The sequence below is a fragment of the Nansenia antarctica genome (assembly GCF_963989245.1).
Source record: "Nansenia antarctica genome assembly, chromosome: 6".
In the NCBI taxonomy this organism is placed as follows: Eukaryota; Metazoa; Chordata; class Actinopteri; order Argentiniformes; family Microstomatidae; genus Nansenia; species Nansenia antarctica.
Genome location: NC_137676.1, coordinates 39,016,891 through 39,087,998, shown reverse-complemented (window position 1 = coordinate 39,087,998; position 71,108 = coordinate 39,016,891). Strand labels below are relative to the sequence as shown.

The following is a 71,108-nucleotide window of genomic DNA, read 5'->3' as shown; positions in this document are numbered from 1 at the left end:
AACCCCCCCTCTTGTTGTGACAGTACTGCCCCAATACCCCCGTCGCTTGCATCAGTGTCCAGAATAACTGTGTTCTTAGGGTCAGGATAAGCCAAAACCGGGGCAGTAATCAAATGCGTTTTTAGTTGCAGAAAAGCCTGTTGACATTGATCCCCCCCACTTGAACTTCCTTCCCTTCTCAGTCAGCTGATGCAACGGCCGGGCTATGTCAGCAAAATCCTTCACAAAACGCCTATAATAAGACGCCAAACCTAAGAAGCTCCGGACTTACATTTACATTTTTGGCATTTAGCAGACGCCTTATTCCAAAGCGACTTACAATCAATACATTTCAATACTAAGCATGTGAATCATCAGTCCACCATTCGTTGCAGGAAGAGTAATCTAGCTCAGGCCCGGGGCCATTGATAGAAGGAAAAACATTCTCCCCATCACCTTCTTCTATTTTTTTTTATTTTTTTTTACTGGAGAAACTGAGAAACAGTACAAGGGGGGCAATAGAAGTTCTTAGGGACACAGTAGAGGGGAAAGCGGGTGTCTTTAGGAGACGTAGTGGTGAGGGTCAGAAGATGTCTCAGGAGGAGCAGTTAAGATGTAACCTGAAGAGATGGGTCTTCAGTCTACGACGGAAGATGGGTAGTGACTCTGCCATTCTGACAGCCGTGGGGAGCTCATTCCACCAGCGGGGAGCCAGTGTTGTGAAGAGACGTGATCGGGCAGCCCGACTGCTGTGTAGAGGAGGTGGGGCCAGTCGGCCAGCCGAGGTGGAGGAGCGGAGTGAGCGGGCAGGGGTTTGGGGGGTTACCATTTCCTTCAGGTAGGCAGGGGCTGTCCCTTTAGCTGCCTGGTATGCAAGCACCAGGGTCTTGAATCTGATGCGAGCTGCTATCGGGAGCCAGTGCAGGGTGCGAAGGAGAGTGGTGACATGAGAGTATTTGGGGAGGTTGAATACCAGCCGGGCAGCAGCATTCTGGATGAGCTGCAGAGGTCTAATGGCTGAAGCGGGGAGACCAGCCAGGAGTACATTGCAGTAATCCAGGCGGGAGATGACCAGTGCCTGGGTCAAGAGTTGCGCTGCCTCTCTGGTAAGGAATGGTCATATCCTTCTGATGTTGTAGAGGAAGAATCTGCAGGAGTGAGCCGTTGCTGCAATGTTCTCCGCACAGGATAGTCGGTTGTCCAGGGTCACTCCAAGGTTCTTGGCTGTCAGGGAGGGGGTTACAGTAGAGTTCTCCACTGTGATAGAGAAGTCTTGGAGAGAGCAAGCTTTCCCGGGGATGAAGAGGAGCTCGGTCTTGTTAAGATTGAGCTTGAGATGGTGGTCAGCCATCCAAGTTGAAATGTCAGCGAGACATCCTGAGATACGGGTTGCCACGTGTACATCAGACGGGGGGAAGGACAGGAAGAGTTGAGTGTCGTCTGCGTAGCTGTGGTAGGAGAGCCCATGTGAAGAGATTACCGAGCCAAGAGACTTGGTGTAGAGAGAGAAAAGTAGGGGCCCTAGGACAGAAGCCTGGGGTACTCCAGTGGAGAGGGTTCGTGGAGAAGACAGCAATTCTCTCCAGGTCACCTGGTAGGAGCGGCCCGCCAGGTAGGAAGAAAACCAGGAGTGTGCGGTGCCAGAGATGCCAGGTCTGAGAGGATGGAGAGAAGGATCTGGTGATTGGGTACGAACCACCCTGGGTACGAACACTTTGCTCGGCTGCCCTCGAACAGGCGGTTCAGGACCATGTTCGCAAGGACAAACAGACTGAAGCTCAGCTTCTACCCCAGGGCCATTCAGGACCTGAACACAGCAAAGACCTAGGTTCTGGGCCCTGGACAGTCTGGATGGATTGATGGCAGCTGCTCGATTGAAATCAGGTGTAGTGCTGAGGCACAATTTCAAGCCTGCAAACTGCGACACTTTAAAATGAATGTGCAATATGACACTATGTGCAATAAATTATGCAACCCTAGGGTACATAAGGTTCAGAGAATAGGAAATGTTAGAATAGGTATAGCATAGCATAGAGTACAGCACAGTGTTTTATTTGTATAGTATAGTATAGTGGATAGTGTACATAGCCTTTATTTATGTAAACCAGCTCCTTTCCCTTGTTTTTTAGTTTTTTTCTTTCCTAGCACCAGGGGAGCCCCCCCTCCCAAATTTCGTTGTTTGGTACCTGTACTATATCAATGACAATAAAGACCATTCATTCATTCATTCATTCATTCATTCATTCATTGACTGTGTCGAAGGCAGCAGACAGGTCAAGGAGAATGAGAACAGAGGAGAGGGAGGAAGCTTGGGCAGAGTGGAGGGCTTCCGTGACAGCAAGGAGCGCAGTCTCAGTGGAGTGCCCAGCCTTGAAGCCGGATTGGTGGGGGTCTAAGTGATCCATCTTCCGGAGATAGTCAGTCAGTTGTGTAGATGCCGCGCGTTCAAGGGTTTTGGAAGGGAAGGAGAGAAGGGATACAGGTCTGTAATTGTGGACAGATGATGGGTCAAGGGTAGGTTTCTTGAAGAGAGGCTTGACTCTGGCTATTTTGAAGGCCGCTGGGACAGATCCTGTGGATAGGGAGGAGTTGATTAGGGTGGTAAGGTAAGGAAGGATGTCGGCGGAAATGGATTGGAGAAGGGGGGAGGGGATGGGATCAAGAGGGCATGTGGTTGCCCGCTTTGATGTGATAAGTGTGAGAATCTCATCGGGGGAGAGGGGGGAAAAAGATGACAATCCAGAGACAGAGTGTCGAGGAGAGAGTTTGGAAGGGGTATTAGCATTGTTAGTAGGAGGAGGGAGAGGTGGGGGGGAAAAGGTGCTGCTGATGTCATCCACCTTTTTTTCAAAGTAGGTGACAAAGTCATCGGCGGACAGGGAGGAAGGAGGAGGGGGAGGAGGTGGATTAAGGAGTGAAGAGAAAGTGGAGAACAGTTTTCTAGGATTAGAGGCAGAAGAATGTATTTTGGAATGATAGTAGGATGCTTTAGCAGCTGATGCCGAGGAGGTGTAGTTGGAAAGGAGAGAGTGATAGAGGTTAAGGTCATCAGAAAGGCCAGTTTTTCTCCATTTCCTCTCAGCTGCTCTGAGCTCTAGTCTACAAGCATGTAGTGTTTCAGAGAGCCAGGGAGCTCGAGGAGAGGATCGAGCTGGCTTCAAGGTTAGTGGACAGAGGGTGTCGAAGGATGAGGTGAGAGCGGACAGGAGGGTTGAGGATGCCGCATCAGTGGATAGAAGGGAGAAGGATTCAACAGAGGGTAGGGAGGATAGGACAGAAGAAGAGAGGGTGATGGGGGACAGGGTACGTAGGTTACGACGAGAGGGTCTTAAGTGGTTAGTGGCTGAGAGGGAAGAGGAGGTTTTGAGGGGAAGGGAGAAGGATATAAAGTGGTGATCAGAAACTGGAAGAGGGGTAACGGTAAGGTTGGAAGTGTGGGAAGATCTGACAAGGTCGAGCTGATTGCCTGCCTTATGAGTCGGAGGAGAGGGGGACAGGGTAAGGCCGAAGGAGAGGAGAAGGTCAAGTACTCCAGATGAGAGAAGCTTCTCAGATTGGAAATTGAAGTCACCTAGTAGTACGAGCGGAGTGCCATCATCAGGGAAGGAGCTGAGGAGGCCATCCATCTCGCCTAGGAAGTCACCGAGCTGGCCTGGGGGGCGATAGATGACAACAATGTGGAGTTTGATCGGGGAGGAGACAAAAGCAGCATGAAATTCAAAGGAGGATAGACAGGTATGCCAGTGGAAGGACAGTATGTGACCACTTGGGCGAGATGAGGAGTCCTGTGCCTCCCCCTCGACCAGAGGGTCTAGGGGAATGAGAAAAGGAGTAGGCACCAGAGAGGGCTGCTGGTGTAGCTGTGTTTTCTGGTGTGATCCAGGTTTCAGTGAGAGCAAGGAAATTGAGGGGCATAAGAGATGCATAAGCTGAGATAGCGTCAGCTTTCCAGACCGCCGACTGGCAATTCCAGAGACCGCCTGCGGCGATAAAGTCATCAGAGAAAGGTGGGTAGATGAGATTGGAAGGGTTGCGAGGGGGGATGTAGCATCTAGGTGTCCTCCTGAGTGTCAGAAGAACAGGGATAGGGAGAAAGCACATTGTGATAAGTCTGTAGAGGGGAAGAGGGCTAAGGAACCAACAGAACTAGGAGTAACTAAGCGCACTCAGTAGACCGGTGTGACAAGAGAAGACAGCAACACTACAAACAACTGGAAGAGAAGGTACTTAGTACCCTGGCTTCCTCTCAGGCCTTCTAGTCCTTGGGCCAAACCCCCAAATTGAACATTTCACTACCAAATTCTGGGCAAATCCTAGATGTGATTTTCTTATTCCTATACATCCCTAGATTATGTTTTGATATGATAGACCTTTTGGATTGGCAGCTTATTAGTAGTTATCACCTCGTAAAGGTACGGAGTGCTTTTTTCAAAACCCGAGTTTTGCCTAGAAAAGTCCCCTGCCATATCCTGCTCCCCTTCGCATGATTCGCGCCTAGCTGTGGTGTGGTTGTGATAGAGACATGAGCCTTTTCATGTTCTTTATGCGCCTGAGTCTCCTAAACACGTAGAGACCAACCCCGAGTCGATCAATGATTCCTACGATGAGCTATGGTAACTTTACCGCACCTACCCCCTACCGATGAATGCCTAATTTTTGCGGTTTTCCGAAGGTATTGTGCGGTAGGTGCGGGAAAGTTACCATAGCTCAGCGTAGGAAGCTCTGATCGACTCGGGGTTGGTCTCTACGTGTTCAGGAGACCCAGGCGCATAAATCTATGTCTCTATCACAAGCACAGCCCGAGCTATGCGCGACTGACGTGAAGGGGAGCAAAATATGGCAGGGGACTTGTGGACCCGAATGCAGGACACTGAGGCGGAGTCAGATGAAAGGTCAAACCCATGGATGGGTACATTTATTGTTTTCTGAATTTGTATGTTTAAATATACAAATGATACATTATATACTTAAAATATGCATTAATTTACATAGTTTTCCAGAATAAAAATCTAAAACAAAGTGCTTAAAACAAATAAAGTGTGTGTTTACCTCCTCAAATAAATTAACTTAGCCCCAGCCAGATCCATATTTAGAGGTAAGTTACCTCAGGTAACTTTAGCTAGCAAGCTAGTTTAGAGTTAGTGGTAATGTATAGCTGGTTAGATAACGAAGCGACCTTGGGTTCCCTGAAAGGTGCTATATAAATGCAAGTTATTATTATTATTATTATTATTATTATTATTATAACTAGCTAGCTAGTTTTTTCTACCATAAATCATCTCCTGAAGCCACAACCATCTCCCACTACTGAGGCTACAGAGCAGCGATGTAACAGCTTCATTGACTTTTTCAGATCCAAGGTCAACAACATTCGCTCTCTGATGCCCAGCTCTTCCTCTCTGTCTCCCTCTGCTACCAACCCCTCGCCTGGGAGTTTGCCATCTCTCCCATGTTTCACAGAGGTTCAACAGAGCCACATTATGGAAATCCTTAGAAGAATGAAATCATGCACTTGCGCCCTGGACCCCATTCCCACTGCTCTGCTCAAGTCATACACCAACCTTGCCTTCCTGTCCAAGGTGCTAGTGAAGGAAGTTGCTTCCCAACTCCAGGATCACCTCAAACACAACAACCTGTTTGAAAGATTTCAGTCAGGCTTTCGCTCAGCCCACAGTATAGAAACGGCTATGCTAAGGGTGACGAATGAACTGCTAATGACATCCTCCTGGACCTGACAGCAGCATTTGACATGGTGGATCACACTATCCTCCTAGAGCGCCTCTACACCACCATTGGACTCTCAGACTCTGCACTGAAGTGGTTTCAGTCCTATCTCTCTGGCAGGACTGAATACGTCTCACTGGGAGGATGCAAGTCCAGACTTCTCCCTGTTACCTGTGGTGTTCCACAGGGGTCGGTTCTCGGCCCCATCCTCTTCATCACCTACATGCTCCCCCTCGGTCGTGTCATCACCAGATATGGGATGTCTTTCCATTGTTATGCTGATGACACACAGCTCTACATTAAAACTGCCCCAAGGCCCTCTGCAGCCATGTCATGTCTCACCACCTGTCTTGAGGAGATAAAGGCATGGATGAACAACAACTTCCTTCAGTTAAACAGTAACAAATCCGAAGCTCTTCTTGTTGGCACCCCACACCAGGTTCAGTCTTCGCCCATATCACAGCTCCCCTTCGAGGGTCAAGTCATCCCCTTCTCCTCCTCAGTCTCAAATCTGGGGGTTAGGTTTGACCCTCACCTGACCTTCAGTGACCATATAAAACACCTGTGCAAAACCTCCTTCTATCATCTCAGAAATATTTCCAAACTCCGTCCCACTCTAACCCTGTCAGATGCAGAGAACTTGTCCATGCCTTTGACTACTGCAATCCGCTCTTCATCGGGATTCCTGGCAAAAGCATACAGAAGCTGCCATACATCCAGAACAGCGCTGCCAGGATCCTGATGAGAGTCCACAAATACAAGCACATAACCCCCGTTCTACACTCACTACACTGGCTCCCTGTCTCATTCAGGGTTGACTACAAAGTCCTTCTTCTCATCCACAAATGCATCAACGGACACGCACCTCCCTATCTACAAGAACTCATCACTCCACAAACCTCCACCCGCACCCTCAGGTCTTCAAACAGTTTGGTCCTCCAGGTCCCCAATACCAGGCTCCGCACCATGGGGGACCGAGCCTTCTGTTCGGCTCCGCCGTGCCTGTGGAACAGCCTTCCTAGCCAGCTAAGGGCAGTACAGAGCCTGTGGAACAGCCTTCCTAGCCAGCTAAGGGCAGTACAGAGCCTGTGGAACAGCCTTCCTAGCCAGCTAAGGGCAGTACAGAGCCTGTGGAACAGCCTTCCTAGCCAGCTAAGGGCAGTACAGAGCCTGTGGAACAGCCTTCCTAGCCAGCTAAGGGCAGTACAGAGCCTGTGGAACAGCCTTCCTAGCCAGCTAAGGGCAGTACAGAGCCTGTGGAACAGCCTTCCTAGCCAGCTAAGGGCAGTACAGAGCCTGGACTCTTTTAAGACAGGCCTTTGACTGTTGAACTGTGTTCATTTTTGTGATTTATTTTGAGATTCTTTTGAATGAAAAGTGCAATACAAATAAAATGCATTATTATTATAGTTAATAACACTTTAGTTAGCTAGCTAAACTAGCAAAGTAGCCTGTTGTGTACCCAGGCTTGAGACAGGGTTTTATATTGTAGTAATATTAATGTAACTTAATTTACATTAAATTTACAGAAGATTCCTTGTTTGTAGCCCCTCTGTTGTAATGAGATCTGCCCCAATTACTGCACCCTGACAATATTTTAGTTTAGAATAAGGTTGGTAATTTAATGTCAAACTAGATGTATTCCTCTATTTCAGAGACCCACATCATCAGCAGTAAGTGTAAGTTATGATCAACACCAACATCAACATCAACACCAACAGCAACATCAACACCGGACTCTACACCACCCCCCCCTCCCCGTTCGCTGACTCTCTGTTCCATGTTACTTGTTGTGGTTGCTTGTTGTTTTTTGTGTCTCCCCATGTGTGTCCTATATTGTCAGCGTCTTTGAGCCCTGGAAAAGCGCTATATAAATTAAATTTATTATTATTATTATTATTAAGTCTAATGATGGATCCAACTTCAGGTGAATGCAGCAGCAACCTGCCAAGAAAGCGGCATGGACAGCATCATCCACTGCTCTGATGATGGACAGCATCATCCACTGCTCTGATCATGGACAGCATCATCCACTGCTCTGATCATGGACAGCATCATCCACTGCTCTGATGATGGACAGCATCATCCACTGCTCTGATCATGGACAGCATCATCCACTGCTCTGATCATGGACAGCATCATCCACTGCTCTGATGATGGACAGCATCATCCACTGCTCTGATGATGGACAGCATCATCCACTGCTCTGTCATGGACAGCATCATCCACTGCTCTGATCATGGACAGCATCATCCACTGCTCTGATCATGGACAGCATCACCCACTGCTCTGATCATGGACAGCATCATCCACTGCTCTGATGATGACTCCAACTCAAACCTGGTGTCACCCCAAAACCTGGACTTATGGAGAACTTTGTTGAGGGCGGCAGAAATCAGAAAACATCTCCCAATTTTGGACCACACCTACCACCGGACTCCATACACCTACAGCTTTCACTGCCTTGTGGGCTAAATAAATGTAACTGTTCATCTGCCTCCGCCTCAGTGTCCTGCATTCGGGTCCACTCCCGTACAGAACGTAGGCTAACACACATTTTAAATGACAGCAGTCCATACTTTAAGAGGGGATAAGGTATTAAACTACCAACAACAAGGTCCAACAAGGTCTATCACATCAAATAATAATCTAGGGATGTATAGTAATTAATTACTGTCTTTATCCAATCTGTGGTCCAAATGTTCTTTAAAGATATGCAAATTAACTCATATTTTAAGTAGATAATACATCATTTGCATATTTAAACAGAACATTTCTGAAAACTTGTAATACAAAAATTATTGTCTCAATGTAAGTAATCAACTGGGGAAGTTTCATGGTGATATCTATTAGGTAACATGTTTTACCCATCAAAAAGTCCCCGGCCATATTCTGCTCCCCTTCGCGTCAGTCGCGCATAGCTCGGGCTGTGCTTGTGATAGAGACATGAGCCAGGTTTGCTTTATGCGCCTGGGTCTCCTGAACACGTAGAGACCAACCCCGAGTCGATCAGAGCTTCCTACGCTGAGCTATGGTAACTTTCCCGCACCTACCGCACAATACCTTCGGAAAACCGCAAAAATTAGGCATTCATCGGTAGGGGGTAGGTGCGGTAAAGTTACCATAGCTCATCGTAGGAATCATTGATCGACTCGGGGTTGGTCTCTACGTGTTTAGGAGACTCAGGCGCATAAAGAACATGAAAAGGCTCATGTCTCTATCACAACCACAGCACAGCTAGGCGCGAATCATACGAAGGGGAGCAAGATATGGCAGGGGACTTTTCTAGGCAAAACTCGGGTTTTGAAAAAAGCACTCCGTACCTTTACGAGGTGATAACTACTAATAAGCTGCCAATCCAAAAGGTCTATCATATCAAAACATAATCTAGGGATGTATAGGAATAAGAAAATCACATCTAGGATTTGCCCAGAATTTGGTAGTGAAAAATGGTTTGGCCCAAGGACTATTCCTCGATGGACTCCCACAGATAGACTCCCTTGTCTTGTTGTCACGAGTCTTAGTGTCAGGAGGCTGTCGCTCTCAGACAGGCCAGATATTAATGGAGGCTCAGTAATTGCTGACAACTAGCAGACTTGTAGCCCCTCCCACTAACGACCACTAATGCGAACGACTGGCAGGTGTTCTCACTAGTCGCATGTATGACCCAAATGGCCCCTGGTCTATTCAATATATAGAGGAGATAGAAGGCTCCTCCTACTTGCAAATTAGCACCTACTTGGGTAAGAAACTAATGGTTTCACTAGAATTATTCTGAAGGCTTTGTCTTTTAAAACAGACAGTTACAACACTATCACTTAATAAACAACACAGGTATCCACTATCAGTATTCCAGGCTTAAATAGAAGTCTTACTTACTCAGAATGTAGAGAGGTGAGTCCACTGCTTAAGTTCCCAAATGTATGACCCAAATGGCCCCTGGTCTATTCAATATATAGAGGAGATAGAAGGCTCCTCCTACTTGCAAATTAGCACCTACTTGGGTCAGAAACTAATGGTTTCACTAGAATTATTCTGAAGGCGTTGTCTTTTAAAACAGACAGTTACAACACTATCACTTAATAAACAACACAGGTATCCACTATCAGTATTCCAGACTTAACTAGAAGTCTTACTTACTCAGAATGTAGAGAGGTGAGTCCACTGCTTAAGTTCCCTTCGGTCTGGGATTTGGGAATGGGCCAGCTTCGGACAGACTCTACTTTAGCCAGGTCGGCTTGAACACCCTCAGCCGAAATAATGTGGCCCAAGTAGGCCTGTAGAACCTGTGGGGAGAGCAGATTACATTTTGATGGTTTGACCTTTAGGTTGGTGCCATGTAATTTAGTGAGCACCTGATCAAGTCTATTCAGATGTTCACCAAAGTCCCTGCCAAAAACAATGATGTCGTCCAAATAGACCCAACAACACTGCATGTCCGGAGGTCCAGCAGAGCTGGAATGATCGTACCTGCGGCCCTGCCTGTATACTTAGCAGGTGCGATCAATCAGCGGAGCAGCACAGGTGTCAATAATCATTTACAATTGTCATTCAACACCAGTGAATGTTCCTGCGTTCACGCTACAGTATGATAGATCTGCTTGTGAAAGACCGAAAGACCGTCCAAAAAAATTGGTACTATCAAGGTCGCCTATAGTGTGGGCAATTTAGTTTTGTCGTTATTTTCACCCATGATATTCTTCTGAATTTAATGACTGGTATTTTGTTGCATGAATCGGAGCATCCAAGTTAATTTAGTTACATACATTAGGCCAAATGAATATCAGGTAAAAAATAATGTGTTTTAGAATGAGGGGTCACTGTATGGGTTTGCTTGCATGAGATAAAGTCCAGTAATGCATGTGACCACCAGTAGTTAAAAAATAAATAATAGAAAGCTATACCACTAATCAGAGGGTTAACTAAAGCAGATGTTTGCTTTATGTACATTACCAAATGTAATGGAAGGTAGTAGACCAAATTAGAGATTCCAATGCCATACTATATTGTTGACCCCAATCCCCGCAGAATAACCATAACCCACCCCGAACTCAGAACTAGCGCCGCATTGCCCAAACCCCCCCACCCCCCCCGGGCCTACCTCACGAGAACACCACATACACATACACCCATACACATACACCCATACACCCCAGCATCACCAACATACACACATACACCCCAGCACCACATACACATACACCCATACACCCAGCATCACCAACATACACCACATACACATACACCCCAACTTACCCACTGCCTACCTTCACCAGAACAACACCACACACAACCCACAGACTCCAGCCAAACCAGCCGTCTCTGCCAGCACCATCCGCATCAACACCACTGGGTCACAGGGAAGTACTGATCACCCGCCTGACACCAAAATGCACATTTCCACAAACCCTGCACCCCCTTCCTTCTCTCACTCTTCTATCCTTTCAGGCACAACGGTCAAATCCAGCTCTGACACCCACCCAGGCTTCCAGACCCAGGAGCAGAGCCCGGCTGTCACCATCACAACACCAACCCCAGGTTCCAGCTCAGTGACCCCAAACCCCCAGTCCCGGGCCCCCACCCCCAGTTCCAGGCCCTAGGCCTGAGATCCTGCCCAACTCCAGGTCCCCAGCTCCAGGCCCAATCCCCTACCCGCCAACACCCAGCCCGGAACAAGCTGAGAAGATGCAGGGAGTTTTTCCTGGATGCACTGTGTACAGGCTTTTCGCCCCTGCTTGACTGCCGTGCGCTGGGCTCCCTGGGGCTCTCCTCAGGGGCCCCCGGCCGGCCTGCATGCTTGGTCTGCTCCGTCGCTGGGGCACCTGATCCGGCTAGCCTCGTGCGGGGCTACAGTAGTCTGAGCCTGGTGGACTGGGCCGGGTGCACCGGTGGTGGGGCGGCTGGGGTCCCCCGGGGGGAGTTGTGGGGGCCTTGCACTGTTGGGCAAACTGGTAGTAGTCGCTCTACGACTAGAGGGCTAGAGGGGAATTTTCCTGGATGCACAGTGAACAGGTTTTTTACCCTTGCCTCCTCCCGACACTGGAACCTGAACACTGAACACTTTACTTAGTTTAATGTAATGTTGTTTGTTGTTGAATGGAATGTTTGAAATGATTGTACACATGGTGTTGAGTTTTTATAAAAACCCAATAAAAACACCCAATCCCCCACCTATCCAACTATAGCCACCAAGACTTAACAGCCTGTTTGTAGTTTGCTGATGTAGTTTGTAGTTATGATGTATTTATAAACTCTATAAACTCTGTATTTATAAACACTTTCAGAAGTCATGTATCATAAGCTTCAAGCCTTTACTCAAAGTATATTGGTTTAAAGGGCATCATAATCAACCTCAAGCTAGGTAATCCGTTTTGTATGAGAGCATGGCAATACTCTTGGGGGGATTTTACAACATCTAACATTCATTATTCAGTTTTACAATCATAAATTGAGTTATGGAGACACCACAAAGCCAAAAGCAATGCACTTTCACAACAGTATCCAGCCTACTGCAATCTAGAAGATTTACTATACCTTTATTTGAAGCACTGTTCCCAGAGATCTCCAAAACCACAGACCAGTGACAACTGCAGTACTGCTGTACTTGTCCAAATGCTTCGTCCTGGAAGTGCCGTGACCATTAGACACTACTTTACAGATGTGTTTGCACCTCATGGTTTGCTTAGGTTGCACCTGATTGGTCTAAATATAATGCTACTAAAGGACACATGTAACATTATGCAAGTAACTGGACCTCTTAAAAACAATTTAAAATAAAAGATTTGGAAAATCACCTTGATGACACTTAATTTCTAATGGAATTTGCATATTTTACCCCAGATTGTCATGCTAAGGGGGTTTTCATCCTTGAACCCTATTTCATTGGATTCCCTGACCCCACAAATGTACAGTTTGACAAATGGGTCACTTCAACACTTTCTTTTTTGAGACACTAGGTGGCATTAGATTCAGTCTCGACACAATCATTTGAACAGTATGGTATATCTAAAGGTAGGCCACTATGCAGGGCCAGGAGTGTTTCCTGACCCAGACAAACTCCAGGGCTGATTCATAGGCTATAGACTGGTTCAGTTCAAGTCACATGGTCAGGTTTCTGATCATCAGTCTGCAATGTAAGCATTCAATAATATAATATAAAGCATTCAAATATATAATAATAACATTATTATAAAGACAGCAGGGATGGGATGCCAGATAAATAAATATATTTATTGTCTATGTGAAAGTCTTCTATGAGCTTGTGAATAAATCATGATTGGAAAGAGACACATTCAAGAGCGTATTTTAAAGAGTCTTTAATACAAATAGGAATTGGGGAACCAGCAAGACAAAAAAATGCAGACTCAAAACTTTTCTGAAAAATATAGAATATATTCAGAAGATCAATGTTAAAAGAACATGCCATAACAGAACTAAGGAGAGTATAGTGCAAATGCTAAATTGAGAATGCTTCTCTATTTAAATTAAAGATATCTTTTTTTTTTAAACAAAAAAACCAATAACAGCTAGACATTCATATCCTGGCAATGACAATTTTCCTCATCAATACAAAGGGACACATTTTAATGTGTTTACACTGAGAATAAGAAATGTGTAAATAAAAGTTACATACTGTATGAAGCTCTCCCTAATGAATTTCTATCTACTTAATTAAACCTGTGAGTGAAGATCACTTGCTCTTACCTGCAAGAAAGCGATCACTAGTGCTGCCACTATGACCCACATAATGTTCTTCTTCAGCAGATCCTCCACAACTTTCTGACACCCCTAGAATAATGATCACAAATAGAGTTTACTCCTGTCCTACCCCTAGAATAATGATCACAAACAGAGTTTATTCCTGTCCTATCGGTTTTAAATGTTTTTCGTAGGATTCCTTTTTTAATGTTTTTGTCTAACTGTCATTTTCTCCTAGGGAAAAGGGAAGGAAGGGCTGCTCAGGGTGTTAAAAATCAGGTGTAGTGCTGAGGCACAAATATGTACATTTCAAGCCTGCAAACTGCGACACTTTAAATAAATGTGCAATAACATGTGCAATATGACAACCCTAGTCGTCTATCTGTACAGTATAGTATAGTTGATAGTGTACATAGCCTTTATTTATGTAAACCAGCTCCTTCCCTTCTTGTGTTGTTGTTTTTTTTAAGTTTTTTTTTTTTTTTTTTTTTTTCTTTCCTAACACCAGGGGAGCCACCCCTCCTAAATGTCGTTGTTTGGTACCTGTACTGTAGCAATGACAATAAAGACCATTCATTCATTCATAAATGTTTTAAGGATGTTGTAACAGGTTCGGGCACAGAGGGAGACAGACAATATGATCCGGTGTTTCTAGAACGGGTTTTTATTTGCGCAGCACAGGTTTAGAGTCAGGTTTGTCTGAGCCTCGCTCAGGGGAGAACGTCCCCGCTCGCTTGCTGCCCGACCCTTCCGGTCGCGGCTCTCCTGCAGCGCTCCCCGACGTCTCCGTAACCGACTCTCCGCTGCTTTCTTCCCGCTTCCTTCGTTCTCCGCTCACTGCGTCCTACTCTGGGTCCCGGGGGAGAACAAAGCAACACATTAAGAGGGCACGTTGATGAGGACCCAATTGGCATCAGCCGGTGCCAATTGCGCCCCCATCCCTTCACCAACCGTCCTGTGGCTCCCCCTGCAGGTCGGAACGCGCCATGTTCCCCACAGATGTGTTCCAAGTTTCCCCTGGCAAGGGTTCATTCATGTGTACTTTTGAAAATAAAACCCAATCCAACGGGCACAGGGTTTAAATCAAGGGCACAGGGTTTAAAGGGCACAGGGTTTAAATCAAAGAAGTACAGCAAAACATTTTTATTTTTTTTAGCACTTTACATTTTGCTTCAGTAACCAAACTGGCTGACAGTAAAATATTACTTACACATTTTCCAGGGAAGGGTCTTTGGAGCACGGGGTCCAGGGATAAGGTTGGTAGTAGTGCTCAACTCGGGCCTGTAAAGGAGGATCAGTTTGTTAGGATAGAAGGAAGGTGTTCTCAGCCCTGTAAAGGAGGATAGAAGGAAGGTGTTCTCCGGTTTGACATTAAATCAACTGCTCCAGTTTGAACAGTTCACATGATAAATACCCTATGAAGTAAGCATCCTGTGGAGGAGAAAGAGAATAAGACATTGTATTGTGTGGTGGAAAAATTAAAGATGAGTTACACACCTGTTCTGGTTGATCAGGTGTGTGGACACGCCCCACACGAAAGGAGGCGCAACATCATCTGCCTCTGCAACAACAGAAACAGCATTATTATTATTACAACATCATACAATAACCTTTCCTTGTTCCACACCCTGCTGGGCATGCTTTGAAAATTAAATGGTTGCCCGAATTAGGGACAGCTCCCCAATGCATTCAGTTATGCATAGAAATGATCAGTATGTCACTTAATTAGCACGGCATCTGTACATCTGAAATTTGCATTGGCTCAAGTGTGCATCAACTTCACACTGGGATATTTAGTCACTCACATTTAAAGTCATAAAAGCATCTTTGGGCTTGAATTAATCACAGGCCCAGCTCACTAGAGTACCAACCTGCATCCCAGTCCTCCTCACAATTGGTGTTTGGTGGTATCCAGGTGCTGACAGGGACGTGCCACTTGCTCTTCACCTCAGCACTGTCCACTGTTAACCAAAGAACCTGGTTAGACTCACTACAAGGAGCAAATGGGTTTTATTGACAAAGATAGTATCATTGAAGATACAACAACATTTAAATCTTACGGTCTTCGCTATTCACAGATCTCCTGTCCTCACAGTTCAGGATGTGGTGTGATAGCTCATTTTTGGGCATCAGGTGGCGGGCATTGAAAGGGCAGGTTTTCAATGTATTGGCCAGTTCTGGGTGATTCTAAAAAGACGAAAAATATGTTTTACGAAAAAGAGCATATTTGAGAACATCTCATTTGAGATTTCAATGTCTGCAACGGCAGACTACTCCTACAACAGTTATTCCACGACAAGCACTACAGTTCTTACCTTACTGCACTTGATCAGATGGTATGGGAAGCGCCTTCCACGGATCTGGTGGTTCTTGTCATATGGACACTGAAGGAGTTTGTTTGGGTCACTGGCATCTGTTACTTCTATGAGCAATGGTAAGAGAAATGTGAATGAGAAATCAACATCACTCAATTAAAACGTTGGGTAAAGTGTGGTTCTTTTTAAATATATATATAGTATATAAGATAGGAATATGTGAAAAAGATAGGAAGGACATCCTAAGAAAATCTGTCTTTTTCAATATTTTAACATATGGACATTTGATTTTAATTTTAACAATAGAGAGATGGTGGCAATATAACTAAACAAATAAAACTTGAAAAATCTTCAGTCTTAAAATTCAGATAGGCTATAGTTTTATGTAATAAAAATGAATAGTTTAAAAGATAAAGATGAATTTCATCATGTGTGTTCCATTTCTGCATAGCAGTGACAGCTTGTTAGTTCTAGATTCTATTTATATAAATTCCAGTAATTAGCATGTATATGTAAAGAGGTAAACCTTGATAACTTTTGAACCATACATGATTTTCTCATGCAATTCTCTATGTGATGGACATATTTATTTTAATCAAGTGAAAGCAAAATGATTTGTGTGGACACCCTACATAGGGTGTCCTAACTTTTTCCTCAGTAGGAATTGGCATCTTTGTTCATATTTTGTTATACATGATAAGTTACATTTTCATTGTTTTTGGTTAAATTACATCACCTTTATCTATAGATATTGTTTGAAAGATCAAATATTGATGTAGTGTCCTAATTTTTTCACACTGTAAGATCTTAAGGACTTTCAAGAGATGAGTGCAGGAATATTTCACAATGGTTTCTTAAAGCTCGTGTTTAGCCTACCAGTGTCTTCGAAGCGTTGCAGCTCCCCAGTTGTAGCAGTGGTCTTCGTGGGAGTGCAAGTTGATGTGAAGGCCATTCTGTTAGCTATGCCTTTCTTTCTTTCTTTTCGACAAATTCAACTTCTATCACCAGCCCGCTCCCAATAAGAGAAGAAAATGAAATGAGCAGAAATTAGTGATGAATTTGTTAGCTGAAAAAAGAAAAAAGACATAAAATGAAAGAGCTATGCTAGCAAGCTAGGCCTAGGATCAAATACAACACTTACTTTTATCCTAAAACGATCACTGGCATTCATGCAGCAGCATTCACATTTCAAATACTATTGTTTGGAATGTGCATCCAAACTGACATTGGTTATGGTTACGCTGATAGTTTTCAAAAAAGTATATCAAGCGTTATGCGTTTCTCCTTCCCCCAACCTTCTACTGCATCACTCTCAGCTCCAGGTCCATGCATCCACGTGGCAAACGTTGAAATACAATTTGAGTCAGTGCGTTAGCAAACTCTGCCGTTTTTGCTTTATACTGTACCATACATCTATAAATCAGCAATGTGTTAATAACATAATCTCACCTTTACCGAAGTCCACCAGTCAGCGAGGTTTTAGAGAGTCAAATTCAGAAATGGACTCTGACAAACATACGACTAATGAACGACTGATAATAAATGACAAACCGGACAGTAAAACCCAAAAGAACAATTCAAAATGGGTTGACTGAAGTCGAGCTTGGAACTGTCCTTAGAAATGCTGGTTCATAAATTAATTTAGCACACAAAATAATACTGTAGCTAAATTGTTATATTTCGTTATTATCAGGCTAACCACGAGCAATACTGGTGTCTCTCGAGCTACGTTACGGGGTTAATACAGGGTCAATTCAGAGTCGTTACGGGGTCAATTTAGACAATATCCTGCATACAGCATAACAAGCGAGATACTGCCACCTAGTGGACGGCGGTATACCCTTCACATATAGTAGAGGCTGTTAACAACTTTTGACTTCAGTTCATGCAACAAATGTCCCCTTTGGCATGCAAGTACCTTATGTTCCCAGAGATCTCCAAAACCACAGACCAGTGACAACTGCAGCTGTGCTGGATGGTGCTGTACTTGTCCAAATGCTTCGTCCTGGAAGTGCTGTGACCATTGGACACTACTTTACAGATGTGTTTGCACCTCATGGTTTGCTTAGGTTGCACCTGATTGGTCTAAATATAATGCTACTAAAGGACACATGTAACATTATGCAAGTAACTGGACCTCTTAAAACAATTTAACATAAACAATTTGGGAAATCACCTTGATGACACTTAATTTCTAATGGAATTTGCATATTTTACCCCAGATTGTCATGCTAAGAAGAAAACTATTGGGTTTTCATCCTTGAAACCTATTTCATTGGATTCCCTGACCCCACAAATGTACAGTTTGACACCAAATTTGTAATTATAGCTATAACAGTTGCAAATATATGGGATGTGGTAATTGCCAATGGGCTCTGATGTATTGTTGGCGGCCATTTTGAAGAAAAAAAAGCAGATCTCACTTGTGTCTTTGGATAAAAGTTGTTCTATCACCCTAAGGTACTTGCATGCCAAATGGGACATTTGTTGCATGAACTGAAGTCAAAGCGCTATATTTTGGTCTAACAGCCTCTACTAATAGCTACTCAAGGTCAGAATTTTGGTGAAGATTCGAGTTGGGCATTATCAACATGTTGATATGTAAATAGAAGCACGATAGCTTATATGATATCAATAAAATACAATTTGTAATTTGTCAGGATTTTGTATACCATCTCTCAACACTTTGTAATTTGTATTACTTATTATTGAATGGTTGATTGTTAGTGGAGCAAGATCCCAAAGCATTTCACTGTGTCAATTACAACTGTATGCGATACAACATGGGACAAATAAAAATTGATTTGATTTGATCTCTGGGCCCAGTTGTTCGAAACCTTTAATCTAGATCAGAATGATCCTGATTCTTTTTTGCTATCCAGGATCAGCTGGCTGATTTTGAGTCGTATTGGGGAAATCAGCCAGCTCGATCTGATCCTGGATCAAACATGTGAACAACTGGGGGCTGGAGTAAACTCTTCTGCTCGTGTTCAGTAAGGAGGTAGAACATTGAACATTACGGTAATTGAACATTACGGTAATTGAACAACCAATTGCAGCGCTGCTTCCAGTGCGCAGTTTGCCCTTCCGACAATGGCGCTGTCCTGTGTGGGGATGTGCAGGGGCTTCTCTATGGCACTTCTCTGCCGTGGAATCCGACTTAATGGAGTTACAGGCAGTGTGGGCTTCACTTTCATGGGCACGTCTCAACTAAGGTAGTGTGGCGAGATTGATCTCGTTGTTTGTGTGGGGAAGTGTCATGGAGTCGCTGACTGGTGGCATTTGATGTTTACGTCTTGATCTTGGGCTAGCATGGAGCTAACAGCTAGTTTATGATGTGTCAAAGGTTGCGAATTGCAACGTCCGCTATCAAATATATAGTTCGTTTTGTCATGCTTTCACTTTGATCTGCTGCAAAATAACAAATTAATAACTGTATTGTTGAATCTGCATAGTCAATGTGGTCATAATTGTTGTCATATAGGCTAGTATGTGTGCTATATTAACTAACTGTACTAACCTGTTGACAGGTTGTCCTGGCTGTACAGACACTACTCCCCCTCCAAACCCAGGCTAGGCATCGGCCAGCATGTGGTGTCCCGACTCCAGAGGGTCAATGACAGATATGAGAGCTTCCTCCAAAGACGTTTCCCCCGCTTTTATAAACTCCATCACACTTTTGTGACAGGTACGACCACTCTCATAACAGCATTGGGTTTAAACTGGGGTTATCTTCAAGCACTCCTCAGTTTGCCCACTTGTTGATTCGCATATCCTTATTTGTATAAGACCTACATTATCTAATCAAACTGAATGGTTTGGTTACACTCAGTCAGTAAAGTCTAATATTATTTGTAAGGCAACACAAATACTCAGTGATACCATTTCATTTCGTAACAAGTACCGTGTATCTTTACACCTAGCCTACATCACAGATGGTGTAAGGAGGGTTGCATCTTCTGTGCTACTGTCGGGACTGAAAAGTAGTCACGTCTAGGCTATGTAATATCATTCTCCAGGTTTTCGGCTCTTGTTCCAAGATGGCAAAGACGTGCAGGCGATAAGGAGAAGGATGATCACCAACAGTGTCCAACTCCAGGACTTACCCTATCGTGACATGGAAAAACTCAGGCAGGTCGGTCCTTGGCTTACACTTGAAAAACAGACAAACTCATTTTGTGTTTAGGGATAGGGATGATCTTTCATCAACATAAAAGGTATATGGACCTGTCTTTGTTTCAACTAGTCCAAGTCTTAAAAGTTATCCGTAGTTAATGGTAATGTTACCTGTCTTTGTGTTTCTCAGTTTCGCAGAGATATCTTCAAAGTCATACCGCTGGCTCTCATTTCTATTCCTCCGCTTGCCAACTACCTGGTTTTTGTCCTAATGTGAGTAATTTGAAATGAATGCTATTCACTCCTCAACATCCTCCTTTCATTCATATACAGTGAAATAATATATGTCAGTGGGAGTTATAGTGAGAGTTCCAAGTCATAACCATAATCAATGCTCATTTATTTGTGCCCTGCAATGTATTGAAACCCCTTCCCCTCCCTGTGTCCTGTATCCCCTTCTTCCCCCTGTCTTATGCATTCTTCCCATCGCTCCTCCTCTCCCTGCTTTCCTCCTTTCCTGTTCACTACCAGGTACCTTTTCCCCCGCCAGCTCCTGCTCCGCCACTTCTGGACCCCGCAGCAACAGACTGAATTCCAGAGAGTGTACCATTCCCACAGGGTCCAACAGCATTGGGCAGTGCTGAAGGGGCTTGAAAGGGCAGGTTCTCAAGTTAAAGATGGCGGCCTACAGGGCCGCGTACTAGCCCTCTGTAACAAGGTGTGTGAATGCAGGTGTTTGACCCAAGCCATTCTAAGGAGTACATGGAGTGGTGACTGACAACTCTGATGCTTCAGGTGCCATGTGAGCACAGCTACTCTGCACACATTACCTTCCCTTGTTATTTACGTCATCATAGATGTCCAAAATCTTATTGGCTGCTTGTTTCACCCCTAGAAACGTCCAACTGGTGTATGAAGGAATTAGGGTTAAAATGCCTCCTGATGCATTTTTTTATGATCCTGTTTATCTTAACTGGCTTGCTTCCCAAAAGGAGAATGACACGGGTCCTAGAATTTTGGGTGCCAGGCCAAGGCTCTTGCATGCCAGATGTTTTATGTGACAACCATAAAACACTATAAAGATAGTAACTTTCCTTTGTTCCTTGCTCATTCGATGTTTGACCACAGATATGTGTGCAGGCCAGGCAGTGTGCAGTGTGAGCCCAGTTCTGAATAAACTGTCTTAATTCACCTTTCCTTTGAGCATCAACTTTATTCATCACCCATTTGGATTTTATACTTCAATATCAGAAATCATCCTTACAGAAGGTGTTCACCACAAATGCATGTCGAAGCTGATGTTTGTCCATGTAATTCTAGGTGCAAAGTGGTGTCCATCCTAGTGTCCCTGAAATCCATGGAATACGAGGGTTGTTCTCTGGACATCCCCTGGGTATCAAGAGACTGAATGCAGATCAGATGGTCAGTAATCAAATAAAACCCGTAACCCTTAAAACCCTCTCTTTATTCAGCAATTCCCCTGCAGGACTCCATGGATTTTTTTAAATTATTCTACCTGTTTCTTGTCTGAAAAAACAGCATGTAATCATTATCTCTCTTGTCTCTTATGGGAAAACAGAGGCAACTCTGCCCCCTTCTCTTCCTGACGCCCCTCCTTCCGTCTATCCTGATTGGCAATCGACTGAACAGTCATGCCTTAGAGCTGCTCCTCCTCGACCAGGCCCTCCGTAGACTGGGTCTGCAACAGCTGAATGAGACGGAGCTGAGACAGGTCAGCACATCACTTCACCTTGTGTGTAGATATTGCACTAGGACAATGTTAGTTAACTTGAAAACGCATAATTAATTTATGTATGTATCTAAAACACATAATTAATGTACATGTATTTTGTTGATGGTGGTTTCATCCTGCCCTTCCCAGGCCTGCTACACCAGGGGGCTCTACTCCTACAGTCTTAGCACCAACCAGTGCCAGGAATGGCTATCACAGTGGCTACAGTTCTCCTATCACTTGAAAGGTCTCTCTCTCTCTACTCCTCCCTCAAGGCTTTTCATGATTTCATAATACATATGAAGAGATGCTTGCATACATTAATGCAAATCTAATAACACTGAATGGTGACAACTCATCTTGCACCTATTACTAACAGAGCAGGGTAACATTAACATGGCTGTTTTTCCTCATGTCTCTCTACGGTCACAGAGTCGGAGACCTCTCTGCTTTTGTACAGCATGGTTTTGCTCTCTGCCAACTACCCAAAGCCCCCCCGCCGCTAACAGGAAGGAACAAGGAGTGATGGGCCATTTCCACTCAGCTGTCTCTCACCACGCTTGGCAAAGCAACTTCCTATGGTGGCATCTGCAGTTTACTAAGCAAGACAATGCCAAGCTCTACAATACACATATCTGACTTTCAGAAGACAAAACAAGTTATTTCATCATGCAGTGGAAGGTTTATTGGGTATGGTGAAGGAAATCCTGTAACATGATAAGGGACTGTCTCAATGTCCCAAACCACTGAAGCTTTGTCATAGGGATATGGAGAACGCGTTAAAAAGTGGTTTCATACTTACAGTATATGGTACTTGTCTGTTCATGTGCAGCTTGCCATGTTGATATAGGTAACATTTGAACATTTGTTTGTCAGGAGATTTAGGGTAGAGGGTATAATGACCACCATACACTACATAGCGCTTTAGAGGGCTTATGTCATGGTCTGTCACTACTATACTGCTATTCTCATACTCCTTCAACATACTCAATAATATCAGTAATTTGGTAAACATTACATCCATTTCACCTCATACAGTACTTAAACTAATGAATGCATGTAGATGTTTTAGTAAAGTGCGATTTCATCACATCACACTTTGAGGAATAATAACGGCAATTACAAGCCCTGAAAAGCACTGAAGATTGTGTTAGAATGAAGCTGTGTAGCACTTTACTGGGTCAGCCACATCGTTTACTTGAGGTGCCTTTGTTTTTGGGTTTGACAGTAAGTACAATCTGTGTTGGACAGTGAAATAGTTTTTTTCCTGTATTAAAAGAAAATACATTGTGTCAATGTAGCACTTAGCAACCTATGAAGATAAACCGTACTGCTACAGCAGTGTTGAAACCTGAGGTTTTTCTCCTCACACTCGAGGGGAAACTGACGAAATAGGAAATGTCTACTCCATCGCTGTGCCTTGCTGATAAGGACTGTCTGGTGAAATCCATTTGCAATCGAAGGGGTTGCTAGACAGTTCTTTTCAAGTTGCCTTTTTACTCTCAGATGCTTGATATGAGAACTGTCTTTTTTTTTTTACAGATATTATTTTGTGTACTTGTTCATCTTATTTTGGAGGTTTGTGTTGCTATAATTGACTTTGGTTGAGGTCACAGTTACCTGAACTCTGTCTCTGAAATAAATAAATACATTATCCTTTGCTCAATGCTCTCATTTACAGTAAGAGTACCATAATGAACATAGTCACCAATTATTTAGAAATTAGAAGAACACACCTACTTATTTTCTTCCCTATATACAACTTTCAATCCTTGAGAAATCTGGCCCCTCATCTGTCATGCTAAACAAATTGTCTCCTACCACAGGCCCAGTCTTATCAAATGGGTCACTTCAACACTTTCTTTTTTGAGACACTAGGTGGCATTAGATTCAGTCTCGACACAATCATTTGAACAGTATGGTATATCTAAAGGTAGGCCACTATGCAGGGCCAGGAGTGTTTCCTGACCCAGACAAACTCCAGGGCTGATTCATAGGCTATAGACTGGTTCAGTTCAAGTCACATGGTCAGGTTTCTGATCATCAGTCTGCAATGTAAGCATTCAATAATATAATATAAGGCATTCAAATGTATAATAATAACATTATTATTATAAAGACAGCAGGGATGGGATGCCAGATAAATAAATATATTTATTGTCTATGTGAAAGTCTTCTATGAGCTTGTGAATAAATCATGATTGGAAAGAGACACATTTAAGAGTGTATTTTAAAGAGTCTTTAATACAAATAGGAATTGGGGAACCAGCAAGACAAAAAATGCAGACTCAACTTTTCTGAAAAATATAGAATATATTCAGAAGATCAATGTTAAAAGAACATGCCATAACAGAACTAAGGAGAGTATAGTGCAAATGCTAAATTGAGAATGCTTCTCTATTTAAATTAAAGATATCTTTTTTTTAAAAACAAAAAAACCAATAACAGCTAGACATTCATATCCTGGCAATATGACAATTTTCCTCATCAATACAAAGGGACAAATGTTAATGTGTTTACACTGAGAATAAGAAATGTGTAAATAAAAGTTACATACTGTATGAAGCTCTCCCTAATGAATTTCTATCTACTTAATGCTCACTGTGAGTGAAGATGACTTAGTCACTCCCCAGCAAGTTGTTGGCAGAATGATCACATGACTTCATAGCCACTGCGAATGCCTCTCATCAGCATGCAGGCAAATACGAGGCCCATGATCTAGAATAAAAAAATAAACCAGTAAGCAAACTAGCTGTGTGTGTGTGTGTGTGTGTGTGTGTGTGTGTGTGTGTGTGTGTGTGTGTGCGTTTGTGGATGGGTGGTTGTGGGGTTGGATTAGTAGCTACCATCAGCAGATCTTGTGTGTAGGTATGTGAATGTTTTTGTTCACTTGCTCTTACCTGCAAGAAAGCGATCACAAGTGCTGCCACTATGACCCACATAATGTTCTTCTTCAGCAGATCCTCCACAACTTTCTGACACCCCTAGAATAATGATCACAAATAGAGTTTACTCCTGTCCTACCCCTAGAATAATGATCACAAACAGAGTTTATTCCTGTCCTATCGGTTTTAAATGTTTTTCGTAGGATTCCTTTTTTAATGTTTTTGTCTAACTGTCATTTTCTCCTAGGGAAAAGGGAAGGAAGGGCTGCTCAGGGTGTTAACTTTTTTAAGGATGTGTTCCAAGTTTCCCCTAGCAAGGGTTCATTCATGTGTACTTTTGAAAATAAAACCCAATCCAACGGCTGGAAGCTTACCTCCTGGTGCACCTTGCTTTGATCGTGCATATTCCCAACACCACAGCTTAGTGTGACGTTGACGCAGCAGGAGTCAGGCACCGAGTTCCCGCCAGGCAAGCTGCTCCAGTCATCGGTGCCGTTCACCCCACAGCATTTCAGCTGGATAAAGAGCAGGATACAATGGTGAGAATGACCATTAATGGGGGATAATAGATGGAGGATGACAACAGCGACATAAGATAGCAAGGATTACCAGTTATAGGAAGAGGAAGCAGGATATTGCTTCATAATGTCAACAGGAGGAGACAAGTTAAACCTACAGCACTCACTAACAGGGTATTATTGACCTTACTTGAGGGAGAAGCCAAAGTAAACCAATTAGATATGCACACAGTGAATCATTTTCATACCCTAGCCCTAACCCATATCTAATATCAATAACTAATTTGTTTACTTTAGCATGAATCATGTATTGTAAGATATTTTATGTGAGTATGTCTGTCTGGTGCTACACAACCTCTGAAGGGGATTTCATAATAGAAGTCACAGATCTATGTCAGTTATTTTTATTTTTTTATAGTGTTTAGAGCCCCTTAACACATCCGCCATATTAACAGTTAGTACTACTTACATCCACTTGCAGTTTATCAAGGGTCTTCTTGAATTCTGCACTGCCATTCTTGTAATTGCTGAGCATTTCAGTGAGCTCGTCCTGGACAATCACTGTCAGCTAGAGGGAGGACAAAAACAATGGATTGCAGAGTGTTTTTTATATATGCAGTATATCCCCTATATATATAATAATATATAATATTATATATATATATATATAATATATATACATATATATAATACTGTACAATAGACGTGCACATGTCAATTGAAAATAATACTCACTTTGCCCCTAAAGACATATCCAGCGATGGCCGCACCAATTTCCACAATGATGACCAAAGCGAGAAGGATAGAGAACTACAAAGAGAGTAACATGGAAATACATATACGTTCGTAATATAGCTTTACCTACCTCTGTAATAACACTAAAATCACTGTAATAGCAATATTACTACATATATTACTATATTACTATAATATATAGCCCTTTTCCACCAGGTGCTTTACATGAAGAGAACAAGGAGCAACAAAAAGGCTTCTATAGAAATAGAAAGAGAATATTAATTGATTATCCTTAGAAGGACTTCGATTGAACTGTGTAAATATCCTTCTGTATCCTTCTAGGTTACACAATCAGTTACATCAAATGCCAGGATGGAACACAATCTGCTTCATAAAGGACTACTGCAAAAGTAAAAGATAAGCAAGTTTGGTCAGACCAGTTGGTTCAGATCTTTCCTTTCCAGAATGCAAAGTCAGCTGTGTATGTTGTGTTGTGTATGGAGAGAACTCATTGTGTATGGTTTACCATTGTGACCATGCAGTAATTCTCCTTCCAGGCTCCACAGCAGCCAAAGAAGGAGATGAAGAAGATGACGACCCCCACCACGATGACAAGAATAGGGGCTGAAGAGGCGGATGCATTCTTCATCACAAGGGTGTTATGAAGCGCTACCTGAACCATGATGCCCACCACAATCAGGGCAAGACCACACAGCTAGAGAGAGAGAGAGAGAGAGAGAGAGAGAGAGAGAGAGAGAGATGATTAGTGTCATTGAAACATACTTTTAAAAAGAAAAATGAAAATTAACAGTGTTTGTGAAATCTGTCAAGAACAATATTACTTATGTATCAGACTTTTGAAGATTTCTGACTATTTCCGATACTGCAATGTGTTCTGAAATCTCATCCAATCTGGAGCTTTTTCTGGCTACACTACATCATGGAGGCAGCACCCAATCAGGTTACTGCTGTAAGGGTATATTACTGGGATCAAATGAAAAAGAAATTAGCTAACAACCAGGGGACACAAAGGCCAAGGGACATACTAAACAGGGTGAATATGATACTGCATGTTTAGAATGCGGTTGCAGTATTTTTAGTACTTGAATCATTGACAGTGTATTTGATATTTGCCAATGGTGTGCAGTCCTCTTCATGTAAAGAAACACAAAAACAAGCTGGACTACCTAAATGTAAACAGGAGGATTGGGCACACACCTCACACCTTTGTATGTATACATACCAAGGACAGGAATGGAGTTTGGAGGCATGAGTCAATTAAATGAAAGGTAATATGTGTATTATAGTGTACAATTACATTGCGGGGAAGTTGCATAAACCAAAATAAAGAGCTTCATAACAATGTCCTGTTTTTCCAGACAATATTCCCATCTGTACTACGGTTGTTAATCCTCCAAACAAGCTTCTGGTTGAACACTTGTTTGACCAAGCTGGTCGAACCACTATTTAATCTATGATGATGACTTCAGGACAATATTAAGAGAGAAAACAAACCGAAAAAGTCAAGACAAGTCCAGACAAAACTCTCATAACTCACAACTTCAACTTAAAATGGAGGTCATACCAAAGTCAATATTTGACATTGTGTTTGAATTAGGCGCAGGTTCCTAGTGGAGAAGTACTGTAAAAAAATAAAAAAATGTGTAGGTCTGTGTGTGTGTGTGTGTGTGTGTGTGTGTGTGTGTGTGTGTGTGACAGCATTGTATTGGTGAATGCAGATCAGGAAGGGTAAATCTTGATCTTGAAGTCACATGATATTGTCATAACACTTTGAAACCCTGGTCAGTGGTCACAAGACTCCAACATTATTCATACTCACTCTCACTCTCTCTCCCTCCCTCTCTCTCCCTCTCCCTCCCTCTCTCTCTCTCTCCCTCCTTTTCTCTCTCCCTCCCTCTCTCCCTCTCTCACACACATCTTTGCTTATTCTTTCAGATCTACAATTAAGGTTAAATATGAACACATTTCAAGAAGATGAGTGTGTTCTTGAGGTGAGAATTTGAGAACATCAAACCGTAGGAGATTTGAGGAAGTGCCATGTTGTGCGAGTGAGTGTGTGTGTGTGTGTGTGTGTGTGTGTGTGTGTGTGTGTGTGTGTGTGTGTTCTGGTCAGCTGACATAACCAGTGACCTAACAACAGAAAGATTCCAAACTTCCACAATACTGACAAGTCATAGAAAGTTCGCCAACTTCATCCTGTCCTGCCTGTCCTGTTTAGTGTCTCAGACCAGACACTATTTTTTTTTACTATCACAGTAATCATATGATATGTCTCTCTATGATCACGTTTTAATACCAGCTGATGTGTTACCACAGATTTTAAATAGATAAGATAAGTAAATGTAGACATGTGAGGATTTGTGCCCAACTACTCACCCAGAAGATGAAGTTGAAAAAGAACAGGAGGTACTTCACACATTTCATTCCTCCCTCGACTGCCATTGTTGCTGAGTATCAAGTCCCTGGATAAACACATAGAAATATAAGACTACCAAATCAACCACAGTTTTAGAGAAATGTGTTGATGTCATGTGTGATATGTGTGACATAGCAATATGGCATGGATTATAGATTTAAACGATTTGCTGCTTCATATGTGGCTCGGCATACAAGGCTGTAATGGTATATACATTGGTGTAACAAGGATATTGATAAAGGATCAACATAGACAGGCATCCGGCTACGCAGGCCTGTCTGTGGGAGGATCTTTAAGGAAGAGAAGACTTGGGGATGGTGAGAGTCAACACCTCAACTCTGTCGAGGCACACCAGATATTTCTTTATAATGCATTGTTTATGGGCCACATCAGACATGGCTTTATACAGTAGTTTTATTTTAAGATTGGCCTCTCGAAGAGTGTTTCCCAGGCCTCTCGGGCATGCATGCACAAGGGTCTAAAGGCCTCAATCCACAATAACATTCTTGCCAAAGCAGATTATACCATAACACAGCATTTGTTTCAAACTTTAGTTGAATGTGCCACATTAAATCACATGCATTGGGATCTGAGGTCAATCTAATCTGTTCCTTGACAACATTTCTATGACTAGTACTAATACTGAAAGATTAGATCAACTAAGGTTGACTGAAATGTGGGATGTAGCAATTTGCAATTGCTGTATTTGAAGTATGTGTTGAAATAGGATGTTTCAAAATGCGGAACCTCAATTTCGTGGATAAACGCCGCTTGGCGTCTTCAATATGTCAATATTCATCAAGTTTTGGGTTATGCTCATTACTGTATATTAGATATCGGTACTAGATAGATATCGGTACACATTAAGCTATCAAAACGTTTAAAAGGCACCTTCGAAAATGTAAAGTTATATAGACTATTGGTGTAAGGCCTTGACTATGACATGACAACTAATTATGAGCCTCAAGTTTAACCAGTAAAAGATCATGAGACAATTGAGAATAAGAGCAAACAGTGAATGGAGAAGCTGTGGAGACTTTGCAGGCTCTAGCAGGGTCAGAGGCCCGCAGCAGAATGCGACATCGACCCACTGAGGCGGTAACGACCATCCCAAGTACTTACAGGCTCTTCACCAGACCGTTATCCGCGACGAGGAAACAATGTCACGATTGTTGTTACAAATTCAATTCGTTACGTCGTTTGTAGTCAAACTCAATTGGATTAACACAAGTATCCGCAAAGACAACAAAGTTGTTACTCATGTGCCATTTCCTCGTTCACAAAAATAACCTCTCTTTTTATAAAACTTTTTTTTTCGTTCACTAGGCTATTGAAATACGACTAGAACCATAGTTTACAACATTTACAAGCTGACTTAACGAAAGTGGATAAGAAAACCTACCTTATTCCAGATGATACGTTTTTACAACAAAAGCAACGGCGAAGTGATGTGTGAGGACTGAGGAAGTTGGGTGGCGAAAGAAATGTGTTAACAACTCGTTAAAGTTGACGTGATTGTAAGTCGCGGTAAGTCCCGCCTCCTCCGGGAGCTGCATCACCTCCCGACCCAGGCGCTGACTCACGGCTCTGACTCACGGCACTGACTCACTGACTCACGGCACTGACGCCCACATTGGCCCAGTAGTGAGCCAGGCCTATATAAACACTTTACACTTTCAAAGTAAAGCAGTAGGTCTTCTATCCCAGACAGTGATAGTGATACATGATATTATTTCAAGCATGAGGGTTAGGGTTAGGCCTATGAGTTCAATGTATAGGCTGCAAATAGCCTAATTACACATGACATTAGAGAGATAGTGAACCTGTCAAACTATTTCCTCAAAAATGTTGCTCTTTTACACACAATTCTGATGAGTCACTAAAAAGCTCTCGCTCTGATAGGGTGGAGATGGGTTTGGTAACCCCTGGCATGGGAAAGCATAAGGAAGATGTTGTGTGTCACCACCACATAGTATGAGAATGGCAGCTGAGAGCTACAGCTATGGCATTTCCTTGTAAAACATTCTATCATGTAATTTTTTTATGATAACACCCATTTATGATACTTCCCTTTAATGGATGCTGAGGACTAGTATGAGGAAGTCGATCAGACCTGATGAAGGTGTTTTTTATTGGTTTTTATAAAAACACAACACCATGTATACATTCAATCAATAAACAGACAAACAATCAGACATTTAAGATTCAACAACAACCAACATTAAACTAACTAAAGTGCTCAGTGTTCAGTGTATTGTTCAGTGTAGTGTTCAATGTTCAGTGTTCAGTGTCCAGTGTCCAGGTTCCAGTGTCGGTAGGAGGCAGGGGTAAAAAACCTTTGTACTGTGCATCCTGGAAAAAAATTCCCTGCAGCCCTCTAGTTGTAGAGCGACTACTATCCAGTTTGCCCACCAGTGCAAAGCCGTGGCTCCCCCACCTCCCTCCCCCGAGGGATCCCACACACCCGACTCACCCGACCCGCCCCACCACCGGCGCATCCGGCCCAGCCCACCAGGCTCAGACTCCCGTAGCCCTTCACGAGGGTAGCCGGACCAGGCGCCCCAGCGGCGGAGCAGATTGAGCACGCAGGCCGACTGGAGGCCCCCAAGGAGAGGCCCAGAGAGCTCGGCGCACGGCAGGCAAGCAGGGCCGAAAAACCTGTACACAGCTTATCCAGGAAAAAAGCTCCCTGGCTCTTCTCAGCTTGTTCCGGGCTGGGGGTTGGGGGTTGGCGGGTAGGGGACTGGGCCTGTAGCTGGGGGCCTGGAGTTGGGGGGGGGGGGCCCGGAACTGGGGGTTTGGGGTCGCTGAGTTGGAACCTGGAGTTGGTGCTGGGGTGACGTAGTGGTGCCAGCCGGTCTCTGCTCCTGGGTCTGGAAGCCTGGGTGGGTGTCAGAGCTGGATATGACGTGTGCCTGAAAAGATAGGGGAGTGAGAGAAGGGAGGTGTGCCTGGTTTGTGTAGTGTGCATTTTGGTGTCAGGCGGGTGATCAGTACTTCCCTGTGACCCAGTGATGTTGGTCATCCTGCTGCTGGTGGTGCTGGCAGAGACGGCTGGCTTGGCTGTGAGTTGTGTGTGGTGGTGTTCTGGTGAGGGTAGGAAGTGGGTCAGTGTTGTGTACATGTGAAAGTGTTGGAAGGTGCAGTAAACTTCCCTGTTGGTGTGGTGCGCTGCTCCTCTCCTGGTCCTTGTGATGGTGATACTGCTGACCAGGGCTTGTGCGGGAACGGTGGTGAAGGTGATAGTGCAGGAACTGGTGGTGTAGTGAGGTAGGCCCGGGGTGGGGGGGGTTGGGCGATGCGGCGCGGCATGGGGGGCGGTTTAGAGGATGACGTCCTTCCATCTCTCCACCCCCCACACCGCTCTTGCTTGATCCAGGTTATTTTTAAAGTCAATAATAGCATGGTCCCTGAGGAAGAGGGTGATTCTTCTCCTCAGGGTTGTCAGGTCGACGCTCTGTTTCTGATAGACCCTGATGTTCCTCGTCTCCCAGAGTACCTGCTTGACGGCGCTGATGATCCTCCACTGTTGTTGTAGTTGGGGGGTTGTGCACCCCCCGGGAGGACCATACAGGATGTTCTCGGCCGTCAAGCGGGGCAGGGTCAGCAGGCTGTTTAGGGAGACAGAGGGAACAAACAGGGCCCAGACCCGCCTGGCCACGGAGCACTCACAGAACAGGTGGTTAATGTGTTCTGTGTCCGTGCATCCGTGGGGGCATTTCTCAGTCTTTGCGATGTGCCGCCTATGCAAGAATTCCCTAGTGGGGAGACAACCATGAGCAGGCATCCAGGCAATGTCTTTTTGTTTATTGTTAGTACATTTATGATTAATGTTTTTCCATACCTGTTTGGAGTCCACGGCTGTGCTGGCCTTGGGGTGAGTCATGGTTTCCTTCGACCTTATGAAGGTCATAATGTCTTTGTATTTCCATGAGGCCAGCCCAGCCGCGGACAATCCTGTCCTGAAGGCAAAGTCCCTCCATATCTTGTAGACTGGAGGGGGGTCCCAGCTGTAGGGCACAGTGTGGTTTATTGATGCGGTCACCCTGAGTGTCCGGAGGATGGGTGTGGCATAGTATATTTCAAAGAACCTGGCTTTCCTATCTTTATTGTTGATGTTGGTGATGAGGTTGGAGAGTCCCTGTGCCCTAATGATGTTTAGGATGTCTGGGACCCCTTTCCCCCCATTCTCCACTGTTTTGTACAGGGTGGTGCGTTTTAGTTTTTCCATCTGGCTCCCCCAGACAAAGGTGAACATGATCCTTTCAATGGTTTTGGATACTGCTCTGTCTGGGGGAAACACCCTGCCCAGGTAAAGGAGAATGGGAAGAACAATAGCCTTCAGGACCAGGATCTTGCCTGTCATTGTGAGAGGCCGTGCACTCCACTCACAGATCTTCTTTTGGACCTGGCGGATGGTCTCCTTCCAGCTGCCGGAGGCCCCTCCATCTTTCTGGTAGGTGATCCCCAGCAGCTTAATGTTTTCCGTCTTTACAGGGAAGGAGGTTGCCAGGGTCTCCTGCCAGTGCTGCGACAGAAACAGCTCACACTTACCCCTATTGATCAGGGCGCCAGTGGCTGCACAGTAGTCCTCCACCACTTTCGTTGCTGTGGAAATGGAGCGACTATCTGTGCCGACGATGGTGATGTCGTCCATGTACGCCACCACCTTGAGCCTCTCCCCCCGGGCCCCTGGTAGAGGGTAGCCCATGATGTTGGGGGAGCTCCTGATCTTCCGTAGGAACGGCTCCAGGTAGATGACGTACAGTAGAGGGGCCAAGGGGCATCCCTGCCGTACTCCAGCTTTGATGGGGAAGGGGTCTGTCAACTGGTTGTTGATCCGGTGAGCCCCTCAACCAGGTCTCGGGGTGGTAAAAGGGTAGCCCCTCGGCCCCGAGCCTGGTGGAGTGGAGAGGAAAAACAACTACCCATACGCCGAAGAAGAAGTTGATCCGAACTCTGCTCGTGATGTTGTTGTAGCAGAGTTCGGTCCAGTTGAGCAGGTGCTGGGGGAAGTTCATGCCTCTCAGCACCCTCTGCAGGAAACCATGGCTAACCCTGTCAAAGGCCTTCTCCTGATCCAGGCTGAGAAGGCCTAAAGGGGACCTCCGCTCCTGGGAGTGCAGGATGAGGTCTCTCACCAGGAGTAGGTTGTCGTTGATGGACCTACCGGGGACGCTACAGGTTTGGTCAGGGGCTATAACTAAGGGGAGGAGGGTTTGAAACCGTTGGGTGAGGGCTTTTGTCATGATTTTATAGTCCACTGGGAGGAGATTGATGGGGCGCCAGTTCCGGAGGTCCTTGAGGTCCCCTTTCTTGGGGATCAGTGTGACCGTACTCTGTCGCATTGACTCTCCAAGCCTCCCTTCCCTGTAGACGGCTTTGAAGACCTCCGCCAAGTCCTCCTTGAGGAGATCCCAGAGAGTCTTGTAGAACTCTGCTGGGATCCCATCCGGTCCAGGAGCCTTGTGTGTATTCAAGGAGTGCACGGCCCGGGTGAGCTCCTCCGTGGTCAGCTCTGGGTTCTCACTCTCACCACCCTCGGGGACCCGGTCCAGACCATCCAGGAAGGTGGCCATGAGAGTCTCGTCGGTTGTCTTGATGTTGTAGACTAGAGACTCTCGTAGAACTCTCTTGCCACCCCCGGGATGTTGCCTCTGTCTGACACGGTGTCCCCATTGGTGTCGTATAGGGACAGGATAGGCTTGTGTTTTGACCGTGCCTTGCGGAAGAAGTGGCGTGTGCATTTCTCCTCCTCCTCCAGGCCCTGGAGTTCTTCCCTGAACTGTTTCTTTTGTTGTTGCTCCCGGTAGAGGGTGGCAAGGTGTTGTTTGGTCTCGGCCAGTTCTCGGGCCACATCCAGACCACCCAGCTGTAGGAGACTCAGGCGTTGGAGGGCCGCGTTGTGGTGTTGAAACCTGGCCCTCTGTTCTGCCGCTTTCCTCCTTCCGACTGACCCGAAGTAGCCCTTTGTCCTGGCCTTAACCATCTCCCACCACTCTATCGGGGAGTCGAACAGTTCTTTTAGGGTCCTCCACTCCAGGTAGCGCCTGGAGAAGGAATGCACCACTGTTGGGTCCTGAAGGATCGATGTATTCATCCTCCAGGTTCCCCATACCCGCTCTTGTTTGGCCGTCCCATTCCAGGGACACGGTCAACATCCTGTGGTCCGAGAAGTGGGCCGCCTGGCTGGTCAGGGTTCCCATCCTCAGACCTGGCGAGAGCAAGAACATGTCTATCCTGGAGGAAGAATTCCCGGAGGAACTCACCCTTGTGTGTGTCGGCGGGGAGGTGCCACCGGCGTCTACCAGTTGGAAGTCGTCTATGATGGACTGGAGTTCTGTAGTGGATCGGTCTCTCCTGGGCCTGCTGCGGTCCTCATCCCGGAGGGCACAGTTGAAGTCTCCCCCCACTAAGACTGGTGTGGGAATGAGGAGGAGAGACCGAAGTTTCTTGAAAAGGGAGACTCTCTTGGCCACGTTGGTTGGGCCGTACACATTGATGACCCTCAGCGGCGAACCCTGGATCTCTAGGTCTAGAACCAGGATTCGCCCGCTCTCTACAACCTCCCCCTTTTTGGTCTGGAGAAAGGGGTTGGCCACCAATATGCCGACCCCATCAGCTCTATCGATGTTTGAGCCTGACCAGAGAGAGTCCCCCCGTGTCCATTCCTCCTCCAGGGTGGCGTCCATCTCCTTGAATGGGATGGCGCACTCCTGGAGGATATACATGTCTGACTGATGTTGGGTGATGTACTGGTAGACGACTTCCCGTTTGTCTGGTTGCCGGAGGCTTCTGGGGTTGAGAGATGAGATTGTTATCTTCATGGTTCTTGGATTTGGTTTGTTCCAGTTTTTGCTAAGTTATTGCAAATTAAGATGAGGCCCTCCAATGGGTCGTTGGGGGCCAGATAGTGTGGCACCTCCCCTTGGCTGCTCATGGTGTGGGGGTTGTCTCCCCACTGACTGCCTGGTGGCCCCCTCATCTGTGTGGTTGATGAGGTGATTTTCGGTGGCCCGGACGGTCCGGTGAGCATGGACTGGGGGTGGCTGGTGGGCTGTGCAGGGTCAGGAGCATGTGATGACTGGAGAGAGGAAGAGGGTGGGGAGGAGGGTTTGGGGGTGGGAGCCGGCTTACCTGTATGGCGTTGGGGTTTGGGTTCTGAAGTAGTCTTTTTGTTTGGGTTTTTTCGGATTGCCTTTTTTTGTGGTCTTTTGCGTTTTGGTTTAGCCAAGCTCCAGTCATTTTCACTGTCTGATTGGGAGGGGAGGTGGATCTGCAGTGTGCTGCTGGTGGCTATCTCAATAGAGGCCGGCTCCCCCTTCATGGTGTTTTTGCAGGGGGTGGAGGTGGTAATGGGGTTTAGGAGGGGGGGGGGGGGTGTTGAGGTTGTCTGTAGGGGGTGCTGGGACGGTTGGTTCCTCTCCTTCTCCTTCTCTGTCGTTCGAGCTCTGATCGTCCCCCCCATCGCTCGAGCTCCGGTCCTCCTCCGTCTCTCCCTTCTCTTCCTCCATGTTGGGTGTGGGTTGGGGTGTGGGTTGGGGTGGGGGTTGGGGTGTGGGTTGGGGTGTGGGTTGGGGTGTGGGTTGGGGCTGGGGTGGGGGTTGGGGTGGTGGTTGGGTGGATTTATCGTATTCCCTATAGGCCCGGGCTCGATAGGGAATAGGGAGCCATGGGAGGGAATAGGGAGCCATGCATAAAGACTGAGCTGATTTGAGGACCGAAAATCAGGAAATGAAGATGTGGTCATGGTCACGAGGCTGTGAGAGCCTCTCTATGGTTTACAAGTTTATGGTATTCACACTATCACATGATCATGTTATGTGTTGTATTATCAAGGCCATCATTGACATCAGAAGCGGTCACTCTGACTCATGTAGCCTTCCCTGAATTACTATTGCAGAACTGAGGGAGTTAATAAAGGACTTATCTTGGGTGGTTTGGAGATATTTACTTCATGATAAAACCACAGTTGATAAAGAAGTCACTCTTCATACTCAAAAACATTTATTTCGAAATTCGAACATTGATATATGGAATGAAATCCTGAAATCCTTATTTTATATGAAACCTATGCAGTTGTGTGGTCAGATGCAATTGTTGATTCCTATGTTGGAACCGTATGCTATAGTGTGATGGGTAAGAAATAGGAAAAGCACCTAAAATCCCTATATTATCTTTGACTATACACAAACACATTGATTATTCTGATCGCCACTTCTCTCAAGATAATGATGAAAGAATATATGTCTACCTCTTGTGGCAGGACTATGAAATAGTATAGCCTAATGTGATCTGATGGAGATGCATTTTTGTGTTTTCATCTCTCCACTGTTGCACACTTAGACCTGTTCAAACATTGAATAAAGCCCTTCAAACCCTAGTCTTTACCCTAGCCCTACCCTAGAGGGATTACAAAACCACAATTACAAAATCACAATTTGGTTCCTTGAAATTAGTCAGGACAGACTTCAATTTACACCATGGTTCTATTTATCTGGGCACTGTGACTAACAGCTAACTGTTAGCATTTTCAACCTAAAATCAGATTAAGTCAATGGACCTCTTTGAAATGTCATGCCCAAATCCTCCCCAAGTCTCAAAGACTCAATTGACTTGCTTTAAATGATGTTAAGATGAGTCAGACATGACCTTTCAAACATGCAAATTTGACCTTGCCCTGATAAACAGAACCACGTGGATAAAGTGTATCCTGGCCTAACCCCTTTAACCCTAATCCCATTTGTGTGTCTTCTTATTTCGTAGCATTATTCAACATTGTCAACTTTCAGGCAACGTTTAATGGTCTTGAATGAATCCAAACAGTTGACCTCTAATGCGATTGGTTGGTTTTCCTGTAACTCATCTCAGTTGCTAAGCGACGGGGCTGACGTGGTTCTCTGTCATGGCGGGATGCACGAAATTAAGAAAGGAATTCCTCTTCGAAAGTGGACTAATAGTTTTGCTCTTCGTTTTTTTAAGTTTACCACAAAAAACACAACAAGTCTCAGGTACGGCGTACATTTCTAGGTATTTTACAAACAAATCAACCATGAAATGAGATGCATTTTCATTGAGTAGCTTACTAAGTTATCTCGTGTAGTTGACTAGCGTGGTGACGTTAGCCTAGCATAGATAACGTTGGATGGCAACACTTCGCTTAGCTTAGCTGTCAACCTTCCTTTATCTCGTGGCTAGCCAGCCTATTCATTTAGTTAACTACGTCGATGAAAGATTGATTGGTTGTCAGTGCATATCGGTGTTGATTTGATTAGCACACACATATACATACATAGGCTACCCATGTAGCTAGATAGAAACGCCCACAACGGCTAGTCAGCCTGTCGGGTAAGTACCGGCGTAGCTACAAAACGTTGCCATGTCTTATATTAATATTAATATATTATATTAGCCAATTGGTTAAAGGTTGTGCTCTACTCTACAATGTATGACAATGACTGTGGTATATTGCCTTGCTGGAGATCACAACACAGGAGAGAAAATGCACAATTAAGGTGACAAACATATTCTTATTTCTACAGGTAGTAAGCTTCATATTATCAATTTAGAAGATGGCGAGGAGTCTGAAAGATCAGAAGCCAGTCACTTCTGCTACCTCAATTCCATTGTGCCTGGGTGGAAGGAAACCTGGACAAGTATTCAGGCAAGAGAAACATATTTGAGAATTGAATCAATGTGATGAACCCCTTAACCCTTTGCTTAACACTAACTCTAGTTCCAAACCTAACCCCTAGCCCTTAAATGTTTTGTTTGGGCTCATGTGGCATTGTGGACACAGGTCCGAGTATGGAGCTCGAAACAGTTGAAAGTGACTGTTGTTGAGGACGAGGAGATGCTGCAGGAGTTGGAGCACTTCAGTATATGGGGCATGATGCAGCACTTCATGCGTGAGCAGTCGAACGAAACCACCATCAGCGTCAGTCTGTTCCGCCCCAAGACCTGCTTCAAGATTGATCCTGTTCACCCCAAAGCCCAATACACTGTGAAGCCCATCCGCAGTAAGTAGAAAGGTGGGGTTTCCTTGAGATGTTAGATGGCTTCTAAGTTAGAGATTTCATGTGGATGAATGTGTGCTGTTTGTTTTTATTCCTGCAGAGTTTGACATTGACCTGTTTGTGGTATTCCTCGCTGGAGTGCTGCTCTTCGTTTTTGCTAACTCACTCAGTAGGTAAGTATGTAGGGTGTGACCTCCCTCAGCGTTGATGGTGGTCCATGTTACGTCACCTGTATGATTTCTATGTTGTTTTTTGTCCAACAGGAGTCAGGTATTCTATTACTCTGCAGGCATGAGTACAGGCATGATTGCCTCTCTCATCATCTTCATCTTCATCGTGGCACGTTTTCTGCCCCAGGTAAGAAGACTACTGTAGTAAGGCCTTGTGGCTGATCACACCTTTACATTAACCACATTTGATCTGTGTGTCAAGACATATTGTTAGATTTCTCATTTTGATTTTCCTCTCTCAGAAAAGTCCATTCTACGTGTTGATAGTTGGTGGATGGTCCTTTTCCGTTTACATCATCCAGCTTGTTTACAGAAACCTGCAACTAATCCTCAGAGAACACTGGCATCTGGCTTTAGGTAAGTAGCCTACTTACCTTGGTTTATTATTGAATGTCTGAGAAATTGGTCCAAAATTCATATCTCCATGTATCATGCTGAATGAATTCTTTGTCTGTGTGTCCAAGGCTATACTGCAGTGGTGGGGTTCATAAGTTTTGCTGTGTGTTATCGTCACGGCCCTCTTGTGGAGGAGAAGAGTATCAATATCCTCTCATGGACGCTGCAGTTGTTCGGTCTGCTGCTGATTTACGCCGGGATCCAGGTTCAGCAAGTGGCTTTGGCCATCATCGTGGCTGCCTTCTGCGCTAAGAACCTGGAGTATCCTGCTTCCCTGGCCTTGTTTGTTTGGCGGTAGGTGTTTGGCAGGGACGTGCGGTCAGGGGAGGAAGGGGGAGGCAGAGCCTCACCAATCCTACTCCAATGAAAATAGCTGTTACAAAAAGTTTTGTCAAAATCGCTAAATTTGCAGAGCTCCATCTCAGATACAAGGAATGAGTATGAATAGTGGAACTGCATTTGCCTATAAAACGTGAATCAAATACGTAAGTTACCTGTATGAATGTGCAAAGAATGCTCATATGAAATATGAAACATACGGTCACCAATATAACAACCTGCCAATTGAATGGTGAATTTAAGCTACCTCTATCGGGTTCATACGTGTGTAAATCTGGCTCTGATAGCCAGTGCCTCCCCAACCATTGACCTCACCGCACGTCACTGGTGTTTGGGTACAGTACAACTCTCAGCTGACATCTGACAATTCGATTCCTTTTATCAGTGTCAAGTGCTCTGCATTTCTAATCTGGTAATATTCTGTCATGCAGTAAACTAAAGCTAACTCCACGCTGGAAGCCAGAACCTCGCCGACTGCTGACTCAGGAGGAGTTTCAGAAACAGGGGACGGAGGAGACACAGCGTGCCCTTGACAACCTGCGTAAGTACTGTGGAAGTCCAGAATTCAGCACCTGGAGGACTGTCTCCCGACTTCAGTCCCCAAAAAGGTGACAATGCCCCTCTAATGTTTAACATCCATGTAGTGAATTTTGAGCTCTGTTTGTCAGTACTCTGAGCGGAGTTAATTGCATTCCCATTCAGGACTTTGAGTAATGTTTTCAGTGTTGTTAAACATTTGGTGCTAAAGAGATGTTGGTGGTGTCATCCACAGGTTTGCTGACTTTGTGGAGGGATCAACGCACCTGATCACAAATGAAGTTTCCGTCCACACACAGGAGTATGGTCTCAGAGGATCCTACTTTGAAGATGAACTTTTTGCCACAGATGAGGAAGATGATGATGAGGAGGAGGATGTAGAGATTGTAGATGCTTGTAGATTGTAGATGATTTCCCAGCAGCAAATCTATTACCGAGCATAAATGCAATCTTGCAGATTGTCTCAAAACTCACGGACTGGGATCAACAAATCACAATGTAGATTATGAAATAATGGCCATTGAAAAGCCTGAGTGAGATATTCTTTCATCCTGGGCAAATCTGAGGCGTCCCTATAAACTACCACTATAAACTGTTATTGTTATTTGCACATAGGGCTGAATCATAACTTGAGAAAGGCCTACGCACATGCAACTTCAGTGCACATCTCCTATTTTGATGTGAGTGGTTGATTTATCTTAAACCCCAAATTAGCAATCAGTCCAGTGTTGAAATTCTGCTGGAGAAAGGATTTTTGTAAGAGAATGTTTGTCCTGCTTGTTAGTTTGATTTTCTTGGAGACAACTTTATGCTTCTGTCACTCTGTAATTTATCCTTTAGTTTTAGTTTAGTAGTTTTCTTGGTTTGATTGATTTCACCCTATTCTCATACATCTTTCAAGTGTTCTGGGGAACAATGAGGTATTTGAAGTACTCTGTTTACAGCTGTTGGGCCTGAATGTACTTTTGTAACAATAAGTCATTTTAAGTGTCACTGCATTTATTATTACCCCTTTGACACATAATCATCACATCAAATATTTATTTCTTTGTGAATTATCTTGTGTTAATTAGAAAGTTAAGATTTGTAATTTGTGGAGATAACATTTTTATTTAAAGTACCTTTATGACATGAAAGTCTTTCTTTGTATACTTATTAGTGCCCTCTTAATTAAATTTAGGACCTTGATGATTTATTTTCCTTTGAAAATATTATGCATTATTTCTAAAGGAACTTAAAAATATTAGTGCAGTAGTTTGTATCACATGCGATGCCTTTCAGTATTAAATACATGTAAAACAGGATGTTGAAATACGACTTATTTTTCTACTTTCAGATCTGTTCTTTGAGATGTTATGTTTTAATGTAAATAATCATGCCAGTGTCAATAAATAATCCATGACATGAGACTGTTTGTCTTTGATCTGTCTATAAATGCTAGACTACTTCAGACATAACTACAATCTGTGGAAAGCCCATAGTTATATGTAATGGGGGTAATACTGCAAGGAGAAGAGATCTCTTGAAATACACTGGATCTGAAGTGTAATCTGGGAGTTACGTTGAATGGGCTAGATACATGTTGAACAGCAGGGGTCACTATAGCACTTTTAATCATGAACCATACTCCATATACTGTAATACCTGATAGTTTAAAGTAAGGGACCTGCTGTGTTTTTCTATTTGGATTTAGAATAGTTCATGCCCTGGAAGTATTTGGTTCTGGCTGTTGCATTACTCTATAATGAGTGTGTGTGTGTGTGTGTGTATATATATATATATATATATATGTTAGCTTTACTATAGCTATATGTTAGCTTTACTCATGCCATATTTAGGATTTCCACAACATATGTAGGGATATGAATGGTGACAGAAGAACATTCAATACTCCTTGGCTTTTTTATTTTTTATTTTTATGATAGGTAATTATTGTAAACTGCATTCATTATTCTTGTTTGAGAAGTTCAAGTAGGGCTGCTTGGAAGAGACATCTCTTATACATTTATTTAATCATTTTGTGGAAAATGTCCGTAAATTGTATGAGGGGTGTCTTGTTTACATTCAGAGAAACCTCCAGTGATTTCAGCACTCTGTTTGAATTAAAGGAACTTTCATTGACATGAAACTTCACACTCACTGAAACTGAATAAATAATGTGCAGATTAGTAAAAGGACTGATGTGTGGTTGTCATGGTTTTCCTCAAGGGTACCTCAGATACAATATCAATCACGTTCACCTACACTCCCTCTACAATCTCTCTCATGTCCACTCCCTCTACAATCTCTCTCATGTCCACTCCCTCTACGATCTCTCTCATGTCCACTCGTTCCTCACCTTTCCACTCTTCCTGTCCACTGATCTCAAGGCCAGATCCTCTCCACGTGCTCCTTGGCTGTCTGAAACCCTGCAAGCTTGTAGAGTAGTGCTCCGGGCAGCTGAGAGGAAATGGAGTAAAACCGGCCTCCCTAATGACCTAAAACCTTATCTCTCTCTCCTCCTCAACTACACCTCCTGTGCATCAGCTGCTAAAGCTTCTTACCACCTGTCTCTGACCCAAAGAAACTATTCTCCACATTTTTCTTCACTCCTCAACCCACCTTCTGCCCCTCCTCCCTCCTCCCTGTCTGCATGACTTTGTCACCTACTTTGAAAAGAAAGAAGAAAAAGAAAATCTTCCTCCTCACTTATAAATCCCTCCTCCGCCAACATACCTCATCCTGGAACCTGCGGTCCTCAGACACGGGTCTGCTTTCCACCCCCCATACCAACCTGGGAACCTTTGGGAATAGAGCCTTCAGTGTGGCAGCCCCCACCCTCTGGAACTCTCTCCCCACAGTGATCCACAATGCCCCTACACTGGACACCTTCAAATCAGCCCTCAAAACCCACCTGTTCACCAGTTTAGCTATTTGGCTATTGTGTTTTTTATTTTAGTCTGTCTGACTGTCTTTCTGTAAATTTGTAAAGTGTCCATGACCCTTACTGGGCCCTTACTGTTCTCCCTCTTTACCAAATCTCTTGGCTCGGTAATTTCCTCACATGGTTTTTCCTACCACTGCTACGCAGATGGCACTCAACTCGTTCTCCCCCCCTCTGACTCACAGGTGGCAACACGTGTCTGCATGTCTTGCAGACATGTCTGCTTCGATGTCAGCCCACCACCTCAAGCTCAACCTTAACAACACTGAGCTGGGAGGGAGGAACCCTGGGAAAGTCTGCCCTCTCCAAGACTTCTCCATCCCAGTAGAGAACTCTACTGTGACCTCCTCCCAGACAGCCAAGACAGCCAAGAATCTTGGGATGATCCTTGACAAACACTTATCCTGTGCAGCGAACATCACAAGGCAGTACGCTCCTGTAGATTCTTTCTCTACAACATCAGAAGGATACTCCCATTCTCACAAGAGAAGCAGCACAACTCTTGGTCCAGGCACTTGTAATCTTCCACCTTTACTACTGCAATGCACTCTTGGCCGGGCTCCCCACCGCCGCCATCAGACCTCTGCAGCTCATCCAGAATGCTGCCGCCCATCTGATGTTCAATCTCCCCAAATTCTCCCATCTCACCCCCTCCTTCGCACCCCTCACTGGCTCCCGGTAGCAGCTCGCATCAGATTCAAGACCCTGGTGCTCGCCTACCGGGCGGCAAAGGAAACAGCCCCTCCCTACTTGCAAGCAATGGTCAGCCCCCAAACCACTGCCTGACCCTCCACTCTTCCACCTTGGCTGGCCGCCTGGCACTGCTGCCTCTACGTGGATGCAGCAGTCGTGCTATTCGGTCACAGCTTTTCACTGTCCTGGTGCCCCACTAGTGGAACAAGGTTCCCACTGCTGTCAGGACTGCAGAATCACTACATATCTTCTGCCGTAGACTGAAGACACATCTCTTCAAGCTACATATTGACTGTCCCTCCTAAAGACCTCTTCATCCTCACGACCCCCCTGTACAGTTTCTCTACTGTAAATAAAAAATACATATATTTTAATATTAATTATTAAGTAATTCTTCCTTCTACTAGCATTGTGACTGCCAATGGCCCTTGGTCCTGGCATATATTTGTTTTTGTTATGATGATTGATCTATACATGATTCACTTACTTAGACAAATGCACTTGTTGCTTTGGGTAAAGGTGTCTGCTAAATGTCTAAAATGTAAAAATAAAAATAAATAAAAAATGTAAACACTAAATCCCTAGATACTCACAGGTACATCTAGGGAGTAGCGTCATCTGTATCTAACATTCTTTAATTATTTTAATGTACACATTTTTTAAAATTTTATATTCACCACATATTGCAAGACTAGATATGTGTTAATTAAAAGAAAAAAATAAGTGGAAGCAGAACTACATTGTAGATGACCTCCTTTCTAGTTTGAGATAATGAGATATTTATCTAGTAAATTGTATTCACTTTATTATTTATATTTCACTGTGCTAGCCTTCAATGTTGCCAGGTTTTTGATTTCGTCATCCAATTGGTGGCAGTATTGACATTGGATTTCGCTCTATGAAACAGTGATGCAAATTGTTTGCATTCCACACTGTGGAGGTGATCCCATATCTAGCTGACAAGAGCAGTGAGGTCATTTGCATGTGCTTCCCAGGTAAACAGATTGGTGTGTTTGACAGCGTAATCAAATTGACATGAGGACACCATTTCCTCTGTGCTACTTCCCCCATAGAATGCAAACACACCTCACAGGGAAGACACTCCATCAGTGCAATGCAAACATGACCAAGTCCAGGCGGAAGGGGGGGAAACCCTCTGATCTATCAGCACATCACTGGAATTGGGATAGCCCCCCGCAGAAGCTTCATGTAAAGTGCCTGGAGTTCCCCACACATCATAACTAGGCCCACACAGCATAACTAGGCCCAAACATCATAACTCCGAGTATCAGTCTCCGTTATTGAACATATCAGCCCACACATCATAACTAGACCCACACAGCTTAACTAGGCCCACACATCATAACTAGGCCCACACATCATAACTAGGCCCACACATCATAACTAGACCCACACATCATAACTAGGCCCGCACATCATAACTAGGCCCACGCATAACTAGGCCCGCACATCATAACTAGGCCCACACATCATAACTAGGTCCACACATCATAACTAGACCCACACATCATAACTAGGCCCACACATCATAACTAGGCCCACACATCATAACTAGGCCCACACATCATAACTAGGCCCACACATCATAACTAGGCCCACACATCATAACTAGACCCACACATCATAACTAGGCCCACACATCATAACTAGACCCACACAGGCAATCTGAGAATTGTCATGATACTCTGCAATGCTTCACTCTTCAAGCTGTGTGGTTGTTCCTCACTGTTGACCATTCCCCCTTTGGTTTTCCTCATGTATCAGACAAAACATTATCTGTTACTACATTTTTTCTCAATTGAGTCGTTATGTTTAATGAATGAAGCCAGGTGTGTTCATTGTGTTCAGATTTTGCTGACTGTGGCAAGCATTTTGCATCACATGAGCTTTAATTTGAGAATTTGAGCAGAGTTTTTTGCAACTTGTGTTTTAGCAAGACAAAATGTGTTTAGATTTATGAGAAAAGGAGGATTGTGTTTTGTGAATTGTGTCTTCATGTGAAATGTGTTTATGGTTTTGGCAAATGGGGGCTAGTTTTATTACATGTGTTTAGAGAACTGGTCATTTGGTTTAGAGAATTGGCTTTTGTGTTTTAGCAATTGGGAAAAACTGTAAGATTTACAGCTGAAAGAATCTTTCAAAATGTTACATGGAACACATTTTTTACAAATATTTTTTTTCTGGGATTAGAATAATCAGCCTGCATCTGGACATCAGATTAATGTAGTCCCATAACATACAAAAGAACATAATTTCCATCCAATATGTGCTGATATAACTTTAAAAACACATTGTGAAAAATAACTGTGAGTACGTACAGTATTAATCTACCATTGGGTGTGTGGTCATTGAGTGTTGTGTATGGAACAGGAAAATACAGGTCAAGAATGATACAAACTTAAAGTTTATTGCAGGCACAATTACTGAGCATGCTCAGAAACATACAAATGCATCTCCAATAAAGGGTCTTCTTCACATGGATTGATTAAGATCACCAAACGTGAGGGGAAAATATGGCAGCCAACCGATAACTAAGGCACCACAAATAAAAAATTCTTTATCTTTTGGTCTGCCACCATCCTCAACTCTTGTTTGTAATCACACACGGTACAGGTACATACCAGCAACTGATTTAAGACTCAAGGTCGGTTCAGATCCATCAGTTAGGAGATTAGACAAGGTTTTGGAATGTAGTTTGACTGATCTGAACAACAAAATTCTAGAACGTTTCCTGTTTCTTTGGAGATGCAGTTCACATTTTACTTTTTCCAGACAACCAATGGGTTATTAAACTAAATAAATCAACAATATCAAATACAACAGTCTGGTAAGAGAGTGGATTGGTTTAAGTGGCTGATCACATGCACAGTCATTATGAATGTCAAATAATGAAAAAGTATGCTGAAATGAAGCAGAGGCATTCAGTACATAATAACCATAGCTCAGTGTTCAGTGCATTTTGGTTCCTTTGTTTTAAGTCACAGAGGTAACATGAACTGTGCAATAAAAAAAGAAAATCTGTCCTTCAAACAGCTCAAACAGAAACCAAACATGTTTTCTTCACTTCTACCACTGGAACAGAGATGTGTAGCTCATGGAGACAGAGCTTTAATCCAATAGCATCCAGTTGTCTCAGTACTTATTAATCCCAAATATCCGTACTCCATGGAACTGGGGCAGTTTGGGAAGGAGGACGGTGAGGAGGGAGGTTGTATTGATCAGGAAATGCGTAGCGTCATACTTTGTGTAGAAACTTGCAAGAATGTACCTGGAGAGTTGAAATGTAAGATTATTATTCAATGCTCAGAACAAACAAGACTGATAATTCAGTTGTATGAGTCTTCGGTTACACTTCACTGTTTAAGGTCAGAAGTATTTGTTATGCACGTATAAAGCTTCAGTGCAGCCATATACAGTAGGCCTACATCAAGCACAATAACATACCGGTACATATAATATATAAGATGTACACTCATCGGCCACTTTATTAGGTACACCTTTTCAACTGCACGTTAACGCAAATATCTAATCAGCCAATCCTGTGGCAGCAACTCAATGCATTTAGGCATGTAGACATGTTCAAGTCAATCTGCTGAAGTTCAAAACAAGCATCAGAATGGGAAAGAAAGGTGATTTAAGTGACTTTGAACGTGGCATGGGTGTTGGTGCCAGACGGGCTGTTTTGAGTATTTCAGACAGTGCTGATCTACTGGGATTTCCCCACACAACCATCTCTAGGGGTAACAGAGAATGGTCAGAAAAAGAGAAAATATCCAGTGTGCGGATATTCTCTGGGCAAAAATGGTGGTGGTGGTGTAATGGTGTGGGGGATATTTTCTTGGCACAAATCTTCAGCAACTGTGTGATGTTATAATGTCAATATGGACCAAAATCTCTGATGAATGTTTCCAGCACCTTGTTGAATCTATGCCACAAAGAATTCAGGCAGTTCTGAAGGCAAAAGAGGGGGTCCAACCCGGTACTAGCAAGGTGTGCCTAATAAAGTGGCCAGTGAGTGTATAATATAACACAATAACATGATTTCAAACAACAAAATGGAAAAAAACTAAAACAAAATCTCTCTCTCGTTTTGGACAGTTCCCAAACTTACAGCACAATGGGTGAGATGGTGAGGAATTTGCGTGAAGATGTGAACTGAATGCCGTAGTCCATCTGTTCCCAGTGTGTGAGCAGACGAGCTTTGCCCTGGTCTGGTGTTTCAAAAGGAGTACCCTTTACTGTGTGCAGAAACAAGTACATCACCTGTGATGGACAGACCACACACAGTGTTACGGTAGATCACACAATGTTTCACTAGCAGTGCATTAATGAGCTAGGTAGATACCCATGGTGTACTGTGATAACAATGACAATGATAACTGGGGAGGCTGGTGGAGGTAGAAATCAGAGGACACAGAAGGTGTTTCTAAAAAAGTCCAAGCTCAGTCATCTCTTATTCTAGATTTATTTCAGCATTATTTTGTGGAAAATGTCTGCAAGCTGTATGAGGGATTTCTGGTGACATTCAGAGAAACCTCCAGTGATTAAAGGGATTTTCATTGAAAGAAATGTCTGACCTTTTCATTCATGTGTGCATTCTCACTAGCCTCTTTGACCAACTTTCCACTGAAACTTCACACTCAATGAAACTGAATAAATAATGTACAGATTGTACAGAACTCGAAAACCATTATCGATGACCTAATTTCTGGTCAATGAGATATTTATCTAGTATCTTGTATTGACTTTATTATATATATGTCACTGCAATGTTACCAGTTTTATTTTATTTTGTCATCCAATTGGTGGAGGTAGAAATCTCAGGACGGGCTCATTGTAATGCATTAAATGAAGGATGGTATCAAACACATGTGAGGCCACCATTTGAAATGTCCATCACATCTATTGATTTCAGGAGTGATGAACCCATTTCAGTAGACACATCTCACAAGTCAGTACATCAAACGTTAGGCTCTTCAACGGATGACGGAAGTACAAGTTCCCATTCCTCAAAATCTAAATCAATCAAAACTCTCAATTAAAATAGGGAGCTACATTTTCTAGTTTGACTCCTTCTCAGAATGTAGGCCTATATGAGGTAACAGGATATATCATGGAGTACATTGGCCTAGATTAAAGGAACAACCCAAATGCTGACCGAGTTATGGATCACGTTGGTGAGGGTCCAGACGAGGGGCACAGAGAAGAACGGGATGCTCAGCAGGACCACATGGAGCACTGTGGTCAGCAGAAGGTAGGCCAGCCAGATCCCTCGGCTGTTCATCACCCGCGTGTTGGGGTTCACCTCGCTGTGAGCCACGCCCACATTCATCCTAAGGAAAACAAAAAGGGACATTAATCTTACTTGTGTGCTAAATTGCAACCCCCCCCCCCCACACACACACACACACACACACACACACACACCAACAAATTGTAAAGACCAAGAACATTTCTAATTGGAATCAGAATGGCAGGAAGACGTGAAATGAATGCCTCAATATGCATATTACACAGTTCCCTTATTTCACATCTCACAGCAGGTGACGAGGTATGTTGTCAATAACAGAATGTTGATGGTAGTAGGAACTCAAGGCTGATGAAAGCAGGAACTCAAGGATGTACGCATGTCATGTCACCAGACCAGGGTAAGAGGTGAGTAACATTTTAATGCAGGGCTTTTAAATTCCAATCTTATCCAAATGTTTAGGCTAATTAGAATCTGGGAATACGAACTGGAAAGATATTCCACCCCTCCCCTTATCGGATGTGTTGCAGGCTTGACCTCTGGCCATGACAGATGGCAGAAGAAAAACATCCAAATAAAAACATCCAAGAAACAACTGAATGTTATACGTTTTTGATACATTCGTAGCCAGATCCGACTAAGTAGCTAACTCACATGATGGCCAGCTGAACAGCCAGCCTGTCTGAGCTATCAGGCTAGCTAGCTAGCTAACTCGGCCACTTTTTTTGATCTGCTACCTCGTAAAAAGGAAGAAAGGTTCGCCCCCAAAATCGTCATATATTGTCACATTCCGATAATTGATGTACCAGAGGATCATCACAAGTAGCTAACAATTTAGAGAATGATATAATATAAGCTGTAACTTCCTTCTCAATGTAGAAACTCACCTTCTGTTGTAACCAGGAAATCACTTATGCTGCCTGATCCCGCCCCTGGTCGTTTGGGATTGGCTGAATAACAATACTATCTACGTCACGAGTCTCAGCCCTGGCTACTGAGCTATCTCTTATCTCTAGTCTCCATTGTGAGGGGACCACAACAGGTACACACCTCAATGGTGCACTGCGCACACACCTATAATAACTTTGACATACTCAAAGTTATACGTTAAAATACTGTTAAAAACCGAGCCTGCAGCCTACACTGAGATGAGATCTTCTTCATGACAGGGTCAGCATATAATAAAACAAATGATTATTATTATTAATATTATGTGTACACTCATTATATCCTCAGACTTATTTGAAAGATGAGATGAGTGTAAACCTTTTTTACATGCCCTGGGCCTATATCAGTAGGCTATATTTGTTAACTTGAATGTCAATAAATGTAGTAATTTTAGCACTACATTTACATAGGCCTAGTGATTGTAATTGGAGATGATAAAAAATCCTAGAAAGAGATCTGGACATTCAGTGATCTGCATAAGAGATGACTCATAGACCAACCACTACTTCCTTGTATACCATGGCTCAGTACTAACTTCAAGTTCCTTTTTTTGAGGAAAGTGACGATTCTCTTCCTGACAGTAAAAATGACTGTCAACATTACATAATGATTCTTTGAAGGAATTATAATCACTACAGATTATAGCTACCCACTAGGCATAATGATGTAAGGGACAAAACATTTAGGAAGCTGTGTGTATTCATGCATAATATGCTAAAAGGAATGTTTTAGGAAAGCACAGCTTCCCTCTTGTCCGTGTGTAGGTCTGCTGTTTGGAAAATCCATGCAGTTAAAGTGAAAAGGATTTCCTCAATTGTCTGAATATATATATTTTTTTATCAGCTGCAAAAATGATCTTTGTAACTGCAGATTTTAGGGTAAACAAATGCAGATTTAAAACAATAATAACAAGCTGTAATTCAACAGGGATCATAATTGGTGTTAAATATCTTGTTTATTTTTCTGCATTCAACAGAGAGGTTTACACAAAATAAATACATTTTGTCACCATAAATATTAACAAATAAATAGGTCACATAAATACAAATGTAATAAATAGGTTAATAAATATATCATATGATTTCACAATTGGTGTGTAGATGAACACATGGAGATACATGGCATACATGTATAGCTTTAGAAATAAATACAACATTGTGATAACACAATAGCATTTCTAGATATTTTAACATTGTCCTATGACAGTTACTATTTTGACCAACATGATCATACAAGATATACAGACTATTATCCACTATAAGTCATGTAATACTGAGACAGAAAGCAAATTAGTTGCAGCTTAATTCGCAGATCTACAATCCACAGTTGAGTCTTGGATGTGTTGTGCTGGATCACCAAGGGCAAAGACCCGAGCTGTGAGTATGGAGAAGGAGTACAGTCTCTCAACACTGTAGAGGCACTGATCCAACTTTTCCCAGTTTTTCATGTTGAGCTCTTTGTCTATCTTAGACACTTTGTCTATCTCAGACCCCTACAAAACAACAAGAGTCATGAGATGTAGCCCGCCAGTCTCAGAACATAGACATGAGTCCATACTGTAGATTTAGTTCAGACAACAACTGCTTAGTAGGTCATGAATTTCCAAAACATTCTGTGTTTCGTGGAAACATTTGAAATATAGGATTGAGTGTAAATCCTTGCTGTTATAGGGTGAAGATGAAAAATGCAACCTCAAATATGTTTTAAATTAACTGGTATTTCTATTGTGACTGTCAGAAGAACATTGCTTACCTTCAACCGATAATGGAACTTTCCCAGTTCTTCCACAATTTCTTTTGCATTATTTGCAACCTTACAATTGCTGAATTGACCAAGCATCTCAAATATGTCGTAGTAGTTCTTCAGCAGAGCAGCTATCTTCTCAATACAAGGCTTATGTGGAGGAAGGTGAAAATAAAAAAAGATGATTAGAGAATGCCACTTTTAATTTGGTAATTAGAAGGTGCATCTCTCCATTTAGAATTTAGGACATAATGTAGGCCTATTGTTTATTTGTTTCTCAACAAAATAATGTATGTGTTTCCCAGAAGATAAAAGCAAGATATTGATCATCTAAACAGACAGAATGTAGCTTACCTTTGAATCCGATCTTAGATTTGTAGGATCACATTTGTCTCTGGCCTGCACCACGTCAGGACTGTACTTGTGCAGGACGTGAATATTTCTTTCCTGATGTATCAAATCACTGGCCACCTGCAGGACATGATTAGACAGATCAAATACTTTGTGTCCATAGGCTATGGCAATTTGTGCCAAAAACCCCATCATAACCTACCTCTCCAGCAGGCCTATCACTATCATAATCAATTAAACTATGGCAGACTTACCTTTTTTGCAATTGTATTCAGTTTGATAGAGCTCTCTTTCACTGTATTCCACACAGTAGTTGTTGGAGCGCTAAATGCACTCGTGAACACTAGAAGTAGAACGGTAGTTGTGAACGGCACGTACATGATTCTGATTTCCTTCACGCCTGGTTGCACTTCTGCAGCTCTGTAACGTATGATGCGCCAATGTGTCTTATATATCAGTGTCATTGTAACGGAGTCCCTGTCAAACTTTATACAAACCAGTGAGTCTGAGTCAGCTGCTGGGACTTTCCCCAGGGATTCCTCCTCAGGTGAGTTAACCTTACCTGGCACAAATGGGTCGTTTCGCTTTCACATAAATTGTTGACAACATAATAGCCTACTAACTTTTTTGCAAATGATTAAGGCCATTTATCAATGATTTCGTCATTCTAAAAATAGCCCTTCTGCAAAATATTTTTCTGAGGAGCAACAGCTATGCTCTGTATGGAACTTTTAGCTGTAGGCTACTTGGAACAGCAAAAAATGCCTATAATAAATTAGGCATAGGCCTATGCCTTCAGATATTGTCTAATATTGTCGCTTGCACATTCGTGAGGATTGTATTTCTGTTTTATTAATAGGCTATTAATTCATTTTCAGTAAATTGGCTATGAAGATCAAGTCCACACGATATGAAACATATTGAGCAGATGCAGACTTGACCTCCTATTTCCAAATCGGATCTAAATTGTCAAGAACAGAGCTAAAAGGTCATGGAAAAGTCGCACTCTTGCTGTGACTTTAATTTATCGTCGTTTGCCTTCACCGGAGTGTGGCAAAACTGTGATGCAGTTATTCATAATATTGGAGATGGGCAACAGGTGTAGGAACTGCTATTAAAAAGTCCAAGATGTGCAAATCCAAATAGCCTAGAGGTTTCATTTGGCCTATAGAGAAAGAAGTATACGTAGCCAATTTAAGCCATTCCGCATTTCAAGTCATCATTTTGAATCATTCCTCATCAAATTATGAGGGGCATGACACCTAGCTTGCGCCTTGAAAATAAAGGTTTCTTTTCGTCTCTCTCTTGAAATAGCTCGATCTCAATGGAACATCTTGGTAAAACCGGTGTTAAACTATCTAGGCTATTAAACTATTAAAGAATAATCATGCAAATGTTTTGTTAATCTAGAGCCAAAGCGAAGTGAAGGAAAAATAATTGTATTTCCGTAATCCTTAAACTTCCTTCCCAATTAGGTCTGCATGATTCACAATTCAATTCAAACAAAGTCAACCGAAAAGAATTTCCATTAATGACATGAATGACTGGTCGAGTGTATCATCATCACTGGCACATGCAGTTTGATTTCCTTTTTTAAAATGTTTGGTTTACTGTTTAGAGTTTCACACGTGTGGGTGGTCAATATGTCGAGGAAGTGAGATTAACCTTCACATGTCAGAGCATAATGAATTATTGAAAAATGTACTGTAGTTTAGTACTTTCCTCAATGGCAGATGCCAAATGGGATCACCGGGCTCTAACCCATGGGGTGACGTCAGAGTCGGGCCTTCCCAAGGATCACAGATAGCGTTGACTCTTCCTCAAGGTGGGGGATTAGATTGGGTGGATTAGATTGAGTGTGATAGATAAACTTTCCGTGTCCCTGCAATTTCTCCTTTAAAGAGAAAAACGTATTTGTTGACCACTTTATACCTCTGACTGAAAAGTACACAAGCAAATGCCCCAATGAATAATGTCATTATTGTGAATAACAAACTACCCATTATTCTTTCTAAAAAGGGAACATTTATTTGTTTTTATTTTATAGGCATCAAGAGAGGGGAAGACAGATTTTTCTTTCACGTGATTTGTGATTGAAAGAACAGCTGATTAATTTCCAATTTGAATACCGGCAGAACGATTAATTAATAATCAGTTAATTAAATGGTCAATTTAACACATCTTTTCCACATAAGACATATAACTTTTCTAGGCTTCTGATCTGGTGTGGTTATTAACTCATATCATATCCAACCAGCATGAAGATGCAAAGCCACATTCTCAAATACTCCCCAAACTATAGCCGACAGTCTATAACAAAGTTATGTAAAATGTATAGGGCATAATATAAATGTATCATTTCACCATAATCAGTTATTTTATTTTTATTTGACAAAATAAACAGAAAGTGTGTAGAGTACTTTTTTTTTTTTTTTTTGCAAGACAAAGAAGCTCTATGGGTGGGTAGCCTTCCTACGCAATGATAATTTTCTCCAGAGGCAACTATTATATACTTTTATTATATATTACGGGTAGACATGTTGTTGTGTAGTACCATTCTGTAACGTTTGTGAACGTTGCGCTCTCCTGAATGTGCCATATTTTTTACTCCGGAAGAGTTTGTTTGTTATTGTTCGCTATGAATGGAGGCAGCATGAAGTGGACCCTGTAAAATACAACATATTGCTGTAGTTAGCGGGTGAGGAGCTACTCGGGGTATACACAACATACAGATTTAGTAAATAATTGATTTCGCCATTTAAAATGGTTTTTTATATATATTTTGGGTACATGGGATTTATTCTTATCTGACTCGAGCAGTCTAAACTTGCTAGCTAGCTAACAAGCCGCTTGTCTCTCTGGCTCCCATCTGTGTTGGTCTGTGTCAGGGGCTGATGACAGCATGTTCCATGTACATCGGAATTGCAATTCGTAGATAATATATCCTGCTGCCTAAATGTTTGTCGCTAGTTAATGAGTATACAATAATATATGACTGATCATTATTTATCTGTTATTGTAGGCTTGGTGATGAAACAACACAAAAAGCCATAGTTTGAAGTTGTAATATCTGAAAGAAGTGGTTAGATTATAGATAGAATCTATCTATATCTGATAGATAGATAGGTACTTTATTGATCCCCGACGGGAAATTAAGGCGTTACACCACCACCACCACCACCACCACAACAACAACAACAACAACAACAACAACAACAACAAGATAAAGTGACAATAGAATAATACAATAAAATAGACATCTGAAACATTATATATAGGCTAGTAAGAACAGTCCAGTATGGTTTAACATCCCCCAGACTGACTGATCACACAGATCGAGTTGTACAGTGTTATTGCGGCAGAAAAGATCTCCTAGCGCTCCTTTGTGCAACGTGGTTGTACTAATCTGTTCAATCAAGCCCGATGTTGCTCTTATATAGACTATTCTTAAATTTGGATTTAGCTACTTTTAACATAAGGTGTATTGAATCTAACCACTAGTTTTTCTAAGGTTGGCTCCTGTCCTCATGATGAATTTTGAGGGTCTTGACCCAGGGTTAGGCGAATACACGCCTGCCCTTCATGGGAGCCTTGAGGCGGGTATGGAGCCCTCGATGGACCCAAGGCTCAACCCCAATATGCTGCAAGGTGTGGAGCTTGATCCAGATGGACTTCCTGTTACCGTGCCAGAGTCTGTGCACATGTTGGAAGGGATGTTCTCTGAGCTTCATAGTGTCGCTGCAGAGGTGGGGGTCCCTGTCACTGCAACTCACTTTGACCTGCAAGAGGAGATGCTATGGATGGGTAACCACAGGGTAAGAAAGACTCAGTTACCTAGAGTTTTGTTTACAGTTGCCCCCTTTCATGTAGTTAAAATCCAGGCTATGGCACTTTTTTATTGTGATACTAACTTAATTGTTTTGTGTTTCCATACTCATTCTTGCCTTAGGGCCATGCAAGCTCCTTTTTTGGTCCCACGATGGGCCGCCACTCCTCTTTCCAGGTGCACTCCACTGATGACATTCGCCACATTCACAGCATGGAGACAGGCGTGCTGTTCCTCTCTAAGAGTCATCTCAAATGTGTAACCCGGGGGGGACTTGTAATGTTTGACTACCCGTAAGCTTCACACAAATGCTAAAACACATTGCCACACACACATATATACAATACATTTTGATCATTTTAAATCTCAATAACAGTTCGAAATGAATTTGGAAGTGGATCTGGAGTATAATGTAATTGCCTGGATGTACCGTATGTATGTTTCAGAATGGAGGAGGGAGCTGATATGCACAGTCTGCTTATGACGGATAACAACACATTCCTCATGGGTGGACTACAGAACTATGTGGTTGAAGTTGACCTAAATACTGTGCAGGAGACTCAAAGGGTAAAATGAAATGGGAATGTATTGTACTGCGTCACACCTCCTCACCATGCGTTGCCATGGGATACATCCAGTCCTTTCTCATGGTTTTAGTGCTTTGGAGACAAAGCGACATGAATGATAACTTGAATGTGTGATGTTTCCTTGTATGCCTAGTTCACAGTGGAGGACCCAGGGGTAGCTATCATGCGGCAGTCCAGTCGTTACTTCTTCTGTGGGCACACGTCTGGAAAGGTAAGGATAAAAGAGAGAAACCCAACGTTTAGTTACTCAGCGTGTGGGGAGTTGTTAAGATGCTTTTACACTCATCTTGTACCTTCTCCCAAAACCAGGTGACCCTTCGTGACCCGCGCACCTTCAAGCCAGAGCAGGAGTTTGACGCCTTCTCCGGCAGCCTCTCAGATTTTGACGTCCACGGCAACCTCCTGGCTGCGTGTGGGTTCTCCAGTCGAGGGATGAACGGACTTGCGTGCGATCGCTTCCTCATGGTTTATGACCTGCGCATGATGCGCGCTGTGACTCCGCTGCAGGTGCATGTGGACCCCCTCTTCCTGCGCTTCATCCCTACGTATGCGTCACGCCTCGCCATCATCTCGCAGCAAGGTAATCAAATGGGAAATGCATGTTTTCGATTTACGATGACTCGTTTTCTTCTTTTTGGTCATTTTTATTGTAAATAAGCCATTTCTACGAATAACCTTTAAGTATTGTTGGCATATTATTCCTGGGATGATCCCAAAAAGAAACCTTCTTTTACCTCTTCCCCCCACAGGACAGTTTCAGTTCTGTGAGCCTACTGGGCTAGCCAACCTCAATGACGTCTTTCACGTGAGCACCGTAGGCCAGCTGCTCATGAGCTTCGACGTGTCATCCAGCAAGCAGGCTTTGGCCTTTGGGGACACTGGGGGATGTGTGCACCTCTGGTCCGACGCCCCAGAGGTCAACTACAACGGTTACTCCCGGGAGACAGACTTTGCCTTGCCCTGTCTGGTGGACTCCCTGCCTCAGTTGGACTGGAGCCATGACCTGTTGCCCCTATCCCTCATCCCTATGCCCTTGACCAGCTCAGAGCCCCTCCTGTCTGATTGGTCCGCCAAGCAAGCCACTCCCAGCCCAAGGTAGCTTGTCTGTATTTGATCCTTGTGAATTTCGATCTGCTGAAGTAATAATAATAATAATTATAATTAAGTAGCCTTTGTGGTGTGAATCCATAGCACGCTGATGAGGGGTAAAGTGTACTGAATACAAGAATACGATGTACTAACACAGGGATCTTGAGGAAGTGAACAAAGTTTACATACATATTTTTCTCTCAAGACGAGCACCCCCTGTGGACCCAGAGATCCTACGCACGATGAAGACAGTAGGGTTCATTGGTTACGCCCCCAATCCTCGTACCCGCCCGCGGAATCAGGCATGTCAATCACCCACAAATAATATTATTTTACGATCGCAGCAAGCTTGTTTTAGACTCTAGGGATGTCAAGTCTTTTGAAGAGTTGCGATCATGATCATGACGTTTTGTCCTCCGCCATTTACCCAACATCTTAATATGATGCGTTTCAGGTTCCTTACAAGATGAAAGAGGTGGAGCTGGACTATGATAATTACAATCAGATTCCTGAGTCACCCATTGGTCGTGATGAAGAGCCACACCTCTACATGGTGCCCAAGAAATACAGGAAGGTATGTCTGTACATTGATTTATCATGCTGTGATTCTGAAATATATCAGGAGAAGGACTGATTGTATGACTATGTGATGAGGGCATGTATCAATGTGTCAGTGACAAAACCTTCCTTGTTTTATGCTTTTGTTCCCATCAGGTCACCATCAAATACTCCAAACTTGGGCTGGAGGACTTTGACTTCAAACATTACAACAGGACCCTGTTTGCTGGCCTGGAACCTCACATTCCCAATGCTTACTGTAACTGCATGATTCATGTAAGAATCGGAGATGGGTTGTGTTCAGTCAGATAAATGTGCTTGAGTACATACTTGAGTATTTCACTCATCAAATACATGATCATTTGTGTTTAGCCGTTTCAATTGAAAATGTTGAGAGAGAGGTATAGTGAAGAGGGATCGTTGTATAAAAAGAGGCAAACTCAAGACTAAGGTGACACTAAAAGTGTGATATTCCTCTGTCTCTCCGTCAGGTGTTGTATTTCCTGGAGCCAATCCGCTGTCTGGTCCAGAACCACCTGTGTCAGAAGGAGTTCTGTCTGGCGTGTGAGTTGGGCTTCCTCTTCCACATGCTGGACCTGTCCAGAGGAGACCCCTGTCAGGTAGAGCTCCATCAGCGTTCAATTAGATTCACTTTGGTTATATCCACAGGGGCAAGTGCTGCTGGGCTGACAGTGACAATGCAGACAACACGATCAACACATAACCAACATCACACTCTTTACACACAACAATACATCTGACCCATATGTTCTCCCTCTTTCACATACTGTATGATATGTCCTCTTAACGAAATCAAATAAATGAACGGCCATCCTGTTACTGCAATCAACTTATTGCCACCACCATCCTCTCCCAGGCCAGTAATTTCCTGCGAGCTTTCCGCACCATCCCGGAGGCGTCGGCCCTGGGCCTGATCCTGGCAGACTCTGATGAACAGAACGGAAAGGCCAGACTAGGCCGCCTCATCCAGAGCTGGAACCGCTTCATCCTCACCCAGCTGCACCAGGAGACCCAGGAGCAGGAGGGCCCTCAGGCCTACAGAGGGGCCAGCAGCAGGTGAACTCACTCACTTCAATAAAACTGCATTTATATCCTAATGCGCAATGATGCTAGGTAAGTAGCAAGAAAAAAATGGGACGTACTTACATGTACAGTATACGTGCAAGCATACAACATGAAACACAGGCACGATAATAGATACAAACATTTTAACCCTTTTTACAACAATAGTTACAAAACAACAGTGTGTGACAGTAATGCAGTAGTAGTTGTAGTTTCACTATTTTAGATGTTGAGCGTGAGTGATCTGTGTTTGCAGACTCTGGCTTGATTACTTAGGTCTTTCGATGCTGTGTTTGGTGCAGTGCCCTAGGGTCCTCTGGCGAGTCCGTGATAGGAAGGCAGTTTGGGTGTGAAGTTGAGAACAGCAGCCTGTGTCGCTGTGGTAAAGAGACGGTTCGTTCGTCTCTCACTTTGCTGTTCACCATGCACTACCCTGAGCAGAGCTCGCTTGGTGAGTTTGCCCCAAAATGTTGTTTTCTCCACTGGCATTTTGACATCTATCATTGTTATTTAGAGTACTGACCGAGAAAAAACTCCAAACGCTATATATAGGCTAAAACGCGGGCTTGGAGTTGTTTCTGTTCAGGTCTCATAGACATAAATATCTCCTGACTGAAGATGCATTTATTGGCCAGATATTGATTTCAAATAATTTTGCAGATAAGACAATCAAGGAGTATGACTTTGCTGAGATTCTGAAGAAAAGCATATGCCTGGAGCAGAGCACTCAGGCGTGGTGCGAGAACTGTGAGAAGTACCAGCCTACAGTAAGGGACTCTCTCCTTTCTAAAGCACCGGTGTATGTTGTTGATTGGATTTAGAGTGAGTCCATTGTTCAACCTTCTCTTTTGCTCTCTCTGCCCATCTCCAGGTGCAGACACGTAACATCCGCTGTCTCCCAGATGTACTGGTCATCAACTGTGAGGTGAACAGTGTGAAAGAGGCAGAGTTCTGGAGGGCTCAGGCAGAGGTAAGACCCTGATAGTCCCTATCTTAGTCAACTACTTAATGTCCCACAGGCTAAGTAATCCCTCCAGCAAACCTGCTATGCACACGTCTTTGAAATTGAATTGCCATCATGGTGAACTAGTTGATTAGCCTCCTAAAATAAGTTGTTGATTAGCACTTGATGTCATGGTAAATGGCTAATGTGAGACGCACACGCACACACACACACACACACACACACACACACACACACACACACACACACACACACACCTTCTTTTCTCTCAACAGTATGCTTTCAACAAGGCCATGAAAAAAGAGGCAATGGAACCCCCTAAGCCAAAAGAGCCTCAGCCTATCCCCACTGAGTGGTGCATAGAGTAAGGAGCATGTTTTCTGCATAGCCACATACATATTTGCATTTAGACACTTGGAGCCATACATTCATGAAAGGGTTGATGAAAAGGCTTGATAGAAAAGAAACCTTGCATCTTACTGTGTCTGTGTTGACGACATTCCTCCTGACTCTGTTAGTGGGGAGGGGGTATGCAGTGTGCCAGGTGTGACCTTCGACACGAAGGCGGAGGACTTGCGGCATGTTTGGATCCCTCTCACCCTGAAGATGTCCATCAGTAAGAGCCAGGGACTGGAGATCAGCAGCTGGCCTGAAGGAGAGGAGGTGAGACGGAAGATCTCCAGACCAACCCGAGAGGGTTGCAATGTCTGCTGGTTTTTATTTTTCCCCAAATAGAAACACATTGATTCGTCATCATTAGTTCGTTTTTTTTTTTTTTTTGAACAGACCCTCCAGGAATTAGGTTTGATGTGTGATAAGAGATAGATACTGTATTATATAATTGTCCCTGTATCCATATTTCACATTCGTAGGTTCAACAAATGCAACATTTCTATGGTTTTTGCAATGACCTCTTGATATGTTTTGTGAGTTAACTGGTGTAATCAAGCTGTGTTAGTGTGTTGTATATGTGTTGTCATGACAACAGAACACTTTTTCAACCCTATCTTTTAGCTGAACTCTGCTGAGGAGGCTGAAGGAGCTTCTCTGTATGACCTGGTGGTGACCGTGCCTCATATCCTGGACGCTCGCACAGGCGGCAACTTGGTGGCACACATCAAAGTGGGAGAGACCTATCACCAACGGAAAGAGGTAAGACTGATAGTTGGAGATGATACATTTGCTTAGTTAATGTAAGGATATCCAGAGACATTTGGAGAAGAAGAAAAAAGACAGGTTGTGTACTAATACTGAACCATGTTCTTTTTCATTTATTATTTATTCATGTTGCTGTTTTAGGGGGTAACACATCAGCAGTGGTATCTATTCAATGATTTCCTCATCGAGCCAATTGACAAGGTAATTTTCAATGCGTTCACTCAATTAATTTCTAATAACCATGATGAACTCTATGCGTCAAATATAAGAATCTGGTTTCAAGTCATGCAACAACTGTAAGTGTATCATTTCCCATTTATTATGTCCATGACCATGAGTAATAACTTGATATTGAACTGCAGTTTTATGTCTTCCTTTTATGCAGTATTTCTACTAATAAAATGTATTCGATGAGAGATGATTGGAAGTATAGAAACGTGTTAGCATGTTGGGTGTGTTTTCCAGACTGAAGCTGCCCAGTTTGATGTGAACTGGAAGGTGCCGGCCATCCTTTATTACGCCAAGAGAAACTTCCACACCAAATATGACCTCCGCAGTAAGACATGCTCTCATAACACACTCACTCTCTCTCACATTTATTGATCTAATTTTTCCAGTTATCTAGGCACAAGCACAAGCAATATGGTAATGTCAGCAGTAGATATTAGTCTTAATGGAAGCATTTGTGTTACTCTAGATAGATTATGCTCATCATAGGGCCAGGAGGTTTCCCTTACTACTTGACATAACCTATAACTAGAGCACAGAGCTTATCCCCGGTCAGTTGACATGGAAGAACACCTGGCCACCACCTGCAATCAACTTGTCAGTCAATTGTTGGAATTTGATATTTTTGCTCTAGGCACATGGTCTAGGCACATGGTCTAGGCACATCGTTTAGGGACATGGTCTAGGCATATGGTCTAGGCACAGGGTCTAGGCACATGGCACAGGGTCTAGGCACAGGGTCTAGGCACATGGCACAGGGTCTAGGCACATGGTCCAGGCACATGGCACAGGGTCTAGGCACAGGGTCTAGGCACATGGCACAGGGTCTAGGCACAGGGTCTAGGCACATGGTCTAGGCACAGGGCAGTGGCGTAGCGGACGGGCCCGCAAGCGACTCACCGCGGGGGGGCCCCAGCCACTAGGGGGCCCCCTAACATTGGTTGCTAGCACCCCCTCTCATTGCTCTCACTTGTTTGTACCTTTTGCTAAGTCAAGCATTTAGAATGTAGAGTGCATATTGCGAAATTTCGCAACGTCAATAATGCATCGGACAGTGTTTCCTCCAGGATTTTTCACATTAGTGGCGGAGTGTTCTTTTTTCGCGCGCGTAGCGTATGCAACACGCACTGGCGCTCAATACAAAGACGTAATTTCACCGAAAAATAGAGGGTGGCAACATAAAAAAAAAATTTGCCCTGTTTACCCGTACCTCCGCCGTTCTGTTCGTGGTGATTTGGGAGGCAATAGATTATTTTGGCCCCGCGCATATTGCCCTTTAATTAGATCACGTGACCACAGCTCCGTTGTGTCTCTTATTGTCCAAATGTTCCCTGAATTTTAGCTGCATGTTTTTCCAGCATGTAAATCCGTTGTCAATAAAAATTCAACTCCTCTTCTTTCCTACTGCCAATACTGAGTCGTTTGTGACATTTACCAACGTTTATGCTATCAATAGTTCGAAGCTAGCGTTAGATGCGAGGCTGCTCGGGAACATTATTTGTTTCACAAAATAGCCTGATTTAGTTGACCATGAACATCAGAGACTAGAGTACATTACGAATGTTCATTTAAAATACTCTATAGTGAGCACTGGTATAAGAACATGAACCAGAAAACGTTTCAGACTTTTATTCTGAAAAAAAGAAAAAGTTTCAGAATTTAAATAAATGTCAACGTTGTTGAAAATCAATGACACACTCGCTAGTCAAGTCAAAATATTGCAATGCAATGGATGAGTGAGTGAGTAATCCCCACTACTACCTAGTTAACTATTGGCGCTTTTCCATTGACCAGACCGGTACAGTTCGGTACGGCACGCATTTGTATCCTACCCGTACTATATTTTCAGAAACGCTTCTCCATTATACACAACATACAGTGCCTTGCAATTTTTTTTAGAACCCAACCCTGACTTGTACTTCTCAACAACTTTGTCTCGGACTTGTTTGGAGAGTTCCTTGGTCTTCATGGCAGTGTTTGTTTGGTGGTGCCTCTTGCTTAGGTGTTGCAGCCTCTGGGGCCTTTCAGAAAAGGTGTGTATATACTGACAGATCATGTGACACTTAGATTGCATACAAGTGGACTTCATTTCACTAATTATGTGACTTCTGAAGGTAATTGGTTGCACCAGAAGTTTTTAGGGGCTTCATAACAAAGGGATGATACATATGCACATGCCAATTTTTTTCTTTATTTTTTTAATTCTTTTTTTATATATATATTTCTCATTTCATTTAAAAACTAACACTATTTTGTGCAGATTCATCAAATAAAATTCTGATTAAAAAAATGTTTAAATTACAGGTTGTAATGTAATAAAATAGGTAAAAGGCCAAGGGGGGTGAATACTTTTGCAAGGCACTGTACCTGGAGCGACCCAGGACAGTAGGAGGAGTTACGTGTCATAAGAGCACTTCACTTGGACACTACTTCATTTCCAATCATAGTGGAGGTATGATATATGGCATATATAGGCTATATATACATACAGGTGGAAAGGCTTTTTTAAAGGCATTTTTAACAAACTCCCAGCAGAGTTAAAACACAAAATTCTGTGATCACTACCTTTTCCAGTTGAACATAAACTAAACTATTTAAATGTTGCTATTGTTTTGCGAAAGATACTTACACCTTTACTTATCAAATGTACATTTTGTGATATAAACGCAGTGCACACACACCGACAATGCATGTCTAGCGTAGGCACAGCACATCGGCATAATAGCGATTTTTTTGTTATGCTTGTTGTAAATAAAAAGTTATATGACATTAAACTAAGATAATAAGATGGTTATCATAATTTTTCAAATCTAGAAACAGTACATTTTCCGAGAGCGAAATCTGTTGTGGTATTTAAAAATGGCGGTTAAGGGTGAACTCTGAACATGGGATGACGATGTTATGGGCCGGCCAGGGACAGCCATAGGGCTGTACAATGCCCAGGTCTGGTCAAGGCACAGGGTCTAGGCAGGCACATGGTCAGCCATATTTGGCGCCCCTGTATTCGGCCCACACTGTATATGAGAGTGCACTTGGTTACACCTGACTTGGTTGTCTTCCCCAGTTAAGAACCCCATTGAGGCCAGCGTGCTGCTGACAGAGGCCTCGCTGGCTAGGAAGCAGAGGAAGAGCCACGCCACCTTCATCCCCCTCATGGTCAGTGAGATGCCCCAGGCGGGAGAGCTGGTGGGACTGGACGCAGAGTTTGTCACACTCAACCAGGTAAGTCTAGCGTGACTAGAGCTGCAGGTTTATGTTTCCTGACCACATCATACCAGGAAACACAGACAGGGATCAGCGGCCTTCTCCCCAAAGCCTAGCCTTCACTGCTGGAAAATTAAATGCAAAACTGACCAAAAAACGATTGACTAGAGGCAACTTCATTCTACTCTTTTAATGATGATGATGATGATTAACTGTAATAATCACACTGTTTGAGTATCTCCATCTGCTGCCCTGTAGGAGGAGGCAGAACTGCGTAGTGACGGCACAAAGTCCACCATCAAGCCCAGCCAAATGTCTGTAGCCCGGATCACATGCGTGCGTGGACAGGGTCCTAACGAGGGAGTGCCGTTCATCGATGACTACATCTCCACCCAGGAGCAGGTGATGCTCCCCTTCCTACTTTAACAAGCTGGATTTTCAGATACATATTGCTACTTCTTGCTACTACTTAAATCAAATGTTTTAATCTCATTCTCACTACAAACAAAACAACTTTTTAACAAAGTAGCTTAGATTCAGCTTGACTTTGGTCCATAAGCTATTTTCCTTTTGCAAAGGTGGTGGACTATTTGACACAGTACTCTGGCATCAAACCAGGGGACTTGGATGCCAAGATCTCCTCCAAGCACTTGACCACGCTAAAGTCAACTTACCTCAAGTTGCGCTTTCTCATTGACACCGGAGTTCGCTTTGTTGGGCATGGTTTACAGAAGGACTTCCGGGTCATCAATTTGTTGGTAAGTGTGTATACTGGTTGAATCTGACCTGTATAATGTCCTAAAGGAAGAATTACCAGTACAACCAATTGTGTATTTGCCTCAGAACCTCTGGCCACAGTTTGGGTTATGTGTCAGCTAGATGTACATTAAAAAGGGGATGTTTCACATGTTTTCATGTTCTTTGGACAGGTTCTGAAGGACCAGGTTGTTGACACAGTCTACCTGTTCCATATGCCCCGGAAGAGGATGATCTCTCTTCGCTTCCTCGCGTGGTACTTCTTAGGTGAGGGCGTATACTATTTACATACTGTTTTTAACCTCACCTGATCCTGGATACTGTTACTACTACTTTTCATGTTTATTTGCACGCATAGATATGACTTCCTCTTAGCCTGCCTATTCCCAAATTGTCACCGTGACTGTGTGTGAAATGGTAAAACTGACTCTTGATGACTAAGCTTTCCTGATCCACTCATGCACCACCTGATTCTGGGTTCCAGAACTCAACATCCAGGGTGAGACCCATGACAGTATTGAGGATGCACGCACTGCTCTGGCGCTGTACAGGAAGTATCTGGAGCTAAGTCGTGGAGGCGGGAACGACGAGGTCAGGAAAGCTCTGAAGGGACTCTACGAAAAGGGCCGCAAGATGGACTGGAAAGTGCCGGACTGTGACACAGGAGATGGTCAAGGTAGCCCAAAAAGTACGAAAATGACATTGCATTAGATGTAATGTTAATGGGGTCTAAATAATATGGGAGCTAGCGAAACGTTACAGATAACAACCATGATAACAAGAAACATGAGTCCGTTTGATTGTGGTCTCTCCCCTTGTACAGGCACCGCTGTCTTTCCCTCAGTGATGGGGCTGTAAAGCAGTGTCTCAACGCATTACTGACAAATGGATTTCACATTGGACTTCACTCAACCCTCTTTTGAATTATGACAACCAGAACTTCTCAACCAGTGCTCTTTGTCAGAAGAGAAAAGTGACAATTCATAGACAAAAAACAGACATGACCAAAATACAGAATTAGATGGTGTCAGTGTCCACATGATCCATACTGTACATAGTCATCTCATTTTGCTTTCCGTCACATTATATTGACATAATTGACTGAACAACTTTGACCTTATCAAAGCAGAATTCAAAACAATTTCCGCTCATGTTTTGTTTTTAATTCAATTTGTAAAGTGTGTTTGTTTGTTGTACATTATGCTGCCAAATGAATTTGTATTTTGAAAACGTGATGTACTTTTTATAATGAATTCTTTGAGGCCTGTCATTAAAGCTGACAACATCGGTTGTTCATGGATAGTTCTTTCACATTTGTTTCTTAACTTCACATTATGGTGAAGTGGGAGATACAGTTTAATTTACAATCATGTTTGTACTAGTTTTTATTGTGAGTCCAGCAATGTTTTTTGTTTATTACTAAGTGTGATCTACAGTATCTATGTCCAGGTATGAGGCAAAACAGATACCATGCAGAAGTTCATTCTATGAGTACCATGAAGGTTTTATTGAGGCACATCACATATTTTTGGAAATGCAGACATCTGATAATCCTTAAAAAAACATGACATACAGAACGTGCACAAAGGCTATGAGCCTCCTGCTCTTAGACCATAGCCTATTTAGGACAGACATATTTTCATCTTCTGTTATCGCTATAATTTTCGATTTCTTTCGAAGTGTATGATCCACAATACATTTTGTGCACACACGTATGGTTGACTGTTAGAGAGTCCTAATACTGTAGTTGGAGGATTGATTGATTGATTCTGGCCTATGTTGGTTGTTCTTATTCTTATTAAAAAACCTCATCTGAGGGGTCCTCGACTGACTCGTTACCTCTAGTCATACCTTGAGAGGAACACACAGGAAGCTGTTGACACTGGTCTTTTTCAATTCCATGGAGTGGCGTAACATTGTCTACTACTGTGTGCGACTGTGAGGCAATGAATTGTATCACCTTGACTATAACGGAAGTCACCAGGTTTTGAGTGAGTGCCTCAATTTGCTTCTCTGTCTCCGAGTTGTCAATAGTTATGGCTGTAGAGACATCCACATCAGCGGCTGCCAGTTCCTCCAATACACTCTCAACAACATCCTCTGCTGTCGAATTTAACTCAACTTCACTGTCAGACAAGGTAACACAACTCGGATGTCCTGTGTCAACGTCCATATGAGGAGCAGTGTGGTGGACCTGAAAAGGCCCCATTGGTAGTAGTGTTCTTACTGCTCCTTTCATGATGCTGCTGACAGCTTTGATAAGTGTGTTTAGGTTGGTCTGACGGCCATATTCAAGTTGGGACATTTTTCCAAAAGGAAGGTGTTCAGAGCTATTTGATTTTTGTGATGTTTTTGAAAGAATTCTGAACTGCTCCGCTTTAGAAGCTTCAGTAATGGTAGCTGATGCTTGTTGTCGCTTCTTTTCCACTGGAATGGTGCTCTTTGCTTGCTCTTGCAATGTTCTGTCAAATGACAACTTCAAGACTGAGGGTGGTTTGGTTTGTAAAGTCTTTACAATGTTGAGGTTTTGAATACTGGTCTTGCTTTGGTTAAGCACATACTCTGTTCTTTTAGCCTCTGCACTCTCAGTTGGGCTTTCTTTGGTTTGTGCCACGTTGTTCATGTGATCTTCAGCATCTAATGTATGAGTCTCAACAATAAGATCAGGTGACGAGGCTGCGGTAATCAAACGTTCCATTTGCGAGTTTCCTTTGTCAGATATTTTCTCGAATGTTTTGTCATCATTTCCAATTTCAATGTCTCCGTTGAACGTTATTTGTGTTGAATAATTTTGTCTCCCTGAGCCTCCACAAAGTGTCAGTGCACTCTCAATAGCTGATTCAAAGAGATTATGAGAAATACAATTCATCTTGGAGTCTGACTGCCAAGTAGCTGGATGTGCCTCCTCAAACCTGGGAGTCTCCAATGAAAGGACTGACCTATTTTCACAGGACAAGTCATTTTGCTTGGAATGACCATGTTTGGTCTCAGAGGATCGTGAAGGCTGAAGTGACATCATCAGTTTGGCTCCATGGTTTGCTCTTGGACAAAATGCCCCCATTAGATTTCTGTTGCCTTCATATTCACTGTCAGACAAAAGGTTATCATCCACAGGAGGGGATTCCAGAGTTTCTAAAACTGCAGTCAAGACTCCTGGGTCCACCTCCCCAACTTCTGTGAGGATGGAGTGGCAATCACTCTTGTTGTTTTCTAATGTATCCATTCTGACTTTGTTCAAAATAACGGTAACAATTTCAGCTGCAATGGTCTTTATCTCTGCTTCTTCTATAGATGAAAGAGGGGCCCCATCCCTTGACTCTAGATTTGCTCCATGACCCCCCAAGAGGTGACGCATTTGTTGTTGATCCTTAAACAAAGAGTTAATGTCTGAAACGCACAGTAGCTGTGGGCTTGCAGTTATGGAATCAAGATCCCCATATTCATTTTGGACAAAGAGAGACATCATGTTTGCCTTAGGATCCACTGTGTGTCTGTGCTCAGGCCATTCAATGCAAGGCTGTTCTTCCGTAATGAAATCTGAGGAATTCAATGATGTGCTTCTATCTATCTGATCAGTAGCACATTCAAAACTTCCAAGAGAGCACTCAGCATGAGAGGGTGTACTGTTGCTGCTCTGTAATGACCCATGGCCTGGATGAGGATGCTGTCGTGCAGTCTCCCGTGAACTCTTCCCAGCTTTTACTTTGTGTTCTCCCTAAAGAAGACATGTGAAGAGATGTGGATGTCAATTCAGGCTACGCTCTGAATGTGCTGCAAAAATCAAGTGTTCGCAGAAAACAGCATTAAAGAACCAATGCACTTACATGTGGTCTTTGTCTGTGCTTCAGACTAGCCTTGGAATGATCCACACATGGCAGCTGAGAGGGTTTCTTCATGCATTGGTTTGACCTCAAGTCTCTGCATAAACTTGTATCTGCAAATAAATTAAAAACAGAAAAATGACACACAATAGTAATATTTAAAGTAATTTATATAATCCACATACTGCAGCTACAATAACACTGGTTTATGTTGACAAACACTCACTCAGCTTTGGTACATGGGAGACTCTCCTAATGAAACACTTTTGAAGAGCTCTGATCCCCTTTTGTCTCTCTTTTAGATCTGTCAATTGACGTTCATGCACAACAATCTTATTTCGATCATGATGCAGCATCTGCAAGTGGATAGAAATGCATTTGAATCCAGTCAATACTGAATTCCACATCTCATCACAATATTGGTAGGTAAAAGACAGGTGGCTTCTCAAACACAATAGAGCAGAGGTGAGAATGGTTCCCTAACCTTTCTTTGTCTCTCCTCCATTTTTTCTTCATGTCTTCTCTTTTGATTTAATTCCGACTGGGTATCCCTTTCAATTTTCCTTAGTTCAGACATGTTATGCTTTTTCCATACCTGGAAATGTAAATGTCAATAATTCACCATTCACTAAATTATTTAATTTTTCTCACTTCTCATCTTTTGCAAATATTTCATTTCTCCCACACGTATGGTTCAATACTAGTCACAAGGCTGTGTGTCAACAAAGTTGTTGCTGGAGTATTAAGCCAAATTGTAACGGTGCAGAGAAACGTTATCCCCATTTACCAGTTCATTCTGCCATTCCTCCTCCTCCATTCCTTCCTTCCAGTCCTTGCTATTTTCCATACCCAAAATGAAATGGATACATTCATTACATTTTGATTTAATGGTACAGAGCACTTTTCTTCTTTTTTTTTTTTTTTTTTTTTAACACTACAACACTTTCATGTCAACTTTCTACTTCTATGGTATGCAAGAATACTGTGCTCAAATCGTAGGGGCTCATCTCAACCCTCTCTCATCAAAACACACCAAAGGATTGTCTCTACAAATTAAAATCAGGCTTAAACTTTTCAGTACCAATAAACAAACAGCTAATCTGAACTCATCTTACTCTTCTTGTATTCTTTCATCGAGAGTGAGATTGCGTTTTCATGATTGTTTTGTATGAGTTATGGGTTTGAGTTTGTGTCATGACCTGGCATATGCCTAATCATTATACCAAACCTCAGGTTGTCTCTGCTTGGTTTTTGCAAACTTCTGAGGCTCTTTGCCCCTTCCTCTGTCATCCACGTCCTTATATCAGTCAGAGTAATGCCTTTTGGAAACTTGTTTTGTTCCTGAAGCGCCAATAAGGTCTTCATATGGATAGTCTGCCAATAAATAATTCCAGTATTTGTTTTGTATCATTTAGAAACCACCCTCATGCTAAAAATGTTGGCCTACAGTTATCCAACTCACTTGCTCTTTTTTGAACGCCATGTCAAAATCATTCTTGATAGAGGACAGATATTGCCTATACTCATTAAATTCCTTCAAGGAGCATATTACCTGTGGAGAAATAAAAGTATCAATGACAATCACGTATTGGTCATTGCCCAACAATGGTATGTATATTTGAGTATAGGCCTTACTTGATTTTCTTCTGTTATAAAATGTCTCCTTTTTAACATGTCCTGTATGTCTCTACGTTGATAGTAGTCAAAGAGGTTTGGATCTTGAAGACTGTTGTAGTCAGGCTTCATCATGTGACAGTTAGGGTCTGCCAATGTGAAGTTATTGGAGGGCTGATACAGCTAAATTGAAAAGAAGGTAGAGCCATTTAAAAGCTTGTGCCATTTTCATACTACAGAGCAGCCATACAATGTTGCTGCTTTCTTTAGCTAGTGGGACTGCACGGCGACTTACTTTCCTCCCCAAGCGTCCACGGCTCAAGGTTGTCTGGCATCCTGGCAGTAGTGGGAGTTTGGTCTCGGTCAATAGCACCCGCTGCTGACCATACATAGTATTGTTTGCCGGTGTCATTACAGGTGTAAGCAATAATGGAAAATCTCTGTTTGTGTCTGAAGATAAACCCTTGAAAAGCTGCAGTTGTCAGCCAAGCACTCAATCACCATGGAAACTATAGCGCTCGCTAAAATCGGACCTGTTTTAAAAGATGCAGCCTGATCTGGAACCCGAGTTCAGTGAGACGAGCCATGCATTATATACTGAACTTGATACTAATAACAGCGATCATTCCCTACCTA

At 43.2% G+C, this 71,108-nt stretch overlaps 5 protein-coding genes across 5 annotated transcripts; 3 read left to right on the top strand and 2 right to left on the bottom strand.

The window, feature by feature from the left end:
* The first annotated feature begins 18,799 nt into the window (after positions 1-18,799).
* letmd1 (LETM1 domain containing 1) lies at positions 18,800-23,126 on the top strand. Its single transcript, XM_080535208.1, has 9 exons — positions 18,800-18,931; positions 19,247-19,404; positions 19,736-19,851; positions 20,023-20,105; positions 20,364-20,550; positions 21,153-21,254; positions 21,412-21,564; positions 21,715-21,811; positions 21,997-23,126. The coding sequence occupies exons 1-9, from the start codon at positions 18,810-18,812 to the stop codon at positions 22,068-22,070; spliced, it is 1,092 nt and encodes a 363-aa protein (XP_080391334.1). The 5' UTR covers positions 18,800-18,809; the 3' UTR covers positions 22,071-23,126.
* Positions 23,127-23,795: 669 nt separating this feature from the next.
* On the bottom strand, positions 23,796-29,656 carry cd63 (CD63 molecule). The gene is made up of 8 exons (XM_080535211.1): positions 29,542-29,656; positions 28,100-28,185; positions 26,229-26,417; positions 25,703-25,777; positions 25,437-25,535; positions 24,824-24,964; positions 24,465-24,548; positions 23,796-24,282 (listed from the first exon to the last, which is right to left on the bottom strand). The coding sequence occupies exons 2-8, from the start codon at positions 28,163-28,165 to the stop codon at positions 24,217-24,219; spliced, it is 720 nt and encodes a 239-aa protein (XP_080391337.1). The 5' UTR covers positions 28,166-28,185; positions 29,542-29,656; the 3' UTR covers positions 23,796-24,216.
* Positions 29,657-37,711: 8,055 nt separating this feature from the next.
* On the top strand, positions 37,712-40,257 carry nemp1 (nuclear envelope integral membrane protein 1; the record flags this gene model as incomplete). Its single annotated transcript, XM_080534426.1, has 8 exons — positions 37,712-37,795; positions 37,939-38,158; positions 38,256-38,328; positions 38,419-38,512; positions 38,628-38,742; positions 38,850-39,075; positions 39,552-39,728; positions 39,893-40,257. The coding sequence occupies 8 exons, from the start codon at positions 37,712-37,714 to the stop codon at positions 40,062-40,064; spliced, it is 1,161 nt and encodes a 386-aa protein (XP_080390552.1). The 3' UTR covers positions 40,065-40,257.
* Positions 40,258-45,686: 5,429 nt separating this feature from the next.
* On the bottom strand, positions 45,687-49,463 carry ormdl2 (ORMDL sphingolipid biosynthesis regulator 2). Its single transcript, XM_080535212.1, has 4 exons — positions 49,430-49,463; positions 48,453-48,627; positions 47,406-47,557; positions 45,687-46,562 (listed from the first exon to the last, which is right to left on the bottom strand). The coding sequence occupies exons 2-4, from the start codon at positions 48,624-48,626 to the stop codon at positions 46,427-46,429; spliced, it is 462 nt and encodes a 153-aa protein (XP_080391338.1). The 5' UTR covers position 48,627; positions 49,430-49,463; the 3' UTR covers positions 45,687-46,426.
* Positions 49,464-54,223: 4,760 nt separating this feature from the next.
* Positions 54,224-66,296, top strand: pan2 (poly(A) specific ribonuclease subunit PAN2). Its single transcript, XM_080535214.1, has 26 exons — positions 54,224-54,282; positions 55,096-55,399; positions 55,534-55,703; positions 55,857-55,977; positions 56,131-56,208; positions 56,307-56,577; positions 56,747-57,092; positions 57,292-57,388; positions 57,541-57,660; positions 57,801-57,920; positions 58,136-58,264; positions 58,522-58,721; positions 59,030-59,178; positions 59,388-59,494; positions 59,599-59,697; positions 59,967-60,055; positions 60,210-60,354; positions 60,706-60,843; positions 60,991-61,050; positions 61,315-61,405; positions 64,142-64,299; positions 64,540-64,683; positions 64,860-65,039; positions 65,211-65,304; positions 65,522-65,713; positions 65,861-66,296. Exons 2-26 carry the CDS (start codon positions 55,112-55,114, stop codon positions 65,893-65,895), a joined length of 3,621 nt encoding a protein of 1,206 aa, XP_080391340.1. The 5' UTR covers positions 54,224-54,282; positions 55,096-55,111; the 3' UTR covers positions 65,896-66,296.
* Positions 66,297-71,108: the final 4,812 nt, after the last annotated feature.

Coding starts and splice junctions, on each gene's coding strand:
- ormdl2 (XM_080535212.1), bottom strand. CDS start 48,626: ATGAATGTGGGCGTGGCTCACAGCGAGGTGAACCCCAACACGCGGGTG. Junction 47,558..48,452: donor CCAACGTGATCCATAACTCG/GTCAGCATTTGG, acceptor TGTCCATCACAG/GTGATGTACTTGTTTCTGCA. Junction 46,563..47,405: donor ACCATCTCACCCATTGTGCT/GTAAGTTTGGGA, acceptor TCAACTCTCCAG/GTACATTCTTGCAAGTTTCT.
- cd63 (XM_080535211.1), bottom strand. CDS start 28,165: ATGGCAGTCGAGGGAGGAATGAAATGTGTGAAGTACCTCCTGTTCTTT. Junction 25,778..26,228: donor ATTACTGCATGGTCACAATG/GTAAACCATACA, acceptor CTCTCTTTGTAG/TTCTCTATCCTTCTCGCTTT. Junction 24,549..24,823: donor AAAGCAAGGTGCACCAGGAG/GTAAGCTTCCAG, acceptor TCATTATTCTAG/GGGTGTCAGAAAGTTGTGGA.
- letmd1 (XM_080535208.1), top strand. CDS start 18,810: ATGGCGCTGTCCTGTGTGGGGATGTGCAGGGGCTTCTCTATGGCACTT. Junction 19,405..19,735: donor CCATCACACTTTTGTGACAG/GTACGACCACTC, acceptor ATCATTCTCCAG/GTTTTCGGCTCTTGTTCCAA. Junction 20,106..20,363: donor TACCTGGTTTTTGTCCTAAT/GTGAGTAATTTG, acceptor GTTCACTACCAG/GTACCTTTTCCCCCGCCAGC.
- pan2 (XM_080535214.1), top strand. CDS start 55,112: ATGATGAATTTTGAGGGTCTTGACCCAGGGTTAGGCGAATACACGCCT. Junction 61,051..61,314: donor TCATCGAGCCAATTGACAAG/GTAATTTTCAAT, acceptor TGTGTTTTCCAG/ACTGAAGCTGCCCAGTTTGA. Junction 61,406..64,141: donor CACCAAATATGACCTCCGCA/GTAAGACATGCT, acceptor TGTCTTCCCCAG/TTAAGAACCCCATTGAGGCC.